This window comes from Cervus canadensis, chromosome 3, assembly GCF_019320065.1.
Source record: "Cervus canadensis isolate Bull #8, Minnesota chromosome 3, ASM1932006v1, whole genome shotgun sequence".
NCBI lineage: Eukaryota > Metazoa > Chordata > Mammalia > Artiodactyla > Cervidae > Cervus > Cervus canadensis.
This window is the reverse complement of record NC_057388.1, coordinates 66,054,250-66,126,338: the sequence shown is the minus strand read 5'-3', so window position 1 is coordinate 66,126,338 and position 72,089 is coordinate 66,054,250. Positions and strand designations below refer to the sequence as shown.

The 72,089-nt window shown below is 41.2% G+C and overlaps 2 long non-coding RNA genes across 3 annotated transcripts; both read right to left on the bottom strand.

The window, feature by feature from the left end:
* Positions 1 to 19,830: 19,830 nt before the first annotated feature.
* LOC122438473 lies at positions 19,831 to 26,185 on the bottom strand. Of its 2 annotated transcripts, none has more exons than XR_006268563.1 (3): positions 25,972 to 26,185; positions 21,520 to 21,574; positions 19,831 to 20,039 (listed from the first exon to the last, which is right to left on the bottom strand). It is a non-coding gene; the product is annotated as an uncharacterized LOC122438473 (long non-coding RNA). The 2 variants fall into 2 exon arrangements; XR_006268564.1 differs by lacking the exon at positions 25,972 to 26,185 and adding an exon at positions 24,754 to 25,238.
* Positions 26,186 to 29,407: 3,222 nt separating this feature from the next.
* On the bottom strand, positions 29,408 to 53,334 carry LOC122438472. The gene is made up of 4 exons (XR_006268562.1): positions 53,139 to 53,334; positions 37,878 to 38,338; positions 32,528 to 33,558; positions 29,408 to 29,451 (listed from the first exon to the last, which is right to left on the bottom strand). It is a non-coding gene; the product is annotated as an uncharacterized LOC122438472 (long non-coding RNA).
* Between the last annotated feature and the right edge of the window lie 18,755 nt (positions 53,335 to 72,089).

The window sequence follows — 72,089 nt, the reverse complement described above, 5'->3', positions numbered from 1 at the left end:
TCAATTTGTAAAAATTGGTATGTTTCTAAAGACAGAATGTTAAACAGTGCTTACATTTGTTTTGGCAAACACATGGGTGACTTTTGCAATGGGCAGTCTTCCATATCCGTATTTATGACAAATATGTCAGAATATAATCCATCCTAATGTCTATGAAGGGATCAACATTTACAAGTTATCATTTCCTTCTCATTATGTTGCTTTATTTCTTTACAAAGACAGGCATAGAAATTGCCATGAGATGGGGAATAATCAGTACTCAGAAGAAAACAGAATACCAGCTCTTGTACCTGAATAGAAGGATGGTATATGCAATGTTTGTTTCATTTCTCACCTCTTCTTTGAGTGATGCAAAGTAACTCACCACAACTCAATGTAATCAAGGAGATGGCATTTCATAGGAATGCTACTATCATGGCAGAGAGGAGGTTCCATAAGTCAGCTTTGCTGCTGATAACAGTAGCAATTCAGTGACATTAAAAAAAAAATTAAGTATCATTTCCAAAAGGATAGTTACCTTTGAAGAAATAATATTGCCTTTGCATTGACTTTCATGCTCTAGTTCATCCCCAACAGATAGATGCAGTGAAGAGCCTGTATCCATACTGTGAACAATATACTTCCTTTAATGTCAATCCCAGGTGAAATGAACTCAGCCAGGAAGAGCACTACAATCCTTCCAGTTTTAATCATCAACAGTTCTCCAAAAAGCAGACTTGGATTGTTGTTATCCCAGTAAGTTGATCATTTACAAATGGATCATGTCCAAAAATTTCACTTGTATATTTGGATTATAGAGTGTCAAGTATAAGTGCTTATCTAGGCAATATAAAAATGACAGGTTCCCAGAACAGCTCATAGACATCTATTTCCTTCATGTTTTGCTGATGGTGTTGGGAGAGACAAATAAGGATGGAGGATTTGAAGAGTAGTAGTTGGCCTTGGAAAGACAATCTGTGGCACAAGATTAAAAAAAAAAAAAATCTCCTAATGATTTCACCACTTCCAAAAGGGAAGGAAGGAAGGGGGGCAAAAAAAGAGGAAGGAATAGCTATATCAGCTATGGTCCAACCAAGAAAGAGCGTTCTGAGTATTTTGGTTTCTTGAGAGACAAAAACATGGGGTAGCTACAAGAGGTGTTGAGGCAATTCAGAAATTAGCAGCAGCAGGAAGTTTACTACCATCCCTGGAATGGAGGGTCACAAAGAAAAGGTGGTATTGCCAGAATCCAGAAGCCAGCTCACCCTGCGGAAGCTGGAACTACAACGGGCCTGTCCACTGGGGACTGTAGCCATGAAGGAGCTGCCATAGGTGCCATGAGAGAAGAACTATGGACACAGGGAAGGACAGGAGAAATACCATGGCTTCTCCCTTTCTCCCACTATGCAGTTCCCATTGGTGCCTTCTATTGGCCAAACCCAGACAGAAGCCAGCTGACGCAGGATCCTGGGAAATTCAGCCTCCTGTGATGCAGAGCAGGAAAGGGCAAGGAGTGGATCTGTGGGCTCACAGGTCAGGCCTGGCACGTTAGCCAATTAACTAAAAAGGAAAAGAAAAATTCTAATCCCAGTCTTAGCAAATTCCACAAGAGGAAGTGGTGAATATTATTAGGTCTGAGAACAAGGACCATGCATGATCTCCATAAAAAGCCAAATTATGATACAACAAAAATAACACCACCAAACACCAATATGAAGGATGTTACAAGAAAAACCATGACAGCCAAATGAATGATCATGAGAGGGAAGAGACCATACTGGTCTGGCTGGAAACGGTTGGTTTCTTGTTTAGAAAGAAGGAAAACCAGGATGAAATCAAGGCTTCCAGGGCAGAGCAGGCACCATCTATGGAAACAAACAGGTGTTTTGTCAAATAGGTTTCGTCAAACACCACATACCTGCAATGGAAAGGTAGGTGAAACCCAGGGAAAGGCACTGGCTTCCTTGGTTGGGGAGAGGAGCAGGTGAGTGACTCATGGTCTTATCAGTATGGCCCCAGTCTAGGCTAGAAGCCACATTGTGTTTACTGACTTGGTGCCATCACATAGTAAAGTTTGACAATGAATGGAGAGACAAAAAGAAGCTCTCAGGTGGCAGGGGTCCACAAAGGATCTGGTTTTAAAATGGAGGAAAGAGGTAGTAGAGACCAACACCAATGGCCAAGAATCTGCACAATAAATCATCTGACAGTCTTCACTCTTCCCACCCCCACCCCACCCCCAAACCTTCTTCCCCTTCCCACCCTCGCAGGCTGCAAGCTACTCCTGGAGGAACTGCACCTCACTGGTCTTTGTAGTTCCAGGGCCTTGAATAGTGTCTGGCACAAAGTAGGTACTCATTGCACAGTGGTTAAATGAATGAATGGACCAAGGTGCACTCTGGGTACCCTGGGAGAGCAGAAGAACCACAGAGGATGATGGCAGACACTGCAGTGATGTGGCAGCGTGCTGGCCTGCTGGAAAATCCCAGCAGCAGCCAGACCAGTGTGGGCAGCTGGAGTCAGAAAATGAGATGGTTCTTTGAAGCAAATATGCTGAGTCATAAACAGCACAGGCCTGTGCAAATAGCCACAGCTGCCCAGCAAAGGACCAGAGCACAACCGGCACACGATACGTTCCTGCCACCTAAATTCTGCCTGGCTAATTCTGCAGCTCAAAGAAGGGTGGGGGCTGCCTCCCACAGGGGAGACCCATAGAGTCGGGCCAGGATGGTCACCATTGCAGTAAATCTGCATAAGGCGGCTTCTAACCTTTGCCCTGAAAGCCTGTGCCTCTAATATTATTGCCTGTAGAAATGTCGCAACTACTGTAGAAGTTTTAGGCACTGTACGGCAGTTTTAATGTCAGGATTTTTAGTGTGACTATGTCTAAGCATCCTAGACCCTTTCCTCTTGAGGGATGCTTTAGCAGAAAAAATGGCAAAATGAAATCGTTTTCTGTTTTGTATCGCCTCCTCAAAACTTCTCACTGGGTCCAGGATGAGGCGGGGTCCCTTAACAAAACCAACGAGAAGACAGAGTGCCTTATTAGACGTTTAAGAGAAAGAACCACACCTGATTTATATTTGTTGCCTTTCCTTTCCCATTGGCAGGAATCTAGCCCAGAGCCTGTTCATCACAGAGATTCATTGAATGAAATAATCCCTTCAGAGAAGTTATAACAATTTTCTAAATTAAATTTAGAAAGAAAGAAAGAATTAAAACTAGAAGTGTACCAAATACAGTTAATTAAAACAACAATACTACCAACAACAACAATTAAAATGTATTGAACACAAACTAAGTTCCAGGAACTGTGCTAAGCTAAGGAACAGTTGACCTCTTACCCAGCAGGCTCTCCAACCAATCACAGAAGCTGCTGCTGGATATAATCAAAGCCTCAGTCTTGCTTTTATTGATTTATTCCCCACCTTCCACAAAAGATTTGAGGTAACCAAGAAGATACGTACATCAAATAAGATATCTAAAGATAACTAAAGTGTTTTAGTTTCTGGGGGCTGCCATAACAAAGCACCACCAGCTGGGTAACTTCAATAACAGAAATTTCTTGTCTCTCAGTTCTGGAGGCTAGAAGTATGAGATCAGGTTTGGGCAAGGTTAGTTCCTCCTGAAGGAGCCAGGGAAGTGTCTGTTTCAGGCTTCTCTCCTTATTTTTGGTGGCCTCTTTGCTTTCAACAGTATAACTCCACCTTCACACAGCATCCTGCTGGTGTCTGTTTCCACATTTCCCCTTTTATATAAGGACACCAATTATATTGGATTGGGGACCCACCCTACTCTAATATAACCTCATCTTAACTAATTACATCTGCAATGACGTTATGTACAAATAAGATCACATTCTGAGGTACTGAGGGTCAAGACTTCAACATATTAATTTTGAGGGGATACAATTCAACCCTTAACAAAAAGGGAAATGAAGAAAGCAAAGGGGAATTCCCAGCAGGCAGAACACATGCAATTATCTATTCACCCTCCTAAAACTTTGCTAAATTAATTAAGTTAAAATTAAAAACTAGTAATCCGTGTGCAGAAAGAAGCTCCAGGAAAGACGACAGGACAGGAAGGTGATAGGAGACGGAGGGTAGATAGTAGAGAGAGGAGATGGAACTGACCCGGCAGAAAAGAATGAAGTTACCACCCAAGGCCAATAAAATGTGAGGCATTTTATCACTCCATGACATTCCAGAGACCCTGTACTGGAAGATGCCAGATGCCAGGGGAGGCAGGGGTCAGGCAAGAAGCTCGATACAGATGTTGGTCTACAGTCTGGATGCAGACAGACCACACAGCCAGATGACCATGTTTCCCAAACAGCCTCCTAAAAGTACCAGGAGATTTGTTTTTGGAGAGTTGGAAATGGAAAAGCCCAGTTCAGAGGACACCAGGCTTATAAGAGGGCTGGGATAGGGAGCAAGTACAGAGCTAAAACCAGGGGTCTTAAATGAGAGCGCATAGACCTTGTGGAAGGGTCTCAGCCCTCATCCCCTACCCAAATCTGAGAAAACCTGCAACTGGAAATACAAATACAAAGACAGGAGGCTGGAAGATTCTACACTTGGAGACCCAAATAGCATCAGGGGAATATCTTGTGATAATGATATTTAAGTTTCCCCAACAAAAGACTGTTTCCACACCTGGTTGTCCTATAGTGATGCCTGCCAGTCACCAATTCTTGCCCATTTATGGAACGATAAGTGAGCTTTAAGCATCTCAGTCTTAAATACGAAAGGATAATAGGATACTAGAAGAAAGCCTATGAAAGCTGAACATTAAGTGAATAAACAAAGGCACAAAGAGGAAACAGAGAACATAAAAGGAACCAAAAAACATTTTTGAAAATCAGTAATTGATATCCTTTGAGAGATATGGAAGGACAGAATTTGATATAAAGAGAATACTGGAGAATAAGAAAGGCCTCTTGGCAATTAAGAATATGGTAGCAAATTAAAACTCGTTTAGAACATTAGAAGATAAAGATAACAAAATAAAGTAAAACAAAATGTCCAAGAGTTTAAAAATGGGAAAGAAGAAATAAGAAAATAAAGAGATGAAAAAAAGAAAAGATCAATTTGGGAATTCTAACATCTGCATAATAGAAGTTGCCAAATAGTAATAAGAGAGATGAGGGAAAGAAAATGATCAAATAGCAATAATAAAAGTGCTAATAATAATGAATGAAATTTTTCTGGAACTGAAAGAAACATGTCTCCACGTAGTAATGACCCATTGAAAACCTAGCATGACAAATGAAGTACAAACAAGGCTCATCATTGCAAGAGCTGAGAGCCAAAGAGAAGACCTAAATGTTCCCAGAAAGACAGTACAGGCCACATACAAAGTATTGGAAAGAGAATGACATGGTAACATAGTGTAACAGAGTGTAGTTAAGAGCATAAACTCTGGACTTGTAACCCAATTTATTAGTTATGTGACCTTGGGTAAGTTACTTGACCTCTTTTGCTTCTGTTCTTCATCTCTAAAAAAGAGATAACTCTTTAAAAAAGAATCCTTATATATGAGCTCTAAAAGACAGACCCCAGGGGGAAAAATTAATTGATATAATTAAGTATACAGAAAATATTATTGATAGGCATGCAGTAGAGACAGAACATTGGGAGTGTAGTTGATGAAATAAAAATTTTTTAGGCAGGAAAAGAACGTTTTTAAACATAAAGTTCTCTCTTTGTCCATTTGAGCCACTAACCCTCTTTTGTGTTACACGTTAACTGGATCCCCTTAGAAGATAGAGGAATGCACATACACACACATACACACACACACACACACACACACAATTTTCTCCTGGCGCCAAAAATGTAACTCCTTAGCAGATAACATTCCTTTCTCAGTCCTGTAATGGGTCACACTAACCCACTACCTGCTTTGTTGGGCTATGTAAATGGTCAATATGTTACAATGATATATAACTGTTTGTCTCAAAAACTTATATAACTGTGCCTTGACCTCTAACAGGCAGAACAGTCCTCAGAGCTTTCTGAAAGACTATCTCACAGGTTATAATCCTCAGGTTGGTGCAAATGAAATTTTCCATTTCTTTCTTAGATTGACTGCTGATTAATTATACATTGATGGGAGGGGGTGGAATGTAAAAACACAGAAAATCAGGCTGATTTAAAAAAATAGGCACTTTTCAATTCCAGTGCAAACAAAGGATGTACAAGAAAGGGGACAGGGTAGTAGTCATAGAAGCAAATAAGATTTGTATAGGTAAAATTATATAAATGCTAACTGTTTATTTTCTTAACTAAAAATTGTGATATAACTGATTAAGGGAGATAGGGAGAGGGGAAGGGACAAGAATGGAGTGGAGAGAGAGAGAACTCAGTCCTCATTTACGAAGATGTTGAAGTCAACAGTTAATATATAAAACTGAAAATTAAAGAGACAGAGGGCAGAGCATATTATTTCTAAAAATGAAGACAAACACCTGGGGATGCAGCCAAAAGAGTTGAAGGTGAGTTCCTCTGAGAAGTGGTACTGGTGGGCTGGGGAGAGATGGAACAGGAAATTTGTAGTGTTTCATTTAGTACTATTTGAATTTTTAAGCTGAATTTATGTTACATAGATAAAAAACTAATTTTTAAAAGTTAGTTTTAAAAAGCCCTTAAAAATCGGAGGGCTTCTCCAATGGCTCAGATGGTAAAGATTCTGCCTGCAGTGCAGGAGACCCAAATTTGATCCCTGGGTCGGGAAGACCCCCTGGAGAAAGGAATGGCTACCCACTCCAGTATTCTTGCCTGGAGAATTCCATGGACAGAGAAGCCTGGTGAGCTACAGTCCATGGGGTCGCAAAGAATGGGACACGACTGAGCAACTTTCACTTTCACTTTTAAGAAAGGAAGTATTAGTTAGTTAGTTCAGTCGTTCAGTCGTGTCCGACTCTTTGCAACCCCATGAATCGCAGCAAGCCAGGCCTCCCTGTCCATCACCAGCTCCCGGAGTTTACTCAAACTCATGCCCATCGAGTCGGTGATGCCATCCAGCCATCTCATCCTCTGTCGTCCCCTTCTCCTCCTGCCCCCAATCCCTCCCAGCATCAGGGTCTTTTCCAACGAGTCCACTCTTCGCATGAGGTGGCCAAAGTATTGGAGTTTCAGCTTCAGCATCAGTCCTTCCAATGAACACCCAGGACTGATCTCCTTTAGGATGGACTGGTTGGATCTCCTTGCAGTCCAAGGGACTCTCAAGAGTCTTCTCCAACCCCACAGTTCAAAAGCATCAATTCTTCGGTGCTCAGCTTTCTTCACAGTCCAACTCTCACATCCATACATGACCACTGGAAAAACCATAGCCTTGACTAGACGGACCTTTGTTGGCAAAGTAATGTCTCTGCTTTTTAATATGCTGTCTAGGTTGGTCATAACTTTCCTTCTAAGGAGTAACTGTCTGTTAATTTCATGGCTGCAGTCACCATCTGCACTGATTTTGGAGCCCAAAAAAATGAAGTCTGACACTGTTTCCACTGTCTCCCCATCTAGAGGAAAACAATTCAACTGTTAACAGTGGTTATATGTGGATAGTATGATTCCAGATGATTCTAATTTCTTTCAATATTCTTTTCTGTATTATCCAATTTTTTATAAATAAGTGGTGTATTACTTTAATAATTTGAAAGTATATTTTATTTTTGAAGTGAAATAAAAATAAGTGAAAAGAAAGGTTTACCATTTGAGCTTAAAAAAATATTTTCCAAAAATGGTAGAGTCATGATGCTCATAAAAATACAAAATGAACACATGTCAAAAATAAATTATGAGGGAATCAGTAAGATATTACAGCTGGTTCAAAGGAGAAATCAAAGAAGTACAAATTATAAATGCAATAGAAACATTTGAAATGAATTTGCAAACTTTAATCTATCCATAAAGTAAGAATTAATTAAATACATTCTTCAAACTATCTGTATTTTTATGGACAAGAATTATTTACATTCCTATCAGTTTTCTATAAATTTTTAAGGAGTTATAAAATAAGCCTAGTCAAAGATAAACAGGAGTATACATTCCTATAAGATCAGATAATCCCAGAGATTTAAATGTTCATTTGAAAGGATATCTAGCCATGCTTTTGCCCGTTTGAAAATTTCAAAATATTTCCTTACATGTAGTTAAAGGCTAGTCTACAGAACCTTCTGTCATAAAGAGTCATATGATTATTCAATAGTGGGATATAAGTTTGTTTTGAATTCATAGAAGCCTCAGCAAAAAGGAACGATTATAAATTTACTGAGATGCTGAGTGGGGCTTAAAATGTTTTGAAACTGAAGAAATTTCTTTTTTTCTATTTAATTGCTGACAAAACTTTTCTCTGAAGAAAATATCAATTTGCCTTTGTAGCCTGCTTACTTTGTTTGGGCAAAAATTACCAAAATGATCCCTTTATCCAAATGGAAAGCGAAACCCACGCATTGTTTTAAAACAATAGTCTGTGAGATTGTCATTACCTTTGAATGCAGTTTTATTAAGTAGTGTGTTTAGTGAAGGAAACTGGATTCATTTTAAGTAATATTATGTTATTGGAGAGTTGTTAAATTTCAGTTCCTTTCTATATTGGTTTAGACTAAACTATCTCTGAAAGTTAGTTTGGCGGATGGATGGATGTCTCGTTGTACAAATATTTGCTCCTGTGAGAGATAAGATCATATGTTGCCAGAAGGCCTACCTTTCTCACAGTTTATACCAGGTTGTGAAAAGGGACTAAACTTGTTTGGACTGAACTTATGAGGGCCATACACACTGTTGCTTAAAATGACCCAGATTTTATCATTTTTCCCTCCCCCCCCCATCTCCGTAACTCAGGTATATAACAATTTTTAGATATAATCAATCATTGGGATTTCCTTTTTCAAGCCAGAAATGCAGGACCATATACACCAGGTACATATTTCCCTGTTTCTGTAGTTGATCTTCCTGGGGCAGGGAGGGAGCACAGCTGAGACCATCCTTATGAGCAGAATGGGGAGAAGATGACCAAGTCTTCCTCTTCCAAGAATAAACCTCAGGAATTGGGCTCTTTTTCATAGGCACAAGGAAAAATTAGGACTTGCATGTCTATCAATGAAGGATTGCTTTAAAAAATTCAATTATAGTAAATCCAAACAGCGGAAAACTATGTAGACATGAAACAAATGTAGAAGGTATTGGTGAATTGATGTGGAAAGTATTTTTCTCATGTGCAAAGAATAGGCAGTACAGAGCTGATGCAGCTGCTCAAAGAATCAACCACTTTCTACCTCCCCAGAAAACCATCCTCCACGTAAGGTCACAAGATGACAGCTGTCCTTCCAGACTTCACATCTAAGCTCCAGGCAACATGAAGAAAGAAAAGGCAAAGTACAAAAGACACAGGCCAGATGAACTTTTTTTTTCTGTTTTTTCAATTAAGAAGATGATGGTGTTTCCAGAAGCCCCTTGCCATGGACACTTCTACTTAGATTTTATTGGCCAAAATTGTATTCATAACTGTTGTGACATGACTAGCTGCAAGGGAGCCTATGCAGTTTGATTTTCAGTTGGAGGTTTTCGTTGTTTTGAATGCAGTAAAGGGGACAGACCAGGTACACCTGGCAGTGTCTGCCCCAGGAGTGTATCAAAGAGCATATATCGAACCAAAGTTAGCAAGGTTTATCTCTAGGGAGTATCTAAGTGACTCATAACCTTCTCCTTTATGTTCTTTTGTATCATCTGGAGCTTTATCATTCTGTATTATTAGAAATTCAGAACCTCAAGTCCCACTACAGACCTATTAAATCAGAAGTTCTGGGATTAGTAACCTATGCAGGGGACACATATTCAGTTCCTGGCCTGGGGAGATTCCACATGCCATGGAGCAACTGAACCCACGCCTCACAACTACTGACCCTGCACTCTAGAGCCCTCAGGCCACAAGTATTGAGCCTGAGTGCTGCAACTACTGAAGCCGATGTGCCTGGAGCCTGTGTTCCACAAGAGAAGCCACAGCAATGAGAAGCACGTTCACTGCAATGAAGAGTAGCCCCCGGTAGCCACAACTAGAGAGAAAGCCCATGTGCAGCAATGAAGACCCAGCACAACCAAAAATAAATGAGATAAACTTATTTTAAAAAATTAACAGAAAAAGAAAAGATACTTGCATTTTTAGAGAAGAAAACTGTAACAATTCAGGGATATCACTCAAGCTAACAAGTGTTTTTTCACAGTACAGCTACAAATACAACCTTCTTCTTTCTTTTGAATCATTAACATTTATTCTGGCCTTTAGCAGTAAGAGTTTTTCAAAGCTGACATTCAGAAGAGAGAAAAAAATCATCCTTGTGTTTTGATTAATTCCTGTGTATTTTCCTTGTGTCTTATCCTCAAAATTTACGAAGATTCAGTTATGTTTATGGTAAACTTTTTAAAGAAAATAAACAGAAAAAAAATATGGAGTGGAAGTGAGGGGTAGAAAAAAACAGATTTTAGGTGGGCATGCTCAGGACCACATGCACTTGGACTATCCAAGAAAATGGCAGCTAAAAGCTGAAAACTACTCCCTTTCTCTTCTAAATGCTGAATGGGCAGAGAAGGAGAAAGGAAAGGTAATACCATTTTGACTGGGAGATGAGGACAACAATGAAATTAATTTTTAGACATTGCCAAACGCCTGATGATTACATTTGTGTCTTTCAGCATCAAGAAGTAGGTTTTTCGATGTTGCATAAACCCCATAATAATTTTATTTTTTCTTTTTGCTAAATAAGTTATCTAGCTCCATTTTAATCATCAGGAGATGTATAAATGGGTATGTAAAGTTCAGAGGACCCCAAATGACACCTCATCAGATTGAAAATAGAAAGTCCTTAGTCACTGGATAGCAAAACATTTTTCACATCCTTAAGAAGATCATGAATTATATCATTGTAGCCACAATATGTAAAAAGTTAACAACCTCATTACTCAAGCTTTGTCGATCAGAAAATGTCACTCAGAGAAATGGTATGCAAGTGATTTTTAAAAGACCAGAATTCCCCATAGAACTTTAATAATTAATTCTTTTTGTTGTGAGATTTCACACTCAGAGCTAGGATCTGAGTCAAAGCACAAATTTCCAGGTAAGACACAAGGATCTGGGAGAAGTCAGCCAGCATGGAGTTGTTCCTGGTTGCTTTTCTTGTGGTTTATCTTCTGGATATCAGTGAATCTTCAGCCACCTATGTGATCATTACATACACATCACAAATACAAAGTGCTCCCAAAAATTCCAGTGTCACAAACAGCCTTGTGGAAATTATGCCTTCCGATTTTTGCTTCTTATCTTCATTTTTCTAAAATGAAATAAAATATTCTTACCTGTTCACAGACATTTAGACTCCTAAGTGGTATGACTGACAATACTCTTAAATATTTCCCAATTTGAGTGGACAGAGGCAAAACAAGGCAGGAGAATTGAGGTTGGATAGTTAAAACTAAAGATGTCCCACTGTAGAAGAACCATCTGAATCTCTCTAAGACCAGATGGGAAATATATCAGTACAAACAAGGCCCTTTTGCCTTGTAAGATGTTTTTACTGTTTTCTATAGTTTAACTGAATGAGTTAATCATTCATGAAGACTAGATCAGTCATAAGACTGAGAAAGGGAATCATAAAGGCAAATGCTGGCAGGGTCACATCACCTGCTTTGAGAAACGCCATTCCAGGGGCAGCCAGTCAAGCTTAACAGTTAGCAATGTGGGCTGTGCCATCAAGCAGACTTTAGGGGTCAGATATTTGAACCTAACATCTACTAGTTGTTACTGTAATGTGACTTTAGGGCTTTTCATTGGCCCTTTATATGTCAGTATCATCATCTGTAAAATGGGAATAATAGGTCAGTTGTGAGGATGAATTGAGTGTCATGTATTAAATTGTGTTAGAATGGTGCTTGGCACATGGTCAGCCCTCAATATCAGCTGTTACCATTATTATGTCTGTATGTGTTGTTGTTGTTCAGTCGCTCAGTCATGTCTGACTCTCTGTGACCCCATGGACTCCAGCATACCAGGCTTTCCTGCCCTTCACCATCTCCCAGAGTTTGCTCAAACTCATGTCCATTGAGTCAGTAATGCCATCCAACCATCTCATCCTCTGTCACTCCCTTCTCCTCCTGCCTTCAATCTTTCCCAGCATCAGGGTTTTTTCCAATGAGTCAGCTCTCCACATCAGGTGGCCAAAGTATTGGAGCTTCAGCTTCAGCATCAGTCCTTCCAATGAATATTCAGGGTTGAGTTCCTTTAGGATAGACTGGTTGGCTCTCCTTGCAGTCCATATAACTATATGTCTTATCGTTATTTCAGTATCAAATAATACTCTTTAATAATACAATTTGAATGCATTTAGATACTTTATATCATTTAACATTAAATTAAAATCAATTCAACAAAAGCTTAATTTTTTACATTATGTTCTCCTTTGGGGCCACTAGATTCCCTTGAACATGACTCCTCTTTCTCCCCTGATTCCTTAGATTTTCTAGAACCTGAAAGACTGAAATAGAGTAAAGCTGCTATGGGCAAGTTGGGAAAACTAAGAAAGAATCATACCAACTGTGGCAGACATGCCCTAACGTGACCCCAATTAGTTACCACCCTGTATAATCCCCTCCTCTTGAGAATGGGAGGCACCTGTGACTTGCTTATGACCAACAGAATGGGGCAATAGAATATGTCCCTTTCATAATTGGAGAAGGAGAAAGAGTAAGAAAGAGGGCCTAAGAGAGCTAGTAACTCCATCTGGAGTCAAAGAGAGACTTTCCTGCCAGCCTTGAAGCAGCAAACTTCCCCACTGGGAACTTCCTTACAGACCCTGGGGAGGGAACTGCAGGCAGCCTGCAGCTGACAACCAGTAAGAAGTCAGGGCCCTCAGTCCTGCAGCCACAAGTAAGTGAATTATGCCAACAACCTTAATGAGCTTGCGCAGATTGTTTCCCTGAGCCATCCAAATGAGAATGCATTCTGCCAACACTTTCAATAGAGCCTTCTGAGAACAAGCAGGGAGACCAGCTAAACCGTGCCTGAACTCCTGGCCAATGAAAACTGAGAGATAATAAGTATGAATGGTTTTAAATTGCTAAATTTGTGGTAATCTGTTGCACAACAATTGAAAATAAATACACCTGCCTTCACCTGTGAATCTCATTATAGGTTAAACTGTGTCCTGCCAAAAGATGTTGAAATCCTAACCTCCAGTCCCTGTGAATGCAACTTTATTTAGAAATAAGGATAAAAAAATAATAAATAAATAAATAATTTTTTAAAAAAAGAAGAAATAAGGTCTTTGCAGATGATCAAGCTAATACAAGGCCCTAATCCAATTTGCCTGGTGTCCTTACAAGAACTGACTCATTGGAAAAGACCCTGACGCTAGGAAAGATTGAAGGCAGAAGGAGAAGGGGACGACAGAGGATGAGATGGTTGGATGGTATCACCGACTCTATGGACATGAGTTTGAGCAAGCTCCAGGAGTTGGTGATGGACAGGGAAGCCTGACATGCTGCAGTCCATGGGGTTGCAAAGAGTTGGACACGACTGAGTGACTGAACTGAACTGAACTTATAAGAAGGGAAGTTTGGGAACCACAGACCTCTACAGTGGGAAGATGATATGAAGACCCTGGGAGCAGGTCGCCATCTACAAGCCCAGCAGTGGTGCCTGAGGCTACCAGAAGTGAGGAAAGAGGCAGGGAACACACTGTCCCTCACAGCCCACAGGAGGAACCAACCATGCTGACAGTTTGACTTCCAGCCTCCAGTATTAGAAGACAATACATTTATATTGTCTTGTTTATATTATGTAAACAAATAATACAAAATTATATGAACAAATAATATAGACAATATTGTTTATATTATTTAAACAAAATTTATTTATGTTTAAGCCACTCAGTTTGTGGTACTTCGTTATGGCATCCTTTGGAAATTGATACAGTTCCCAAAGGCAAAGAGGAAGCTGGAAAGGGCTGCTTTCCAATCACAGGTGAGGAAAGCCTGGGAGGAGAATAGAATTCCTCTATTCATCCATCCATCCATCCAATAGGTATGGAGGCTTTACTTTGTCATTCCCCGCCTGCCAGGTGGGCATCATGTGCTGTGCAGTAGGGTTGCAGAAATCAAAGCACATCCACTGCACTCAAGGAGCTTGCTGCTAATGGAGAAAAGGATACAGAGGGTGCAGTTCAGTTTGATGTGTGCTAGAGCAGAGGATGAGCGCAGCTTTATGATGCTTAATCCTACCCGGGTAGAGAAGGCTCCCAAGAAGAGGACCCTGGAAGAGGAGGGGAAGAAGGAGAAGGGAGAGGGAGAGGGTGATCCAAAGACAGGGAATCCCATGTAAAAACAGTATGAAAGCAGCACAACAGATCAAAGATGTTCCAAGAAGTCCAGTGCTCCATGGCCAGAGTGGTGAGAACTTGTGAGACCGAAGCCACACATGCCAATGTGTGCTATGCTACAGGGTCTGAACTGTGTCCTGAAAGCTTGGAGGACCACTGAGGAGCCTTACAGAAGTCAATGGCGTGATCTTATGCAGGCAGGATTCTGGTAGGAGGTTCAGAGTCATGGCCACAGCAGAGGAGCCAAAGAAGAGAAGATAGGCTCAAGAGATGTGTATGAGGCAGAATTGCCAGAACTTACTGAGTGGTTTTGTCAAAGGAATAAGGGAAAGACAAGAGCCCAGAATGATGAATGAATTCTATGTTTCTCTTGGTGACTGAGTAGGTGGGAGTAACTTTCTCCAAACAAGGGATCATAGGAAGAGGTGCAGCAAGGAAGACAAAGGAAGGGAAAACAGCTCCTCCTCTGAGGGACCATGATGTCAGGGAAGGTTAAACTCCCTTCTAGAACCCTAACAATAAATCTTGTTCAATCTAGACCCTCACTGTCCATATATGGCTCTTGCTCACTCAAAATGTGGCCAATCTGAATTGAGATATGCTGTGAGTGTAAAATATACACTAGATTGCAAAAACTCAATATTAAAAAAAGAGTGTAAAATGAAACATGATTGATTTCTTGTATTAGTTGTATGTTGAAATAAAATATTGGGGTCAATAAAATATATTATTAGAACTAATGTCAGTTTTTTTCCTTTTAAATGTGACTGCTAGAAAGTTTTAAATTATATATATGTGACTTACATATCTCTACTAGACAGCACAGGCCTAAGCCAATCATGGTAATCTCATTCCCTTACTTAGTTAAGGATCTAGGAAGGCGTGTGCCTATAACACCATTATGACCAATGAAAACGGTGGGGGCGGGGTCAGTGGTGAGGCTTCTTGGAGGGTTTTTTCCTCTCTCTCCAGATGGAAGCTAAGACAGAAAGAGACATTCCTTTTTCTGGCATCAATACTGTCATCACAGTGTGCTGCCTGGCACAACGGCAGCCATTTGGGACCTTGAGGACAGTTGGCTTAAGAAAATAAGAGTAGAAAGATAGAAAACTATGTTCCTGATGACACAATTGAGCTTCTGAACCCACAGAATTTTTACATTAAAATTTTTTTGGGTGTTAAATAAATATATTGTTAAAGCCAAATATAAATGGATTTTCCATGCCCTGTAGACAAAAGCATTCTAACTGGTTCATCTAGTGATGACAGTATCAGAAGGCTGTTATCCCTGTTTATGTTACCCCTCTACTTCATTTATAATCTGAAAAATAAGGGGGACACTTGAGAAGTATTTGGATAATTCTTTTCTGACCTGTCTCCAAATACCATCATCTTTCATGTCTCTGGAAAAACAAAGATCCTCAGTGGCTGAAATGGCTTGGTAAAATAATAGTTTCCCTGACTAATACTCTACTTTTCTTTTTCTTTATTTTTCAAGACGTAAATAAGAAGTGGGCCTGACCCAGCAATAGAAGATTGATTTATTTCTGTAGTAACATATATGCAGTTACACTGGGTTCTGTAAATTGTGGGGAGGGATCCATTCCCTGGCCAGCTGCCCGTCTCCAAACCATGCACAACTTGGTAGCCATTGTCTTTGAAAGCAGCTTTATGTGGCTTCACAGAGAAGGAGGCTTGATGTGATAATCACAGTCTGCTGCATTTTTGGAACTAGTGTTCAAAATCTAAATTTCACAGATCTCTTCTCTGGTACTTGATTATATACTAATATGAAGATTTTAGTGTACATGACTCTGACCCACCAAGCAACTGTTTTATTTATCTATCCTCCCTCAAGGTCTAAATATAATAAGCTGCCAACATCAGAAGTCAGAAACTGCTGGAACTCTGGTCAATGCCTGAAGCTTGTAAGAGAGGTAAGGAAAAGAAAGTTTTTAGAACAGTGTTGGCTACAGAGAAATGTGTGAGAGCGAAGCAGGAGAGAGAAAACAGAAAAAGTGGGGGAACACGGTGTTGAAGCTGAAAGGAACCTTTGAGCTCATTCGGTCCAACCCCTTCCCTTAAACATGAGGTAATGGGGCCCAGAGAGGAGGTCTTGGCTGCTTCCTTTTTCCCTTGTACAGGAGTGAACGCTGGCCCCGTCTGTCGTCTATGAAACACAGAGCTGCAAAGGTGGGAGACACAGGCAGCCCCACCCTCTGGGGGCTCTCAACACCAGCCGTTACAGAGTCACCATCAAACCCAACTTAGAGTGGTTTTGGTTTTGCTCTCATCTGGTTTGTTTTTTTCCTCCTAAGTCATTGCCTCCTCTATCCCAGATATGAATCAGTACTGGCTTTCAGACTAGTTCTGCTTTATGTCTGTGTTGGTGAGGTTTGGTCACCATTAGATTAAGAAAATAAAGCAGTAAATTTTTGCTCAGATATCATTGTGGGAAAACTTGCTCTTACTCTTTTTTTCTCTCCTTCTCTGTCCCTCCCTTATTTCCTTTCTCCTTTCCTTCCTTCTTCCCCCCTTATTTCCTTCCTCCATACATTATTTCTCTGATATATTTACCATTTTTTGCCATATTTACCACTCTTCCTGAACTTAGGAATGACAAAGAAATTTCTTGGTTGGAGTCACAATTCAAGCAGAACAAGCCTAGGGTTCAAGGGGCGAGAGCCAGCCACTCTCAAAGGTGAGAGCCTTTTCTCACTCTTGTCTGAAATTTCACTTGAAATGTACCTATTGTTTGTGTGTGTGCTAAGAGGCTTCCCTGGTGGCTCAAATGGTAAAGAATCTGCCTGCAATGTAGGAGACTTGGGTTCAATTCCTGGGTTGTGAAGATCTCTGGAGAAGGGAATGGAGACCCACTCCAGTATTCTTGCCTGGAAAACCCCATGGACAGAAGAGTCTGGAGGGCTACGATCTATGAGGTCCCAAAGAGTCAGGCATGACTGAGGGACTCACATTTTCACTTTAAGTGGCTTTAGTTGTGTCCAACTCTTTGCAACCCTATGGACTGTAGCCCACCAAGCTCCTCAGTCCATGGGATTCTCCAGGCAAGAATACTGGAGTGGGTTGCCGTGCCCTCCTCCAGGGGATCTTCCCCACCAAGGGATTGAACTCATGTCTCTTAAGTTGGCTGCATTAGCAAGCAGGTTCTTTACCACTAGCACCACCTGGGGAAGCTATTCTTTGGGAAAATATGAAACAGGACAACCTTGCATCTTTTGCCCCTTTCTGGAGCCTAGATTGATAGATGAAGTCACAATAGTTGAAGGGGAAAAAGACCCAGTACATTTACAACACCCAAGCATGAGTCCAAAGGAAGGTCAACTGTGGTGAAAGCCGCTTCCCTCTTTTTCTTCCCTGACCTCAGAATTCAACACCTCCTTGTCCCCCTGCCCCAGCCCCAACTAGCAACAGAAGCCAGGTATGGACCTCAAGCAATGAGAACCTGGCCTGAAAGCCAGCAGAAGGGCAGGATCAGGAGGGTTGAACCAGGCAGGGACAAACAAAGCCAGTGAACGAGGGAAGAATGGGAAGAATTAAGTGGAGGGGGAAAGGAGGAGAGAGAAAAGGTTTTCCCTTCAAGAAACTTCCAGGAATCATCCTGGATCCTCTGTGTTGCCCCACTCTCCACACTATACCCCAGCAACTCCTCTTGGCTCTTCAACATATTCCAATCCATCAGCCTCCTCTCCCTCGTCCAGTGCACCACCATCACCCAGTAGGGACAGTCTCCTAAATGGTCTCCCAGCTCCTACACTTTCCTCCTAGAATACGTTCTCCACGGAGCAGCCAGAGTGATCTTTGAAAACCGTAAATCAGCATCCATTTCCCCAGCACCAACAGCTGCTCTCTGTGATCTGCCCCCCCACCCCACCGCGGTTCCTTCCCAGCCTTTTCTGTTACCACTTACTCAATCCAGCCACATTCAACGTCCTTCCTGTCATTTGTAAATCCAATCATGTCTCTTCTATGGGCCTCTCCACTTGCTGTTCCCTCTGACTGGATTGCTCTCCCTTCAGCTCCAGCTGTGGCTGTTTCTTCCTCATCCTTTAAGCCACAGACAGTGCACTCCCAGATGGGCTTCTCTGCTCACTTGGGCCGACCTTGCTCTTCTTCATTATTTTATATCACTTATTACCATTTGAAGTTATCTTATCGATTCTTTATTTTCTTTCTTGCTTAAAATATTTTTTTTTGGGGGGGGGGGGTCTGTTTTACAAGACCGAATATTCTAGGACAGGGCAGAGACTCTGCCTATCTTTTTTGGCACTCTTTCCCTGGAGTCAAGAACAGAGCCTGGCATAGAGTAAATGCTCCAGAAGTGCTTGTGGAATGAATGAGTGAGTGAATGAAGGAATGGGGGGTGGGGAGGACCTCAAGAGTCCAGAAGTAAGGCCTGAGATTAGGGTGGCCAGATTTTGCAAGTACAAATACAGAGCACACAGTTACACTTGAATTTCAGATAATCATGGAATGTATGCAATACTATATTTGTATATGTCCCAAATACTGCCTGCATTCCTTGTTTATCTGAAATTCAAATGTAACTGGTTGTCCTGTATTATATCTGGCAGCCCTATGCCAGACCCACTGAGGAGCTTGTGTGAACTGAACAGAGCAAAGAAGACCTTCTCAAATCTTCTCAAATCTCTGCCTTGTAGACTTTTCTGGGTTAGAATAGACCTGATTTGTTTTCTTCCTTCTTCTGGACTTTGTGTGTGTACTATTTGGCTAATAGTAGGATGGTTTTAGTAATGGATTCACCACCTGTTCCTTCCACCCTGAAGGGTGCAGAGCAGAACACACAGTTGTAGACAACAGTTAGGGAACAGATACAGCCATGGGCAAGCATAGCTTGTTTCACGTTGTCCCAGGGACCCCCCAGACCCTCTGTGAAAGGAGGGTAGTCTTTGCTTGACCTCTTTCTCTTCTCACAAAGGAAAGGAATCTTGAAGGTGATTTTTTTTTTGTAAAAATGAAATAACAATAAATTAAATGTTTTCTTAAATTTTGTGATTAGAAGACAAGCTCACATTTCTCACAAAAATATTTCAGCTCTTTTAGTCTCAAAAATACCAAACTTTATGGGGAAGCCAAATTATACACATTCCTGGATTACTCTCTTGTGCCCATAAAATGATTTCAGATGTATAAAGTGATTTAAAAGTTGCATATATTTTAATTTCCTCCAAAAGTTCCAGTCCAAAGAACAATTTGTTTCTCATGGCTTCAAAATATTAGACATAATACAGATCTGCTGAAGTGGTCCAGTAGCATGGCCTCCCGGAGAAGGCAATGGCACCCCACTCCAGTACTCTTGCCTGGAAAATCCCACAGACGGAGGAGCCTGGTGGGCTGCAGTCCATGGGGTCGTGAAGAGTCGGACATGGCTGAGAGACTTCACTTTCACTTTTCACCTTCATGCATTGGAGAAGGAAATGGCAACCCACTCCAGTGTTCTTGCCTGGAGAATCCCAGGGACAGGGGAGCCTGGTGGGCTGCCCTCTATGGGGTCGCACAGAGTCAGACACGACTGAAGCGACTTAGCAGCAGCAGCAGCAGCAGCGTGGCCTCCAGGAAGTTGTGGAAAGACCCTCAGCTGAAAAGGGCCACCATGAACAGGAGACATCTTTGCACCTGCAACAGGTCCCTTCAGGTCAAATCCTGGGTGAAGTCCCTTCAAGTGTTGAAGGAAAGCAAAGAATAAGATGCTGTGCTTTGTATTGTTTAAAGGGCTGCCTTGCATTGAGTTCATTCCTAAAGCCATAAGCACTTCATCTGCAGGGAGCCCAGAGTCCTTCTGTGTCTTAACAAATCTCATATAATCAAAAACTACCTTTAATTAATGCAAAATAGAGTATTGTTAAATACATACCTGTGGGTGTTTTGTTTTGACTGGGTTTTGAGACTAAGAGGGCAGCTGATTAACAAGTATTCTTTGGACCAATCTAGCTGTTTCCAAGAACCTCAGAACAATTCATACCTGTTATTTCATTGTCTTCACAGTAACTTATGGTTTGGGCATTCACATCCCCCCCATCCAATTGTATGGATGGGGCAGGTGTCTGACAAATTTAATGATCTTCAGTAAGTTAGAAGCAAAATCCTCCTCATCTCTATAATCATCTGTTAGCTGGAAACCAATTTAATATTTCAGTTCAGTGGGGAACTGAGGAAGCTACAAAGGTGATAACACTTATTTTATTTACCTATCAGCCTTATTGAACATCTGCCCTTTCCCCATTAACAACATTGTTTTATGTTCCATATTTATTTTTACTTATGCTTCTTATTCCAAAAAAAAATCTGTGATAGTTGAAGAACAGGGAAAGAAAAATATATAATTTTTAATGTAAATACAGAAAATAGACAAAGATATAAAAAAGCATCTGATACTTTTTTGGCTTTGGATCTGAGTATGTAGAACTTTCTAGAGCAGTGGTATGTGATAGGTTAACCTATAAAATACTAAATTATTATTCAATATTGAGAAAAGGAACCTTCAGAGGCTTGCAAGATGCTTGCAAGATGGTACAAACAAGGAATGGACATAGCCCTAAAATTAAGCTTTACATGTACTGGTTCTTCATTGCAATAAAGATATGCAGAGCATCTGGGCAGCTTCACAGATAACTGAGCCAGAGCTTTTGTACTAGGATTCCTGGTAAAGCTCAGTTTGTTACCATTAACTCATCTCAGTTTTCTCATAAAATCTAGCATTTTCCCCAGTAAGGCCAAATCTACTTCTGGTTAAATTCCTTAGATAAAAGGTATAGGTATACCTCAAAGCAAAAGTCCATTCCTAGAATAACTGTTTGTCAACTGAAATTTTGTGAATTGATCTATATTTTATATGTGTATGATGAAATGAAAAAGAAGGAATTTGGGAAAGAGTCCACTGCCTAAAGAAGCCCATCAGTGAATCTTTTTTATCTACCTGTCATATAATTTTTAATATTTTATTGATATTATTTTTTTTAACTTTCATATGTAATACGTATGTGTTGTAATAAGCCAGAGAATACAGAGAGGTTCAAACAAAGGGTTAATAATCTTCCCACCAGCTCCCATTTCATCCCAAGTATTTAATACAGTTTGGTGTGGATACTTCTACACTCTAATCATAAAAATATGTACAAATATACATATATACTTACTGAGGCTTGGTGGAGTTTTAGTTCTTGCTTTCACTCTTTTTTACTAAAACAAATTCTAAAAAAAAAAAAAGAATTCTACTGTAGACATTTTTTTTTTCTCACTTACCTATATAGTACAGTCATCCCTCCAGTTCAGGACTCATGATTCTATCTCCTTATGTTTAATAACAGCCATGTGCGTGCTAAGTGGCTTCAGCTGTGTCCAACTCTTTGCGACCCCATGAGCTGTAGCCCACCAGGCTCCTTTGTCCATGGGATTCTCCAGGCAAGAACAGTGAAGTGGGTTTCCATGCCCTCCTTCAGGGATTTTCCCAACCCAGGAATCGAACCTGCATCTCCTCCCACAGCACCTGCATTGTAGGCTGATTCTTTACCACTGAGCTACTGAGGAAGCCCCATAACAACCATAGTTACCAAATAGTCCACAGAGTGAATATCTAACGATTTGCTCAACCGTGGCCATTCGGATAGACACATTTAGATAGATATTCTGTTTTTCCCTTGTCTTTTTTTTTTTTTTTAATCATCATAAACAGTGTTGCAAGAAGCATTCTGGTATGCATTTCCTGAAGGCCTAGCAACTCTTGGGCTTCCTTTCCAAGTTTAGATTTTTTCATATCAGTTTTCCTTAAAATAATTAGAGCTAAGTTTAATAGAGCCTAGAAATATCTTGGAGCACACTACTATCCTTCGTTTTTAGAATGCACGTTTTTATACTGATTGAATTCCAACTGCAAGCCAGCCTTCCATCTCCAACTGCTGCAGCAGCTGCTCCTTGCTGGAGCAGGAAGTGTTGTCCTGCAAAGTTTTGATCATTGCCTGGCCTCTCCACACTGGGAACAAGCTTCCCCACCTGCAGGCTCTATAACTGGTTTGTAAACTTTCACTCCTAGGAAACTAACAGAGATGTATAAAAGGCAGAACAGTCAGCCTCAAGACCGTGTTAGTAATGACATCCTTTGTAAAACTACCAGCTATTTGTTCAAATAGGGAAATAGAAGTCCAGCAGAGGTTTGTATATTTGGTGTGTGCAGGCATATAGGGTGTCAGGATACTGGAGAGAGCTACATGGCGCCAAAACACATGATTTTTGAGCCTTAATCACCCCAGAGAGTGATCATATTTCTTGCTACTCTGTGATAGTAGAGTTGCAAGATTTAGGAAAGAAAAACACAAGGTGCCCAGTTAAGTTTGAATTTAAGGTAAACCACACATAATTTTTATTTATCCCATATATATTATATAAAATTACATTATGATAATACATGGGATACACATTAAAAAGTTTTCTGTGGTTTATCTGAAATTCTAACTTAATAGGGTGTTTTATTTTTCTGAAAGAAGAAATGTGCTCCCTGCTCCCACCTTGAACTTTCTTTGCTTTTGTCTCTGTGTCAGAACCATACAGCAGAAGGAGTCACCTTTTCCTGCATACTTGGGGATGTTCACATCATGACCACAACTCCTATCGGTACAGCAGAAGCAACTAGTCCCCAGATACTTTGCCTAAGTGCTGAGCTCACTGATGGTTATCTTACATCTACTATCCTTACTTTCTGGGTTGAGGGACCTCTGTATTCCCAACCTCCTCTCATTCTCTGATCATGAAAAATGGTCCAGTCCCTGACCTATGTCTGAACTCTCTTAATTGCATCCTTTCTGTATTCTACCTTATTTGTTTCATGACCTATTAATGGATCGTAACACACAGTTTGAAAAACACTAGAAAACATCCCAGCACCTTCATCTTAAAAATGGGAAAATCAGAGGATATTGTGGTAAATAACTTGATTGAGATTAGTTCAAGTAATCATATAATCATGAGAAGATAAAATATGCTAGTGAGGGCATGATTCTATTCAATCAAAATACTAAACAGAGAATGGATGGTGGGATGTGTTGTGCATATTTAGTCAATGCCTTAAAAATTAAGAGGAAAATTAAAAAACGAGAAGAGGTCCACTACTTAACTGAGTATGTACTATGCATTAAGCACAAAATAAGCAAAAGGGAAAAATTAGAATCAAGATCAGAATCTATCAAAAATCATTAGCCTATTTTTAACTCATTCCCTAATCTCTGCCTATAAAAAATTATTTTGCCCAACAGAAAACAGAAAGACAAGAGAGAAAATCAATGAAACCAAAAGGTTCTTTGAGAAGATCAATAAAATTTATAAACCTATTGTCCATACTGGTCAGAACCAAAAGAGAGAAGATTATCAATATCAAGAATGTGAGACGTGAACATCACAATACTGTCTACAGATATTAAAAGGACCATAAAGAATATTATAAACAACTTTCTGTCATTAACAAGAGCCTGGATAAACAAATTTTGCTATATCCATGCAATGGAATACTACTCAGCAATCAAAAGGAATGAACTTTAAGTCAGGCAATGACATAAAGAAATCTCAAAATAACTAAGCCTATATAGAAAAAAAAAAGGGCCTTATACAGAGTATATATTCTGTGATTCTATTTATATAAAGTTATTAAAGAGAGAGAGAGGTATGCAGTGAATCCTCCCCACCAGTGAAAGTAGTCATCCTCAAGAAAACATTCACTTCCTACTTGTGCCTAATGGCTTTATTTTGGGGGAATCAATAAAGATTCCAAATTGTTTCTTCATGGTGGACACAGGCCAAGAACTTGAGTCTGCCCTGGGGCCCCAGCTACTACCTGGGTTACTGGAATAGAAGAACACCAGTGGTCATAACTCACTGCCTTACTAACATATATTACACTTCAGGCATTGTGCTAAATACCTCAGATAACCAATGACTAAGATACACTTTTTGCCCTTGAGACCTCACAGTCCAGGTAGAGGACAGACCAGTAAGCAAATAAGTATAATAAAACATTATCACGTTACTATTGAGATGGCCATATTAGAGGTGAGTATAAGATGCCTTAAAAAAAAGGAACAATCTAACCATATAGCAGATTAAAAGTATTAGGACTAAAGGAGCAAATATTAGAACTGAAAGGAAAGAAAATTTTCAGCTTACTTTAGAGTCTCTGAACCACCCATGATGAAAAGAGTTTCTAAATCAAATCCAGCTTGTATTTCCAGGCCAAACTACAGCCCCTTCTATTTCCCACTCAAGCCAGCAAAACATTTCTTTCCAACTGGGTTGTCTCCTCTCATCCGTCAAGCAGCACTTCAGATATGATACTATCCCCTCAAGGGGGAAAAGGAGCTGTATTTGTGGAAAAGTGTTATCTTTACCTTCCCATGGAAGCCTCTGAGCTCTTTGCTGTTCCTCAAAAAGGCCCAGAAAGCAAACAGACCAACAAACAAAAAGTAAAAGTAGGTTATTTGGGTAATACCCCCATATCTGGTTCTGAGGACTTCTGGTCAAGGGAGGAATCTATTCCCTTGGTTGAATTTTGGCACTCCTGGATCCTGACACGGAAGTGTACTACAAACTCTGACCATAATCCTTCTCCTAGTGTTTGTCTGTGTTGCAACGTTTACATGTATAATCTCCAGAACCTCTACTGCTGTTCATTGTCCCATCAAACGAGTAACAAATGATCACCTAGCAATAAGACCTGGAAAAATCTGGCGTCTATACAAGTGGAAACAACCACCCCCGGAAACCTGCATGTAATCAGTATTCATGCAGTGGGTCTGTGTGACGTGGGGAGAAAAGGGTGGAGTTGGCAAATGGAGAATAAACAGTACACGGCACGATGAATATCTGTTGAATGAATAAAGGAACCCAGCAAGGTACACAGTAATTAATGTGTGGCAAAGAATGAATTAGTGAGTTATACCAAATGTACATTCTTCTATTTAGGCTTTTGTTGCGGGTGGGAGTAATAATCCATAAATGCCAATTTTTGTCCTTGGCTTATAACTTCGTCTTAAGCCAAGACTGATAAGAAACTTAAAGAATAAGTTAAATGGGACCTGCTTTAGCGATTTCATACATATTGTTTGTGGTGTAATTTGGCTTTAAGTCTGGACTTAAGAGTTGTGGCACAAATAATTCTTTACCCCACTCCCTAAAATATCACCAGATCAACACTTCATATCTAGGGAGTTTACCCTGATTCCAAAAGCTACCCAAATCATATTTTCTGGAAGGAGTTAAAAAGGTTAGCAAATTTGGAAAACCACCAAGTAAATTGCCAAATAATCCCTTTGTAACGGCCTGTTTTGAATTATAGCCTAAAAAAAATGTGAGCTGATGAGGGTTAAAGCCAAGGAAGCACGGAAGCAGATTCAGTTTTGGAGCTATCTGTGACATGATATTTGCTGGTATAAATGCTAAAAATCTCTGGTTCTGAAATCAGATAGACCTGGTTTTGAATCTCACACTCTGTGACTTTCAGCAAGTTACTAACTCTGATGCATCAATTTCCTCATCTATAAAATAGTACTAGTATCCACATTTCTTTGCTTTATTATTGACAACCGGCATTCATCCTCCCCACTTACATTGCTCTCCCCCATACCCAGGACTGAAAGGCTGGTAATTAGATGCTTCAGACTTCATTTCTTTCATGGTTCTCAAAAAGAAATACATTCTGACAATGAAATGTATAACATTCTGTAAGACATGGAAGTTCAAGGATTAGCAAATGTGAAGTTTCACAGCAACTTCTAAGTTTTCCGTTCTAGTTACCAGCCTGGGTGCCACCGGATGGCTATGACCAGCTGTAACCATGGGCAGTAGGTTCTTGTAGTTTCCTGATCTGAGTAGTAACAGCAACTTCTCATGGTAAGACTGCAGTGGCAAAGCTGAAAGCTAACAGGTACCTCTTCTGACTTCATCAGCATTCCAACCTCTTTTTAGAAGCTCTAATTCCTTCTATTAAATCCTTCCCTACTTTAAACACCTAAGGTGGTTTCTGTTTTTCTGAATCTTGAATGATATCTATTCAAGTTTCATACCCAAAAAGTACCTTTTGTATAAATGATCCTTGAGTTGAATCACTTCCTTTGGCATGTATATAATTGTTTGTGGAATATCCTATAAAATTGAAGACTTCAGAGTTCTCCAGAGCAATGTGGAGGACTTTGTTCATTATCCTGCTGGCACTTTTATTAAACTAATTTATTTGGTTAATATAACCATTTCTAACATCTTAGTTATAAAATCATACCATATTTAAAAATAAAATTAACTAGTTTTCTTGGTAAGAAAAGTACAATTTATAAAATTCAAACATATATTTAGAAACCAAATGAAATTTTTGTTTACCAAGAGCCACTAATAGCCCATTCTTTAAGACAGAAACTTGAAATGATTAGTTCTGTCGATGAAAACATAAATACTTTACATGCTTGTTTATTGTTCTCCCACCTAGTTTGACATGCTGCACTTGAGGTAACAGAACTTCATTAGTAACTTTTATATTATTTTAATTAAAAACAAAAGAAAGCCAGGCAATTTGTTAGAAACACAGTCATTCTTTGATGATTCTGCTAAACTGTAGTGGAATTGAGAACGGCCTCTCTCACACCACATCCCTCATTTCCAGTCCCAACACTTTCCATGAGTATTGTATAGTATATTTGAAAATACTCCATATTATATTAATGCAGCATTCTTTCCCTGTCCTGGGTAAGACTGTAACCTTCTTGAAGGCAAGTTTATCCCTATGGGGAAAACCTTGGCATGATGTTCTGCATACTAAAACTATTGTTGAGACCATGCCTCATAGATTTGCAGAGAGAAACACCAGCTGAAACTTCAGCACCATTTCCTTTAGTGCCTGAACTTTCCAAAGTCAAGTCCAGTCCTCCCTGGCCTTAAGATAATTAATCTTATCTCTTAACCAATGCAACTGATTACATGGCACATTGTAAACATCCAAGGTACTCCCCAAAAGGTAAACAACAGTAATGTTCAAGATCAAAGCCTCAGGTATGGGGTGCTGCTACTGTGGTTTGAGAGTCACGCCTGTGGGAGAGAACAATAAACACAGGCAGCTTTGATCGTGCACTCCCAGCATAGACCCTTCGGTGGTTCCCCACTGCCTTCAAAAGCCCACACTTCTTGGTGGACTCACCCTCCATACACACCCCTGCCATCTGGTTCCAACTAACCATCCTAGGCTGACTTACCACTACTCCCCATTTCTGTGAACAAATTCACCAACTAAGCCATGCACAGTTCATTGCGGGATTCGTGGCCTCAAAATATTCTCTCTTCTCCTCCCTCTGTCTCTCAGCATCCTGTGCCTTCTACATCACCCAACTTCAGCCCCTCCTCTTCTCTGAACCATGAGTAACGATCCACTTACTGCATATGATAAGAGAAAATAACAGGAAGCTTCTTGTATCCTCACTAATCACTTTACGTGTCTCATTTCACTTAATCCTCAAAACACTTCTACAAGGTAGAGTTATTTCCTCCACAGCTGACTCATTGGAAAAGACCCTGATGCTGGAAAAGATCAGAGGCTGAAGGAGAAGAGGGTAATAGAGGATGAGACGGTTGGATGGCATCACCGATTCAATGGACATGAACTTGGGTAAACTCCAGGAAATGGGGAGGGACAGGCAGGCCTGGGGTGCTGCAGTCCATGGGGTCTCGAAAAGTCAGACACAACTTTGCAACTGAGCAACAACAACAAATAGATGAGGAAACTAGGACAAACGCTGTAGTATTTTCAGGCCATGTATGCTCCAAAAGACAATCTGGCTCATTTAGTCCAAAAACAGTTGAAAAAAATCTGTAAAATTTCTTGAACAACGTAATCAGTACTTTCAAATCTCAATGTAATCATCTCAAAATTGCAAGAGCTATATAATACAAGATACTTTATAGCCAATAAGCACATGAAAAGATACTCAACATAACTAATCATTGTGTGTGTGTGTGTGTGTGTGTGTGTGTGTGCTCAGCTGTGTCCAACTCTTTGTGACCCTATGGACTGTAGCCTGCCAGGCTCAGCTGTCCATGGGATTCTTCAGGCAAGAAAACCAGAGTGGGTTGCCATTTCCTTCTCCAGGGGATCTTCCCAACCAACAATGTCTCCTGCAGCTCCTGCATTGGCAGGCAGATTCTTTACCATTTAGCCACCGGGAAGCCCTTCTAATCATTAGGGAAAAGCAAATCAAAACCACAATGAGACACCATTTCACACTCATTAAGGTGGCTATTATACTTTAAAAGAAAATAAAACAGTGTTGGTGAAAATAGGGAGAAATTGAAATCCTATGGACTCTGCTGGTGGGAATGTAAAATGGTACATCTACTTTGGAAAACAGCTTGGCAGTCCCCCCCAAAATAAACAGAATTTCAATGAAATTAAACAGAAATGAAAATAAACAGATTCATAGAATGATCCAGCAATTCCACTTCTAGCGCATGTGTGCTCGGTCATGTCCAACTCTTTGTGACCCCCCTGGACCATAGCTCATCAGGCTCCTGAGCCACCTGAGAAGCCTCCACTTCCAAGTATATACCCAAAAGAATTGAAAGCAGGGACTCAAAGAGATAACTGCATAGTCATGTTCATAGTAGTATAATTCATAATAGCCAAAAGGGTGAAGAAACTCAAATGTCCATCAACAGATAAATAAGCAAAATGTGGTATATATATAAAATGGAATATTATTCAGCTTTGAAAAGGAATGAAATTCTTACACATGTTACAACACAAATGAACGTTAGGAATGTCATACTGAATGAAATAAGCCAGTTGCAAAGGGACAAACACTGTATGATTCTACTTATATGAGGTACCTAGAGCAATCTATTACATCAGTCAGTCAGTTCAGTCGCTTAGTCGTGTCTGACTCTTTGCGATCCCACAGACTGTGGCACCCCAGGCTTCCCTGTCCATCACCAACTCCTGGAGCTTGCTCAAACTCATGTCAGAGTTGGTGTTGCCATCCAACCATCTCATCCTCTGTTGTCCCCTTCAATCTATCTCAAAGAGACAGAAAAACGTTGGTTGCCAGGGGCTGCAAGGAAGAATAAATGGGGAATTATTGTCTGCAGAGTTTTTGCCACCGTGTTTCAGTTTGGGATGATGAAAAAGTTCTAGAGGTGAATAGTGGTAGCAATGTTAATATACTTAATGCCGCTGAGCTACACACTGCAAATGGTTAAAGTGATCTATTTTATGTTATGTATATTTTACCACAATAAATAGTTTATGAAAATGCTTATGTATCATGCATTTGTTCTCAAATACTCTGTGGTGGTGGGGAGGAGATATTAGGATCCCCCATTACTAAGATATGGGAAGTAAGGCTCAGAGGGATCCACTGATTTGTTCAAGATCCCTGGGGTTCTTGTCTCAATGCAGAAGTCAGATTCAGTAGGTCTGCACGGGCCCCAAGACTCTGCATTTCTAAGCTGTCTCGGGCAATGCTGGGGGTTGACAGACCACAGCCCTGGATGGCAACCAGGCAGCAGCAGGGCTGACTCAGAACCTGATTCTTTAGACTCATGAGCAAGAGTCTCAGAAATCACTCCACCCACACAAGGAGTAAAGAAAAAACTGACCGCTGAGAATCAGATAGATTCTCATCATCTCCATGGATTGATTAACTTGGAGATTTCCAGATGACCATAGTCAGACTCACCTGTTGTTATGAATGCTCTGGAAACAAAAGGAAGTTCTAAGTTACAACCTCCTTTGATCTTACACACATTTTTTAAATGCAACTCATATATTAATATGCTTGGATACATAATGCTACTTGTATATTAGCTAAAATAAAACTATAACAGAAACTAATTTGATTGCACATTACCTAAAGCTTTACTTAACAACACTGCATGTCAGATGTACTTCACCTAGGGCATAACTTGTAATAGTGAGATGCATATTAAAAATACCTAGAATATATGTTTTTTAATATTGATGCCCAGGACTCTCTTCCAGAGAGATAATTTGATTGGCCTGTCCAATTTTTGTTGTTTAATTTTTAAAGTTTTCCAGGTGATTCTAATACCAGTCAAGGCTGAGAACCATTGACTTAAGATGAAATAGCAGCCCAAATTCAAGATATTTAATACATTGCATTAATCTCTATCCTTGGTGAGATTACTAGGTACCTGAAGAAAAGTCTGGTATATTTTGCTTGCTAGCTGCAAATGCAAACAAGACATTTCAGACCTCTTATTGGGTCTAAGTGTACTCTAGGAGCAAACTTTGGGTGAAATAATGCAAAGTTGTTAGGAATAGTATGTCCCTAGAAACACAAAGGCTAATTTTAGCACCATTACACTTCAAACTGGACCCACCAGTCTATTTAAAATCATGGTTGGGCTTACCAACTTAGCTCAAATCAATACCTACTTTACTTGCCTGCTGAAATACAGTTTGCCACAATAGCCATATTAATGGTACCCTTCTTGTTGATTATCATCATTCATATTCAGCCATAATTTGGATATTGCCAACCAACATTTCCAGCCAAGGACACGTCAGGATAATGTATATAAATTGTGCCTTATTGATCACAGAACATCTGCTGGCACTTAAGTACGTTGACATGTAAACATGAACACAAGTTTGCAAGTTTGAAATTCTGATGTTCATAAAATTATAATTTATAATAAAATGAACACTGTTATGCATTTTTTTAACTGCCTCTATAAAAATAAAGTGATATAAGTGGGAGTTTTAAATTACAAAACAATTAAAAAGAATATAAAGTCCTAAGGGTTTTTTGAAAATGATTTATGGAAAGAAAATATTTTTCTTTTATACTTGATACCACTCAATTGCATTTTGCCTTTTATATAATGAAAAATAAATTTGCCAAGTTATAATTCCTGAAAAAAGAATGTATAATGTAATGAAACAGTGTTTTCTTAAGATAGGTACGTATATGCATATCTTTTCTTATTTTAATATCTCTGGAGTTCACAGTAAGATTAGTGGAATTGAGTTATTGGAACATGTTTCCCAAAGATACATCAGCACCCATAAAGCAGAGGGGGTTGTTAAATAAAACACATGATCAAAGTCTCAACACCTGTCATGAGGTGACTGCAGTTAATACTCTTTATTAAGAGTGAAAAGCTGCAGCTTTTCCCATTAAAAAAAAAAAAGAAAGATAAACCAGGCAAATAGAGCGCAGGTGTTGACGTGCCCTACCTCTGCTCAAAGTCTAGAAACAAGCCAAGTGACCTCATCAGAGGGTACCTTCCAAAGTCAGGGAAATGAAGAATGAGTTTCAGGAGAAACTCAGGAATGACTTGTTCCTGGGTGAGTGTTGAGGAGACGCTGTCCTGTCACTCACTGCCTTGACTCCGTTCCCATGGCAAGAGGCAGCTGACGCTCGGGGAGGGCCAGGGACGGTCTAGGACTAGATGCTTGAGAGAACGTAGGCCACATTATGCTACATAACATGAATAAGATTTCGAACATATTGATGGTGTGGGTTTTTATTCCACCCCCACAGTCATGTTCCCTGCAGACATTGCCGAGCTCCAGGAAAGAGGGAGAGAAAATGCCATCTGGGAAGGACAAGAATACAACCCAGAGGGGTTAGCCGGGAAGGATGGGTAAGTAAAAGAAAGGCTTCCAGTTCTGAAAGGATGGGGGAAGCAGAACAGCCATTCATGGGTCCTGCCCCGGGTGGAGCGGGCTTTCATGGGAGCGGTGGGATGCGGGAGGTTTGAAGCCTTCATAACCCTGCTTTTCAGAAGGACTTCAGGAAGGGACTCCCAGGACTGGACATCTCTGTGCCAGCAGAGGGGAGCACCACAGGGTCAAACGGGAGCCCCGCAAAGCAGAGAAGGGTCCTGAGTCAGCGTTCCTGCCCCTGCCTTGGTTCCTGTGTGCTGTGGGGAGTGGAGAGAACAGGACTGCCAACGAGCTGGGGTGCTGAGGGGTGAGTTGACCCCACCAGAGAGGTCAGTTAGAGGTCAAAGTTGACATTCAGAGAAGTCTGCCAAGTCAGAGAGAGACAAAGAGGAGAGCTCAGGAGGGCAGGGGGCTGGCAGACCTCTGACCCACAAAAGCAGCAGGGGACCATGTCACGCCAACCTGTACAACACCTGCTAGACAGGCTTCCTCACCTCAGCGCTATGGACACTGAGGCCGGAGAATTCCTTATTGAGGGAGGCTGCCCTGTCACTGTAGGTTATGTAGCAGCATGCCTGGCCTCTACCCTCTGAATGCCAGCAGCTCCCCACTGCTGTCGTGATCATCAGCTGTGTCTGCAGACATAGTCAAATGTCCCCTGGGAGACAAAAATCACTGCAGATTAAGAACTGCTCCACCAAACCAAAGCACCAGCTTAGAGAGGAGGAGGGGAAGAGACCCTAAAACTGAGCATCCATCCCAGAGGCAGTGGTTTCACCCTGAGACCCCACAGCATGAGGAAACTAAGGTACCACCATGAGCAAGTGTAAGGAGCCAGCCACCCCACCCCACCCACCCGTCCCTGGGCTACCCTGCAGAGTGGAAGCCAATAAAAAATACAAAAAAAGAAAGTAGTAACTGTGGAAGTGTGCATTATCGTTCCATTTTTGCAGGTGAGGAAACTGAGTCTCTAAGGTTAACCTGAGCAGGTTACCTGCACAGGTTAGAGGCAACCCCAGTAAGGCTGCCTCCAAGGCCACATTCATGCAGATGAGCCAGGCCACAAAAACCTCCCAGTACTTAATATACATTTCAGTGTCATCTCCAGAAGACATGAACTCCTGTGGGGAAAGAATGATATATTCTATACCAAGCATTTAGTTTGTGCTCCATAAATATTTGTTGACTGAATGAAACCCTCTCCTCCACCCTTGAGCTAAGTAGGGCTATTTATTTTCCAAGGCCAGGCTGCACCTGTGAAAACAAAAATGGAGATAAAGGCTCAGCAAAAGTTGACAATTGCAGGACCAATGTTCTTTCTCAGGAGGTCCTTGAAAGAGGCAAGAACATGTACGGCTGGCTTCCAATCAATAGCACTTACGTGTTTGCCAAGAGATAAGCTCCCCAAGCTTTCAGAAAAGGGAGAGATGCAGGACTTCCCTAGCAGTCCAGTGGTTAAGATTTTGCCTTCCAATGCAGGGGTTGCAGGTTTGATCCCTGGTCAGGAAACTAAGAACCCAGGTATCTTGGGACCAAAAAATGAAGACATAATACAGAAACAATATTGTAACAAATTCAATAAAGTCTTTAAAATTGGCCACATCAAAAAACAAAAACAAAACTTTAAAAGATGGGAGGGAGTGGGAGGAACCAGGCAGGAGCTGAAGTGGGGATATGGGTTCAGTTTGGAAGGATCAAGAGAATAAACAGGGAAGAAAAATCTAGGGCTGAGTTGGTGTAAGAAGTAAGAGCAAAGAAGAAAAGGTACAAATGAGTAAAACAAGGAGAGTCTAAGCTAAGAGGAGTTAAAGAGATGATTCAGGCAAAATGAAGAGCTGACACTGGGAAATAAGGTTGTGAGGGAGGGCAAATCAATGGGGAACTTGAAGTTCAGGCAAAAACGTTGTATAGTGGATTCCTTCATAACAATAGCAATGACCATGAACATGGACTGGGGTGGGGGCATGGTCACCACAGGAAGGCACTGCTCTGAGCACTTGATAGAGATTATTACCTCATATAAGGAAGGCTGATTTCCTGCCTGAGAAAACCTGCGGGAGTACAGCAAGCACTCCCTGGGGCCGCAAGCCCCATAATTTATAAGTGATGGGGCAGGATGAGAAGCCAGGCTCTATGTCCCAAGAACCCACGCTCTTAGCCACCAGGCTACACCACTTTCCAACACATGATGTGATGAAGGCAAAACTAGCCACTAAAGCACATCAAGGCCCCTCCTTTGTGTCCTTAATCTGGATAATAGTCATTCACTCAATTGGGATGGAGTTTAGGCAGTGGCAGGAAAATTCAGGATATACTACAGCAGAAGCTAAGACTTAAAAGCTATTTGCTAGACGAGTACCTCTGGTGTGTGTAAGATGCCATTACTTCCCTGGCAATTAGATAGTGAGTGCTGTTCCTGGGCTATCCATATCTCTTTTGCATGTTCATCTTAATTTCACACTGTTAAGGGGATGGGGCCCATGCTTTACTGTTCCCTTTCACTCTGCAAGCTCAGCTGGACTCTACCCTTGGTGAGCATCCCGATGATGGAACTGTGCAACCACTGGCTGTAAAATGTGGAGCCAGCAACGATTCCAGTTCTTAGAAATGCAATCAGCACTGCAGCTGGCAAAAACAAACGATCCGTGTGTGAGTGGTAATGGGAGGGTGTGTGTGTTTATGTGTTATTTACTTATTTATGTACTTATTTATTCAGATGGCAAGTATTTACTGAGTACCTACTATGTTCCAAGCACTGTTTTAGACGATTGGGACACATCACGAATAAAACAAAGATCCCTGCTGTCCATAGAGCTGGCATCTTCAGTGGAAGACAATTAACAAATAAATTATATCATGTCTTGGAGGGTCATAAGTGTCTTGATAGAAACAGAAAGTAAAGGAAGGTAAGGGAGAGCAGGGAGTGTGGGAGGAGTAGGGCAGTTTGTATTAAATAGGATCATCAGAGTAAGCAAGCCAGGTAGATATGCAGGAAGAAGGAATGGGCCTGGGGCACTCCAGCAAGGAGGCAAGGTGGCTGGAGTGGAGGGAGCTTGGGGCCCAGGACATGGTTGGAGACAAATCAGAGCACGGGAAGTTAGAGAAGGTGCATTATGAAGGACTTTGCAGGCCTTTGAGTGACATGGGAGTCCCTGCCAGGTCAAAAGTACAGGAGGCAGAGCATCTTTCTTAAAAGAATAGCCCATAGCAGACCAGGGTAAGTGACTGCAACTATCCAGGAGAGAGAGGATGGTGGCTAAAGGCAGAGTGGTTGTTTCTCCCCTAGTGTAGTGCCTGCCCAATGTTGTTCCAAAAATAATAGATGGGGTCAGAGTCAACAAAGCAAATTCTTCATGTTGAGTCAGCATCAGGAAACCAGTGCTGGGGAAGACCCAACCCATTGTCATGCGTGGCACAAATAGCAACAAAATGAAGAATCAGTCACTCAGAACCACCCAGTTATGAAAAACAGCACCCCACCGCCCAGACCACATGGTGCATAAAGCTGTAACACCTGCATTATTGAAACCTCAGTCCCTTCACCCTACTGTGGAAGCAATCTGCTTTGTCTTCACTGTCCTGGAATCTTCCCACAGGGATATATGGGCTGTGTCCAAGCTTCCCCAGGTGATCCCTGCCCTCATATACCATGTCTTGGTTCCCAGGAAATTGTGTTAATATGGAGAAATTCACTTTGTTCTAACAGATTGCTTTAACTACATACCTAAAGTATAATCTCTCTAAACCACATGGGAAGTATTTTGCATTTGTATTGTATTTTTTGCCAAAGAAGTCACTGCAAGTGTTTGCATTTTCTTGTTTCTTGAAGAAATTTCCTCTTGCTGTATTGTAGTTACAGAACATTTATTAATTTCAAAGCTCAATTCTTTTGTGAAACTGGGGTGCCCTTGTGTTAAAATACTGACTGTTAAAAAGGGGCATTGCCTGGTAATGGGAACATATTAGTTTTGAAAGAAAAGTCCACTTGATTCTTGCTTACATAGATCACCTACAACCTACAAAGCTGAGCATGGAGAACACACAAGAAACACTTTAAATTTCCCACCTGTTATTGTGCTCAGTGATTTCTCACTCTTAGATCAGTCAGAATTGATTTGATTTGACCATTTCTAGGAAGTTAAAGGGCCTATAGTCCTCTTCTTGGCTTTAGTGGAGAAGGAGGGATAATCCCGGCTTTTCATGATCTTATCAGGATCTCTGCTCTATTTCTTGACCCAACTTCCTGCTCAGGTGAAGCTGGCTGTTGAGCAGGAGTTTGGGAACTCAACCCTTCTAAGCTAACCTGGCTCTGCCCCGCCATCATCAAGGACATCACCTTATCAATGCAGGCTCTAGAGAGCTTCCTATGACTCCCAAAAGGCCAGCCAATAAACTCCCATTTCCAGGGAGGGAGTTTAGGTGAGGTCTCACATGATGGAAAAGCAGTCCATAATTTGATCAATATTTACCAAGTATCCTTTACATGCCTGGACCCTGCCTTCAAGAATCCACTATCCAGCAGCTCTGAAATGCTGCAGCAGATCAATCTTCCCTACTGGGCAGACCATCAAAGCCTCTCTCTACAAATTGAGTTATGGGACTGCCGTGGTTGAGGACCCATTCCCACAGTGCTGCCTACATGCCAGAAATGCCCAGCATGCAATGCTGCATGACCCTGGGTAAGCTCCCTCACCTCCCTGAGCACTGGTCTCCTCATCTGCAAGGTTGGGTTTGTAAGAGTGCCAACTTCACAAGCTTATTGAAAAGAGTCAATGAATCCTCACACTTAGTTTGGGGGCTGGCACATAGTAGATGCTCAGGTGACACTCGTCATATTGGTTACCCATTCAATTATACCCCATGGTAGTGACCAGCATCTGTGGCTGCTTGATGGCTGCTAATTAGCAAAATACAGGAGTAGTGGTGTTTTAAGACATGAAACCTTCAAGATCCTTCAGGAATAGATTTTCTCTGCCTACCCCAGTTGTACCAGCCCTGGGGGCACGTAAACACAGATGTCTGGACTGAAAGTCTGGGCCACACAGGAAACTGCTTGCATGTCACTGTGACTGCTGCTGTTGCTTTGAATTGCCCATGAGTGTCGTAAGGCAGGACCCACATGTGCGCTCCAAACCCCAAACCCCTGCAGCTCCCACATTACCTTTCCACCCCGCACCGGAGATTTTCAAAGTCTGGTAACCCTCACGTCACTGAACATCTAGATATGCCCTTTCAGTGGCAAGCAACCTCTAAATGCCAGGTTGTAACACCATCAGGATTCTTTAAAAATCCTACCATTTTGTTGTCAAGGCAGAAATGGTGTGCAGGAGGGATGGATTGGGAGTTTGGGATTAGCAGATGTATACTACTACATACAGAATGGATAAACAACAAGGTCCTACTGTATAGCATAGGGAACTATATTCAATAGTCTGTGACAAACCATTATGGAAAATGGTTTTCCATATATGTATATAACTGAAACACTATGCTATACGGCAGAAATTAACACAACGCTGTAAATCAACAATACTTCAATAAAATAAAGCATTTTTAAAAATCCCTCTACTTTGGTCACTAATGAGGACTGCTCGCCTACCTTCTCCTCATCTCTTTGCGATGGCTTTGTCTTGATTCTAAAGTGTAGATGACATTTGGACTGAGGGGGCAATGCTCTAAGAATAGTGGAAAGTCCAAGGGCTGAGACTCCACACTTCCACTGCAGGGGGCAGGGGCTCGATCCCTGGTTAAGGAACTCGGATCCCACATGCTGCATGGTGCAGCCAAATTAATTAATTAATTAATTAATTTTAAAAAGAATGGTAGGAAGGCTCCCTTACCTACCGATAAGGCATTTGCTCTCTGGTTTGCAGCAGACCTCAAATCCTGGGAGGGATTTTTCTCCAGACTTGGAGAAGAGGTCATTCTTATTGTTCACTCTCCTGTAAACTCTGGTTGATGTCTTGCCAATATAGCAGGATGTGTCCCCACTCCAGATGGGCGGGAAGACAAGAACTGCAGTTTTGTGTTTGTCCAGGCACAGATAGTTGAGAGAAAGCCCTGAAGCAAATGTACAGCAGAGATCTCTCCAGTGCCTGCTGCAGATGGAGTGTCTTATTTCTGAGCAACAGGACAAGCCTGAGGCAAAATACAGTTCAGAGCAGGAAATGTACTTTTCCAAACGCTATAGAGTTCTGCTGGGCATCAGGCTCATCCAGAGAATGATGTGGTGGGTCTCCACTGGACAGTGGTGTTTCCTCAAGTTGTGCCATATGTCCCCTCTCCTGCCCGTGACCTGGGTGGCCCTGGGAAAGCAAAATGATTTTTAGTGTCAGCTTATGTCCAACATAACCTGGAGGGCAAATCTGCTGCTAACAACAACATCACAGAAAGGTCGCTTGATTCCTTCCAAAGTCCAGCAGAAAGAACACGGGCTTCATCAGAGCTATGCCAGCCCATACAGAAAAGAAAGCACCTTCTTGTTCATAAGACTTGGATGAGTCAATCCTAATTGAGTGCTTTGCCTGTGAATTCAGATTGTGTCAGTGGGTTTTTTGTTTTTTTTTTTTTTTCCTTCAAGTCGCTAAGCTTGAATTGGATAAAAAGTGTGACTCATGAAATAGGCTTTACTTAAGGGATTTGGGATCTTGATTTCAAATGTATGCTTATGGATATGGGAACACTGTGAGGAAAAAAAAAAAAAGTGCAATCATGGGTAAATATTCAGATTAGAAATCCAGAATGCATTCCAGCTGTAGGATTCTTGTTGTTGTTGGCTGGTTTTGTCCTGAGGGTGGGGGAAGTGGGACAGTCCATCCAAACCAGCCCCACGTAACTACAGTTCCCACAGGATCTGTTTTTTTAACATAACAACAAATGCTCATACATTTAGAAGTGAGTTAAACACTGTGTCTTTATTTCATTTCACCAGGCTGTAGTTTAACTCTGAGTTTTTTTCAACTCTGGTCTTCTAACCTTACCAGTGGTCAGAGTTGAAGAGAAACCCTTTGTTTTTGCTGGGAATCTCAGAACTTACATCCGGTTCAAAAACATTCAAGGGTTTTTTTCTGACAAACACATCTTCCTCCCCTGCTTTCTGGGTCCCTTCCCTCCCCCCAAGGGCCCAGAGTTTTCTTGGTTGACATTGGTTAGCCCAATGGAGAAATGGGGATTATGATTTGGGACATAGGCAAGCAGGGACCACGTTTGATTCCACTGGAGTCTTCCGTGTCTGGATGGAAACTTCAGAGCTGCTAGCCTCTGCAAACAACCTGGATCTGACACAGCTCCCTGTGGCCCTGTCTTCCACAACTTCAACACAAAAGCAGTGAGTAGAAGCCAGCGTTAGAGAGACCCACAGCATTGGAAACTTTTCTGGACATCTCTCCTCCCATTACTGATTTGGGATCCTGGCTCCTGTCCTCATTTGAATTCTAGTGAATTAGACCATCTTTCATGTCCTTTCTGACGCTACAATCTTACTCAACCTTGAGCCTTTTTTATAGACTCTAAGGCCTCAGAGGCCATGGAGAATAATGATAACTGTGTTTCTGGGTTCAGAAATGGACCTAACAGAAGCAGAAGAGATTAAGAAGAGGTGGCAACAATACACAGAAGAACTATACAAAAAAAGATTTAAAGACCAGGATAACCACAATGGTGTTATCACTTATCTAGAGCCAGACATCCTGGAGTATGAAGTCAAGCAGACCTTAGGAAGCATCACTATGAACAAAGTTAGTGGAGGTGATGGAATTCTGGCTGAGCTATTTCAAATCCTAAAAGATGATGCCGTGAAAGTGCTGCACTCAATATGCCAGCAAATTTGGAAAACTCAGCAATGGCCATAGGACAGGAAAAGGTCACTTTTCATTCCAGTCCCAAAGAAGGGCAATGCCAAAGAATGTTCCAACTACCTACCACACAATTACACTCATTCCACATGCTAGCAAGGTCATGCTCAAAATCCTTCAAGCTAGGCTTCAACAGTGTGTGAACTGAGAACTTCCACATCAAGCTAGATTTAGAAAAGGCAGAGGAGCCAGAGATAAAATTGCCAACATCCACTGGATCACAGAAAAAGCAAGAGAATTCCAGAAAAACATCTACTTCTGCTTCACTGTCTGTGCTAAAGCCTTTGACTGTGTGGATCACAACAAACTGGAAAATTCATAAAGAGAATACCAGACCATCTTACCTGCCTCCTGAGAAACCTGTATGCAGGTCAACAAACAACAATCAAAACTGGACATGAAATAATGGACTGGTTCAAAACTAGGAAAAGCTGTATACTGTCACCCTGCTTATTTAACTTATATGCAGAGTACAGCATGAGAAGTGTCAGGCTGGATGAACACAAGCTGGAATCGAGATTGCTGGGAGAAATATCAACAACCTCAGATATGTAGATGACACCACCCTTACAGCCCAAAGCAAAGAAGAACTAAAGAGCCTCTTGATGAAAGTGAAAGAGGAGAGTGAAAAAGCTGGCTTAAAACTCAGCATTCAAAAAACAAAGATCATGGCATCCGGTCCCATCACTTCATGGCAAATAGATGGAAAAACAACAGAAACAGTGAAAGACTTTATTTTCTTGGGTTCCAAAATCACTGTGGACAGTGACTGCAGGCAGAAATTAAAAGACACTTGCTCCTTGGAAGAAAAGCTATGGCAAACCTAGACAATGTATTAAAAAGCAGAGACATTACTTTGCCGGCAAATGTCCATATAGTCAAAGATATTGTTTTCCTAGTAGTCATGCATGGATGTGAGAGCTGGACCATGAGCACTAAAGAATTGGTGCTTTTGAATTGTGATGCTGGAGAAGACTCTTGAGAGTCCCTTGGACTGCAAGGAGATCAAAACATCAATCCTAAAGGAAATCAACCCTGAATATTCATTGGAAGGACTGATGTTGAAGCTGAAGCTCCAATGCTTTGGCCACGTGATGCTAAGAGCTGACTGACTAAAAAAGACCCTGCTGCTAGGAAAGATTGAAGGCAGGAGGAGAAGGGGATGACAAAGGAAGAGATGGTTGGATGGTATCACCGACTCAGTGGATATGAGTTTGAGCTAACTCCAAGAGATGGTGAAGGACAGGAAGGTCTGGCGTGGTGCAGTCCTGGGGTCGCAAAGAGTTGGACATGACTGACTGAACGACAATGAGGGTTTAGAGCTCAAGAACCCCGGGAAGGAGGTCGAGAGGTTGAAAGATGCAATTGCCAAGGAAGACACACTTCTGTGATTTTTCTTCAAGTACAAAATTATAAAATGGGAAGACGCCCATCTATTAGCACATTGCCCAGCAGACGATAGGCTCTCAATGATGCAAGGTTGAAATATTGAGTAAGTGAATGAAACTCTCAAGCAAGCAACTTGCCCCAAGACCTCACAGTTGTCAATGAACAGATGAAGACTGCGACCCTATGTTCTCTGATTTCAAGTCTAGTGATCATTCCACTGGTCATCATACTTACTGTACCTCAAGTTGGTTTCCTAGTATTTCATTGTGGTCATTGCAAAGTACAAGTTTTGCTTAGACATTCATTACTAATTACCTGCTTCAAGGTAAGAAATTTAATCATAATGTTTGAGTCACTCAGGTAATTGGCAAAAATTTATGTTGTCCAAATTGTACACAAGACACTTGCACCTTCCTATTAAAAATTAGGCCCAGCATCCATACTTTCACTTAATCCCATTAAGCATTTATTGAGAGCTTCCTTTGAGTTAGCACCATATTCTAAGGATAAGAAATCTTGCATCAGGGCTCCATAAATTGTAAGGCAATGTCCATAGACAGCTGGGTAGATAAGACAGGCAGACACACACAAGAATTAAGGAGCATTTTGAATGTATAACAGGCCAAAGAGAATTCTGCAAATCAGGACTGCACCTTGGAACACCAAGAAGGGGGAGCTCGGTGGGGACTGAGAAATGGGCTGCAACTTCAGTGAAGAGGAGGGAAGGATGCTAATAAGGCAGGGAGACACCTACATCTAAAAAATTCTCTTCTTGGCAAAAACGGTGCTGATACTTAGATTTTTCAAGTATTATCAATATCTTCCTACACAGTGGTTCTCAGTGTGTGAGAATCACCTGTATCAGAATCACAAATACATGGTTCTTTGTCCCTGGTTCTTGGCATAGAGATACTAAAAATCTTGGAATTTTCTGAGTGATAGAAGCATGTTTGATATTCATAACAAACCCCTTTTGAGCCATACTTGAGTGTCTACTAGCAAGGTGACTCTTGGTTGACCCTACGTTTCTGGGAAGGGGCTGGCCACAACGGAAAGACAAAATATGTATTTAGAGGGATGGAACTTACAGTGCCACCTCCTGGAGGAGAGAGGGGTTGGAGATCAAGTTCAATCACAGCAAAGGATGTAATCAACTGTGCCCACTACCGAAGCCTGGATACCAACTCTTGAATAATGAGGTTCAGGGAGGTTCCAAATTTGTGAACACATTCATGGGCTGAGAGGGTAGCACACCCAGAGGTAGCACAGACTCTCTGTGCCCCCAGCTTCCTACTTACCCTATAGAGTTGTAACATTCACAACACTTTTGTCTTATCCCAAGTTGTATCATTTGTTATTAAGCAGTGCAGTCAACTGTCTATAACCACAGGTTTCAAATCAGAAGATTCGAGTAGCTGCTAATTGAAGGTCAGTGGTTGATTGGATCTGCAGATATGAAACCCCCGCACATTTGGAAGATTTACTGCACTCACAGGCCTGGCGCCATTTTACATCTGGGGCCTGCTCACTGGTGGATTTTGATACCCGTGGGGTCTCCCAAAACCAGTCCCCTGAGGATGCTGATGGATGACTATAATTGTAAGTACAGAGCATTCCTGAGTTATATGAGTCATTTCAGTGAATTATTGAAAATGGGGGCCAGGAGAGGGGGTTGGTATGGGAACCATTGAATTTGAAGCCAAATCATAGGAAAGTATGGGTGGCCTGGGCACCTGGACTGGCAACTGACATCTGAAGTGAAAGCATCTTCTGAGACTGATTCCTTAAACCTGTGGAGCCTGACGCTAAGGACACATAGTTCGTGCAGGATAGGAGGATCCTGTCAGGGAGCTGGTGTTGAAAAACATCATAGGAATATTTATTCAAATTCTACTTCCTAGGCCCAGAGTACTGCCGGTGAAAATTAATCAACCTCTGACAGAAATGGGAAATTTTATTCCCGTCAAATTGAGAATTATAACCTAGGAAGAGCCTCTCAGAAAGCTCCAAGAACTATTCCACTCGTTTGAGGTCAAAGCACAGTTACATACATTTTTGAGTCAGAGAGCTGTACCTTAAATGTTAGCTCGCACAATCCAGATCTGCAAGCACCAAGCAATGGGTCAGCATGACCCCTTATTAGAATAAGAAGGAATGTTATCTTTGAGGAGTTGTCTTGGTGGTGGTAAGAGAATGTTCTTTATCGTTGAGCAGGTATTTCTGCCAGTGGGAGGCTTGCTCAGTGCTTAATGCAAGTACACAATGCACAACAGAGGAGGGAGAGGAAGCCGAAGAGCAGAGAAAACTTTTTATGTTTAAATTTTCCTTGACTTGCCTTAGAATAAGAATTTTTATTTCGTCAGTGTGAACTGACTGTGACCGAAACTGGGGAAGTTCTTCAGGTGATCATAAGGCATGCCAACTTTTGAGAACCCCTATCTCACATTCTGCTCTGGCAACCTCCATATCAAACCCAGAATTCATTTTGCCAGAGACACTACGCTCTGGACTCTGGTAGTTAACCAGCATGCCAAGTGTACTGCCTACCTAGAATTGGAGAAGCTGAACAATGGACACTTCTAGAGTCTGGGACCTGCCATTTCAAGAATCACTTTGGTCAGGTCAGCCCTCATGACCCCTTTCTACTTGACTCCTTGGGACAGGGGGATGGGATTGTGAACCCAACACAAAGTGAGGTGGATTCCTCAGTGTAGTTCCTTTCCCAAATCCTCTCTGGGCTATGAAACCCTCACCAGCCCTGAGTCTGCTGAACTTCCATATCTCTAAAGTGGGGGCTTGGGTCTGGAGCCTTAGAGGGGCTGCCCCTCTTGGAAGGAATGTGCAGGGGTGAATACACTATGTAGGAGTCCATTAACAGAGACCCTCATCTCCACATGGCAGGAGAGGGGCCAGGAGAGGAAAGGCACCAAGACATGCCTGTCCCTGGTCAACACCATCTACCTGGATACCTGTTGTTAATAGAGTAAAAAAATAAAAGCAAAATACTCTATAAAAAATCAACTGAAATCCCACCACACCAGGATGACCACAGTTGGTCATTTATTGGGGTGGCCATTTATTGGGCTGTATTTATTGGGGTGGCCAACCCAATATATCTCCTTCTGGTCTTTCAGTACACATTTTAAAAACATGGCTGAGACCTGTATTCATATTCATGTTTGGCTTCCAGGACAGTAAATAGAAAAGCACAAAGTTTCTTCTTTCAGCTTCCTATTGGAAGAACATGCTGTGTTCACTATCCAGCCGCTTCGTTCCTTCTGCTGTGGAAAATTCACTCTCTTGAGGAAAACCCTCTCCCTATCCTAGTTTTGATGTGTATCATTTCAAACTCTTTCCTTTTCATATGAAACATATGTGATCTATACCTATGTTGTTTTTAACCTGCAAAAATAGAATAATAATGTAGATTCTGTTTGATGACTTGCTTTTTTTTTTTTAAAGTTTTATTGGAGCATAGTTGCTTTTCAGTGTTCTGTTTCTACATACAGTAAAGTGAATCAGTTATTCGTATACATACTTCCACTCTTTCTTAGGTTTTCTTCCCTTTTGTGTCACCATAGATCATTGCATAGAGTTCCCTGTGCTAACTAAACAGTAGGTTCTCATCAATTATCTATTTTATACATACTGGCGTATATATGTCAATCCCAATCCCCCAGTTCATCCCATGTCCCCGCATTCCTATTTGTAACCATAAGTTTGTTCTCTACCTCTGTAACTCTATTTCTGCTTTGCCAATAAGTTGATGACTTGCTTTTTTAACCTACTGGTACATTGTGGATACCATAGATGTTTTTAGTGAGAAAAAGAGAAAGCAGAAATAAAAACTGGGCTAGAAAGTGAAAACAGCCTCTTTCATCTAGATGCCAGGGAGAAAATATGTACTGGGTTTGCTATGCTAATTGAAACCACAACCCAAAACTGTTATATATTTTGTCCTAAGTATGGGATTGAAAAATGTAAGGATGTGGATTGCCATTTCTTAAAGCACCCGAACAAATAATATATGTATGGAAAAGAGGCCTAGGAAAAGTTTCACAGAAGTCTTAATCACATACTGTGTTTCAGTATGGCATCAACCCAAAATTTAACTTTTTTTAAAATAGACAATACCGTTAGAAAAACTCAACATTCAGAAATGTAAGATCATGGCATCTGGTCCCATCACTTCATGGCAAATAGATGGGGAATCAATGGAAACAATGAGAGACTGTATTTTCTTGGGCTCCAAAATCACTGCGGACAATGAGTGCAGAAATGAAATTAAAAGGCGTTTACTCCTTGGAAGAAAAGCTATGACAGCATATTAAATCTAGACAGCATATTTAAAAGCAGACACATTACTTTGCCAACAAAGGTCCATCTAATCAAAGCTATGGTTTTTCCAGTGGTCATGTATGAGTGTGAGAGTTGGACTATAAAGAAAGTTGAGTGCCGAAGAATTGATGCTTTTGAACTGTGGTGTTGGAGAAGACTCTTGAGAGTCCCTTGGACTGCATGGAGATCAAACCAGTCCATCCTAAAGGAGATCAGTCCTGGGTGTTCATTGAAAGGACTGATGTGGAAGCTGAAAATGCAATACTTTGCCACCTGATGCAAAGAACTGACTCATTGGAAAAAAAGCTGATGCTGGGAGAGATTGAAGACAGGAAGAAAAGGGGATGGCAGAGGATGAGATGGTTGGATGACATCGCTGCTTGTCCATCTCACTTGATGGACATGAGTTTGAGCAAGCTCTGGGAGTTGGTGATGGACAGGGAAGCCTGGCGTGCTACAGTATGAGGGGTTGCAAAGAGTCAGACATGACTGAGCAACTGAAATGAACTGAACTGTTAGAAAATAGTGAATTTCCAGAAATACAAATATACATTTTCCTTTTAAAAATACAGAAAAAATCAGTTAGTTCTACAAATATATATTGAGTGTCTGTGTGCCAGGCATGGTGATAGAAGATGAAATGTATGAGTGAATAATAGCCAAAGATGATCTCCTCCACTCCTCAAGGTCAGGGGAGTGACCTTGAACAGCTTAAAACAAAACAGCTTAAAAGATATTGGAAGTTGGTGCATAGGGCTGGGGCAGATTGGAGTATTAAAAGAGGTCATCAGAAGAGGCTCCACTGAAAGGTAATCTTAGGAGAAGATGATATCTAAGCAAAGCCTTGAAGAAGTTGAGGGAGTGGTCCAAGAAGATAACTGATAGGAGTGGAAGCAGCCTGATGTTTGTTACAGGTTGAATTGTGCCATGCTCTCTTCTGCAACCCCCACCACCACCAGCAAAAAAGAAGATCTGTTGTGACCTATTTGGAAATATGATCTTTGCTAATGTAATCAAGTTAAGATGAGGTCATTAGGAAGTACACTGATGCAATGACTGGTGCATTCATAAGAAGAGGGAAATCTGGACACAGCCACTGAAGGAGCATACCATGCAGAGATACACAGACATGGAGGGAAGATAGTCCCATGAAAATGGAGGTAGAGATCAAAGTGATGCTGCCACAGCCAAGAATATCTGGGCCACCATCATGGTCCCATTAACACCTTGATTTCCGACCTCTGGCCTCTGGTCAGGGAAATAAGTGGAGGGATTGTTCAGGACCCACATCAGTCTAGAGAAGGATTTGGGTTTTCTTCTAGTGAAATGGGATTGTTGGCAAAGGAGTAGCAAGATCTGAACTGTGTTTTCAGAGATCTGTGTTGCCACTGTACCCAGAAGAGAATGGGTAGTCACAGGAGACACATGAAGAGGGTTTTGCGGTAATCTTGGTAAAGGGTGTGTGGTCACAGTGAAAGGAACAAGAAATGGCCAGATTCCCCAGATATTTCAAAAGTAGGATATCCTGATGGGTTGAACATGGGGTGTGACAGAAAAAGAAGGTCAGGGATTATAGACGTTTGCCAAGGGTGACATAATAAGGACAGTAGCTCATCTGAGCTGACATGGCCCTTTTATCATTCAGGTAGCACCAAAAACCAAACCAACCAACAAAAAATGGACTACGGACACTGAAGAAGTAATTATTGTTGTTTATACTGCCCAAGTGAATCTTTGGGCAACTTTAGGCCTAACCCTAAGGAACCTAATTGGGCATAAGGATACTATTTTTAAAATAATTTTGATTTACTGAGAACTCATGGAAAAACTACCTTTGGGGGGTACTTCTCATTTTCTCTGGAAAACAGAAGTGCAAATACATAGTTGTCCTTATATCTTTTCATGCTTCCATGAGGAAAAAATTATGGAAGAGGTGACTTCTCTGAATGTAAGAGAGAATGGTAAAATCTTTTCCATCATTTTATGGTGATGGTAATGAGGAAATAAATCCAGGCATTCATGATTCAATAATCTGTAGGGTGCCTGAATTCAGGAAGTATCTGTGAACCCCCCGCCACTGCTGGGAAAGTTTTGGGGGTAGGGATAAGCGAGATGTGACCCCACTCATGGGAAGGTGGGTGGAGAAGTAAATGCACAAAGACACACATGTGGGGTGTATGAAGTGTAAATACAAATTGTGGAGGCCCCAAAGGAAGAAATAATTCATTTTTAATTGAGATCTCTGGATATGTTACATATCAGAGATTATATCTGAACTAGGTCTGAGAAACAGGTATGAAAGATACCAGGCTGGCCCACATGCAGACAAGTGAAAGAGCAGTTGTCTGACCATTTTTCAGTGCCTAGGAGGCCCACATGCACTTCCTACAACTGGGTTTGATGAGATTGCCCTATATTTTTATAATGGATCCTCTTTTCACCGGAGATCATTTGAATGAGCTTCTGCTTGTGTGCTGTGCTTGGTTGTTCAGTCATGTCCAACTCTTTACAAACCTATGGACTGTAGCCCACCAGGCTCCTCTGTCCATGGGGATCCTCCAGGCAAGAATACAGGAGAGTGTTGCTATGCCCTCCTCCAGGGGGTCTTCCCAACCCAGGGGTCGAATCCCCGTCTCCCACATTGCAGGCAGATTCTTTACCAACTGACCCACCAGGGAAGCCCAAGAATCCTGGAGTAGGTAGCCTATCCCTTCTCCAGGGGATCTTCCCAACCCAGGAATCAAACCGGGGTCTCCTGCATTGCAGGCAGATTCTTTACCAGCTGAGCCACCAGGGAAGCCCCAAGATTCTGCTTGTTGCCACCAGATAACCCTTAAGATGAGCATGGTAAGGTAGTGAGGTGAGAAGAGGAGCGTTGAATGCTGCACTTCAGAGTAGAGATTTCATTTCTATAAAATTCTCCCCATGTGTCCTCACAGTATATATCAGGATGTAACCACTCATTCAGCCCCTCCCCCAAGTCCTCGCCACATTTTTCCTTGCCTTGTCTCTCACAGTAAGTGCTTTAGTTTCAGAAACTATGTCTGTAAGTTGTGCAACTCATCTGTTGGGCCTTGGAACCAATCAGACAAGCTTTCTCCCAACATCAAAGTGACACGATTGGCCCTAACAGGCACTGGCAGCCCACAAGGCTACTATATCACTTCACCCCTTTAATAATACATGGCCTCACCTTCATTGCACCAAATCATGACCCTTCCCAGCTTTTTCTCACTCTCTTTAGATCAAAGCCTTCTGAATTTGCATGGCTTATCCTATCAGCCAGAGTACCCACTTTAGATTTATACTTGTGAACTTGACATCCACAAGTTGTTAGAATAAAAACTACTTGTAAGCAAGAACTTACAAGCAACAAGAAGATTCATGTTGCATTTTTCTCTCAATACATATATTATGCTTCTATTATAATTTAAAATTAAGCCTTTCCATAATTATTTTTTGCTATATAACATGCTCATGGAAACAAATCAATCAATGCAAAAGTAGTTTATAAGGAAATAATAGACTTCCTTTCAGCTCTGCTCCCACAACAACCACAAAAGAAAATCCAAGTTAACGGCTGGTGTGTGTCTTTGCATTCATTCACTAGGTTCACACAAACATATATTCACACATGTGGGATTTGCTCCTTTTAAAAAACAATAGCATCATATCATATAAAGTACTCTGCAAACTTTTTTTTCTCATAACATTATAAACATCTTCCCAGGCAATATACATAGATCAAACTTGTCTTCTTAATAGTTGTGTAATATTGCATTGCATGGATGAATCATAATTTATTCAGCTGTCCTCTATCAATAGACATTGATATTTCATTTTTGTATTTTTGCTATCTTTCACACATCTATCCTTATTTACTGGGACATTTTATGTCTGTAGAATAGATTCATAGTAATATGTTTTTTAAACAAAAATATGTTGCCACTAAAGATTTACGACCACTATAAAGTAAATTACTCATTTTTATCTTCTAGAAATAACTTCATTACATCTCTGTCTCATACTGTATCATAGAAATGAATAGCAAGGAGAAGCTCACATTTGAAAAATGTTTGCTTTTTCCGAATGTTCACTGCTGCTCTGCGCTCTGCACTATGGCAGAATCAGCATCACAATAATAAGTACCGTAAAAAAAAAAAAAGAAGAAGCCAGAGTAGGCATCCCTCCTGGAAATTCTCTGTGGCAGAAGCTGAGATCCTTTATAACATCACTGGATTTAAAGAAGAGAAGCCAAGGAGGAGTCAGGGAGGAATTCCCCTATAATTTCTCCCACATCCCTCAACATAATAATCCTTTTCTCCCAAATGTGGGCCAAATGCAAAAGTGGGTTCTTTAAAAGTGTTCTTACTTCTGCCAAGGATAACCCAGAGAAGGCTTCTTTTAAAGGCACCTAATTCCTGGCATTTGCTAAGATTAAGCTCCTAGCTTTAGCCACAAGGAATGGGCCAGCTTAGAAGAAAAAGGTGCAATGTCTTCAGATACAGTCCAGCCTGGTATCAAACTCAGTGGTGGCACACTCATATTTCAAGGCTTGGACTCAGAAGTGTCCTGTTAGTCCCACTTTCTTTCACTTTTCACTTTACATGTCATTGGCCTGAAGTGGTCGCGTGGCCCCAGCCTAACCCCAAGGGAGGCTAGGAAATGTGGGGAGCACGTGGATATTTATTGGGCAGTAAGTATCAGTGTCACACTAGCAGAGGACACACACCAGAGACACAGCATGTGATCCAGGTTTGCACAGGGCTCTAAGGAAGCACAGTTAAGGGCCTTCACCTCAACCTGGGAGAAGCAGACGGAGCCAAGTGAGGGGGCGATACTTGCCCTTCTCTTCAGTCATTCACACTGACAGCTTTACTTACAGCTTAGCTCTGTAGTACACGAAGAACTGAAATTCAAACTGTTTCTATGTCTTTTTAGAGATACATACTGCACATACACAAGTGAAATAAACTGTCTGGAGTTTGCTTCAGAAGTACTGGGGAATTGAGTAGGTTGGGGAGAACGGAAACAAAATAGGCCATTTATCAAAAGTTGGTGAAACTGGGTGATGAGTACATTAGCTTCTTTATATTATTCTTTCTACTTTTATTTCTGTCTCAGATTTTCCGTAATAATTTGCTTAATTACATAGCCATTGGGTAGATTACAAGTACAGAGTGTCTAGTTACAAACCACACTGATGTCACCTAAATTTTTTTAATTTAAACAAGCTATTACTCAGTTCCACTCCACCCTCGATCTCAGACCTCAGCTTCTCACTCCTTCTTTGCTGACTTGCTCTTATTCACATCTGCCTTGCTGTCTGCAGCCACTTAGACAGCCTGAGATCTGAGCCATTTTTCAGCCGAGGGAACTTAATTCACAAAGAGGCACTGACCCAGCCCATCATGCTTCCTCTACAAGATAAAACTCTTTGGATAAACTTCTGACAGCCTCTGCCTAGATTCACTCTCAGTTAATTATGTTGATACAACCTATGTTGATACAAAAGCAGCGCTAAAACTTTTGCCCTGGCCCTAAATTTCAAGAACAGGCAACTTCCTGTTTAAGAAAGTAAAAGAAGTGGCCCCAAACTCAGCGAACTCTGTGTCTTCCTCCTCTTAACAAAGACCTAATTCATCTTCGTGTCCCTGACACACAGCCCGGCACAAAGTCTGCCGCAGACTAGGCGCTCAGGAAGTTCTCGGTGAGGAAATGCGTCTGGTCCCCTCAATACTCCACTTTCTCCACGATGCACCAGAGCAGCGGGGTGCTCACTGGCCTGCTTCTCTCTGTGACCACACTTGTCAGCTCACACTCAGCTCCTTTTCAGCTGATGCCAGACTCAGAGTCCCCGCATACGCTCAGCCACCCACTTTCCTGTATCCCCACGTGGCCAAAAACATCACCCAGAGACACTCCGCAGTTGGTGCCGCATTGTCTCAGGCTTTTTACTCCATGGATGGGCCTCTCTCCTTTCACAGGTTATTATTTTAACATCTTACTATTTTAGAAGCCTTCCATTTTAAAAATAGCCAATAGCCAGCCTCCTCATCGTCCTGAAGCCCCATAGTCTGCTGCGAATGCATTTTCACATTCCAGCGGCTCATTGGAAAGCAGGAGGCCAAGCAGTTTCCTACACCTTTGGCAGGGCTCTTGGCTCTGCATTTCTAGTGGCATCTCATATCTAGAAATCCATCTGAAATCAGTCCAATGCAATAAAGAAAGAGCTTTTAGTCCTTATTTGTTAACTTTGCTTTTCCCTCCTGCTAGCCCATAAGAACTTGGGCCAACTTGTTTCAATTCATTGAATGTTACAAATAAACAAGAATAAATATTTTGCTTCTAAGTTTTACTGAGAAGGAGAAAGAATTCAAATTATTCTTCACATAGTTTTAAGAAAAAAAATAGTTTTAACCTTAACAGAAATGTACTTTTGTGAGATTTCAGAAAGTTTATGTTTTTCTTTTTAGCTTGTCTATATTTAAATTTTTTTCCATAAGGATCATGCATTATTTTGTAATTTTTTTAAATGTAACTGTCTCTTTTAAGGAAGGTTTCTCAACTTTAGCACTGTTGACACTTTGGACTTAATGATTGTTTGTGAGGGATGTGGGGGCATGTCTGCTGTACTGTAGGATATTTAGTGGTACCTCTGGCCTCTACCCACCAGATATCAGTAGCAGCCACATAGTTGTGACAGTAAAAATGTCTCCAGACATTGCCAAATGCCACCTGTGGGAGAAGGAGGTAAAATCATTTCTTTAAAAATCTGCTGATTTTTACTAAAGATTTAGGATCTTTGTGGGGTTTTGGAGTAGTCCCAGATGGTGTAGTGGTAAAGAATCCGCTTGCCAATGCAGGAGAAGCAAAGCAATGCAGGTTTTGATCCCTGGGTCAGGAAGATCCCTGGAGTAGGAAATGGCAACCCACTCTAGTATTCTTGCCAAGAAAATCCCATGGACAGAGGAGCCTGGCGGGCTACAGTCCATGAAGTCGCAAAGAGTTGGACATGACTGATCACACACACACACACACACACACACACACACACACGAGGTTTTGGAATCTATATAGGTGAATGAGTATTCACTAGGAAAAAAATGTCATCAAACTGCTAAGATTAAATATGCTAAAGACGACAAAGCACTTCTAAACAATGAATGTCAAACTACACAGAGACTGCTAGAAGCCTGGCAAGGCAGTCAGGGGTTAATGAAATGATCCACTGGGGACAAGCAGAGAGGCTGAGAAGCACCACCAGCCCAGTTTTCCTACAGTGGTTGGAAAAAAGTCAGAAGCAGTGAAACTAGGATCCTATTGGCTACTCACCAATTGGCTGCCACTGCTTCCCAGAGAAGGATAAGCTGGAGGGAGAGAAGAGCAGGCAGTTTTACGTGAGGGGTGCAATTTAAGCACTGACGTGATACAATTGGTATCATCAGAATGGAGTGCTCCACCATAACCCAAGCTGAGCTCCTGGAAACCTCTGTCACTCAATGTCAACCCTTCTCAAACTCACCAGTCTGGTCTCCATTCTCCAAAGGCAGCATGACTGTAAATTCAGAGTCTTTTGAGGCAAAAGCCCATCACAGTGTTCCCTGTTCAGGGCTGGCTGTAAATATATGCTACAGGAGTGAGTTAGAAAGAAAGTTTTATCCTCTGACTCTCATCCCAGAGGGGAGAGAGAGAAGGAGAGTCTCTACAGGCACCTTAAGAGATTGTCCAGGAAAGGAACAGAGTGTGGGAGGGGCAGAGCAAACACTGGATGCCACCGAGGCGGAGAACAGGGTAGAACTTGGGCACTTTAGAAAAAGTGGACATTACTGAACGCAAATCTATATGCCCAATGCACAGTGAAGCCAAACCAAAACATGGAGTTTGGCGCAGAGAAAGTCTACTTCAGGGCCGGGAAAGGAGAGAGGGGCCTGTGCCCTCAAAAACCCCAAACTCTGAAGGATTTCAGCAAAGCCTTTTCAAAGGCTAAATTGAGGAGGGGCGTGATTGGTTGTTGCAAACTTCTTGGTATAGGAATCCTTTGCTCTTATAACTGTTCATATAGGTCAGGTCACAATGTTCCTGTAAACCTCCAACAGGACAAGTGTTATTCTCTGTTCTGAAACCATTTATATGAATGGGAAAGTGTTGTACCCTTAAAAGTCAGAGAACTAGCTCTCCTATATATTTCAGGCTGTAGGCAACATTCTTGTGTGCATGCATGCTAAGTCACTCCAGTCGGGTCCAACTCTTTGTGACCCTATGAACTGTAGCCCGCCAGGTTCCTCTGTCCATGGGATTCTCCAGACAAGAATACTAGAGTGGGTTGCCATGCCCTCCTCCAGGGGCTCTTCCCAACCCAGGGATTGAACCCGTGTCTCTTATGTCTCCTGCATTAGCAGGCGGGTTCTTTACCACTAGCACCACCTGGGAATCCCAGGCGACATTCTTAACTCAAAGCTAATGCAATATAATACAGAGGTTAAAGTAAAAGAAGCAGATCTAACAGGGAGTCAGATTTGTTCTCCTGTGCAATGCAGACCCTGGCCTCACCCTTGCAGCAGCAATCCTCTGGAGCATCACCTCAGTAGTGTGTCTTGGTTACCTGGCAACCTTACAGTAGCACCTGGAATTGAGCACAAGAGCTCTGAGCTGCAGCAAAGGCCTCTGTACCCAACTAATCCAGAAACAGTAAAGCTTCCTGCCTTTCATCAAGCATGGCAGTGGTGACCAGTGTGGAGTACAGATCTCCACATTTAGAGAAATGGCAACCCACTCCAGTATCCTTGCCTAGAAAATCCCATGGATGGAAGAGCCTGGTAGGCTACAGTCTATGGGGTCACAAAGAGTCGGACACGACTGAGTCACTTCACTTAGGAAAGGTATTGGGAAAAACTGTAAAAGACTGAAATGGGCAAATAGCAGTTACTAGATAGAGTGCCTTGTTACCTTTGAGCTATTTTACAAATATGTACTTGTGGAAAATGGGTAGCATTATGAGTTGAATTACGTTGCCTAAAAAGATATATTGAAGTCCTAACTTTGGTACCTCTGAATGACTTTTTTGGAAATAGGGTCACTGCAGATATTAATAGTTATGGTCATGCTGGAGTACAGTGGGTCCTTAATCCAATATGACTTGTGTCCTTGTATAAAAAAGAAAAGACACAGAAATACAGACACATAAAGGGAAGCAGCATGTGGTGATGGGGGCAGAGATTGAAATGCTACAGCTCCAAGCAGTGGAATGCCAAGAACTGTCAGCAAACCATCAGAAGCTGAGAAAGACCGCAAGGATTCTCCTCTATAGGTATCAGAGAGAGCTTGGTCCAGCCAATATCTTCATTTTGGACTTCTAACCTCCAGACTGTGAGAACACAAGTTGCTATTCTTTTAAGTCACTCAGTCTGTGGGACTTTCTTATGCAGCCCTAGGAGACTAACACAGGTTATAGTGCAAATGATTCTTGTCCACTGAAATGCAAATAAATTTTGTCCAGTGGGACACATTTGTTATCTCCCAGTAAACATTGACCAGTTTTGCGTCTATTTGTAAATCCATTTCAGCATTCCTGACGGCCTGTATCTGTGTGTGGTTTTTTAAATTCTCTTTTGAACCAGTAGTAATATCTTGTTTTCTCACTAATTAATGAGTTAATAAATGAAATCTTCCACATTGTTCATCTTATATTTGTCTGAATCATGATTTTACCTTTATGTACAAACAGTTTTAACAAGGGGAAAAGCTCCTCAAAACATTCCAGAGATGAAACTTATTTTTTTAACCATGGTCACAGGGAGACAGAGTCATTTAATTCCACTTAGAAAATCAGAGCAATGAGACAATGATTGCCCTCAATGCAGAGGAGCAGACTCAAGCCCACACCATGGAGAAACTGGGTCCAGCGGGTGGAGAGCTATTAGAAAGTCTTACCTGAAAGTCATTGGTTATTACTGGCCTTAACTCTGCCTTTTTCATCTAAATCTTCATTAAATCTCCTCTTTGCAGATGAAGAAGCTGAGGCACAGAGAGGTTAAATGACATGTGCCTAAACATACTCTGTGTTCCCAGTACCATCCTATGACCTCCGCTTGCTCATTGTTTTCTAGAAACTAGTTTAATACTGGATATTCCCAGGGAGCCCTATGGCTTTATAACACTTGTTCGAATTTGCAATCTCCATTAAAATTTAAATGCTCATACCTTTGACACAGCAATTCCTTTCCTTAAAATATGGAAATAATCATTCAAGTATGCAAAACTACCAAACACAAAGTTATTTGCTGCAACTTTGTTTCAAAAAGTTAAAAATTGGAAACAAGCTTGAGTAAAACATTGGAAACAAGGGGAAATGACTGCCACTATAAAATGGATTGAATAATTAATATATGGGGGCACCCATGCAATTAGGATCCTATGGAGGCATGAAAAAGAATGTGGTAACTCTCTAAGCACTGACCTGGAAAGATGTCACAAAGTACAAAGGGAATGAAACAAGAGAAAATGTAGCATGCAGAATTATTTTGCTTTTGCAATTGTATTGCATGTTATTAGTCAGAGGAGGGGGAAAAATCTAGAGGAATATAACCAAGCTAGCCTTAGTGGTTATTTCTAGAAATTTTGCTTTCCATTTCATATTGCTTTTATACTTTTTTACAATGAATATGTGTTGATTTTTATATCAGAAGAAATAAAGACATGTATTTTTATGCCTGTACTTGGTCCCATTTGATCCTGTAAGTACCCTGGGAGATATATAAAACAGAAGAAACTGAGGCTCAGAAAGGCAAAAATGACTTGCCCAACATCACCCAGCTGTCAAAGGAATGCTCCAGTCATCTAGGCCAGTATACCTGACCCAGAAATCAGGGCTACAATATGTACACTACATTCTGAATTACACCTTTAGCAGTAGCACTAGCCACCGCCCCCCACCCCCGCCCCGTACAAAGCCATGATTCAGCTTTACCTGTAAAACTGTATAAGATTTCTGTAGCGACACTGTAAGGAAGATATAAAAGAGCGAGAGACCAATCAGAGAGGAGAAACCAAAACAGGAAGGGAATGGTATGACTTCTATAGCATAGGACAGAGAAGGCTAATGGATGTTAGCCAACAGTGTCTCAGACTAAACACCATGGAAGAAAGAGGAACACAGATCAGCAATCTGTTCCCTAAATCCCAACACTCTGAAGTGTGAAGATAGGATTTAATGTTGAAAATACCAACTTTTGGTTCAATACCAGTTAAATACTATTTGCTGAAAACATTACACTGAAGCTGACATAAAATGTGTGTAAAAATAATAGATATTTATATCAATTCATAAATGATAGCTCAACAACTGTAATTTGGGAGCCCAGGGCCTGGACTGATCTGCAACAAAACACCTCACAGAGTCAAGGAAGGCAGAATTTGGGGCCATGGGCCACTGGCATGACTCAGAGCCACATTTATGGTTATCTTTTTGTTCCTTTTTTGTTCCCCTAAGCCATGAGTATCTTTTCTAATATTTTAATTCACATGCTTTGGGTTTAGATTTCTTCCATCAAAATAGACCAAGCTATTTGAATTTGCTTTTGTTTCTTTGCATCAGACAACATCTTACTTTACCCATCATATTGCCAATCACCCTCATATTTGGCATTCAGCAAATGTTGTGACCTTCAGTTGTTCTTCTCTTGGATATTCTTGTTTAATAATTGTATTTTCAAAAGTTACTCTCAAACTTGAGCATATCAGAGTTAACAACATCGTCATTCTAAAGATTCAAATTCATGGAACAATTGACTGGTTCAAAATTGAGAAAGGAGTAAGTCAAGACAGTATATTGTCATCCTGCTGATTTAATTTATATGCACAGTACGTCATTTGAGATGCCAGGCCAGACGAATTTCAAGCTGGAATCAAGATTTCATGGAGAAATATCAACAACCTTAGATATGCAGATCTAATGGCAGAAATTGAAGAGGAACTAAAGAGCCTCTTGATAAGGGTGAAAGAGGAGAATGAAAAAGCTGGCTTGAAATGCAATATTAAAAAAAAAAAAAAAACGAATATCATGGTATCTGATCCCATCACTTCTTGGCAAATAGGATGGCATAAGGTTGAGGCAGTGACAGATTTTATTGTTTTGGGCTCCAAAATCACTATGGACCATGATTGCAGTCATGAAATTAAATGACACCTGCTCCTTGGAAGGAAAGCTATGACAAACCTTGATAGCATATTAAAAAGCAGAGACATCACTGCTGACAAAGGTCCGTATAGTCAAAGCTATGGTTTTTCCAGTAGTCGTGTGTGGATGTGACAGTTGGACCATAAAGAAGGCTGAGAGTTGAAGAATTGATGATTTTGAACTGTGGTGTTGGAGAATACTCTTGAGAGTCCCTTGGATAGCAAGGAGATCCAACCAGTCAATCCTAAAGGAAATCAGCCCTGAATATTCTTTGAAAGTACTGATGCTGAAGTTGAAGCTCCAGAACTTTGGCCACCTGATTCAAAAAGCCAGCTCATTGGAAAAGATCCCGATGCTGGGAAAGCCTGAGGGCAGGAGGAGAAGGGGGCAACAGAGTATGAGATGGTTAGATAGCATCGCCACCTTGATGGACATGAATTCGAGCAAACTCGTGGAGATAGTAAAGGATAGAGGAGCCTGGCCGTACTTCAATCTGTGGGGTAGCAGTGTCAGACATGACTTAGTGACTGAACAACAGGAACAAAAAATTCAGGCCACATTTTATTTTATATTCAGGTTTTGTTTATTTAAACATAATCTAGTCTTACTTAAATCCATATTTCCAAAACCATGCCTGAAATTGTCATTTACTAAAAAATTATTAATACATCCTAGATTTACTAATGTAATTGACTAAATATTCAGATATAGTTTACAAGTATCATTATATTGTGTGCGTGTGTGTGTTAGTCACTCAGTCATGTCCAACTTCTCGCAACCCCAAGTCTGCCAGGCTTGTCTGTCCATGTAATTCTCCAGTCAAGAATACTGGAGTAGGTAGCCTTTCCTGTCTTCAGAGTATCTTCCCTACCTAGGGATCAAACCTGGGTCTCCTGCATTGCAGGCAGATTCTTTATCATCTGAGTCACCAGGGAAGCCCTGTAGGTGACATAAGTGAAGTGAAGTGAAGTCGCTCAGTCGTGTCCGACTATTTGCAACCCCATGGACTGTAGCCTAACAGGCTCCCCCGTCCATGGAATTTTCCAGAGCACTGGAGTGGGTTGCCTCTTCCATAAGCCAGTCATAAAAGACAAATTTTGTATGATTTTGCCTATATGACATACATAGAGTTTTCAAATTCATAGAGATGGAAAGTAGAATGTTGGTTGCCAGGGCCTGGAGAGAGAAAGAAGTGAACAGTTGTTTTTTAATCAGTATAGAGTTCCAGTTTTGCAAGATGGAAAGAGTTCTGCAGATTAGTTGCGTAACAATATGTATATACTTAACATTACTATACACTTACACATTTTAAGTGTCAGTCAATCAGTTCAGTTGCTCAGTCGTGTCCGACTCTGTGACCCCATGGACTGCAGCATGCCAGGCCTCCCTGTCCATCACCAACTCCCGGAGTTGACTCAAACTCATGTCCATTGAGCTGGTGATGCCATCCAACCATCTCATCCTCTGTTGTCCTCTTCTCCTCCCACCTTCAATCTTTCCCAGCATCAGGGTCTTTTCAAATAAGTCAGTTCTTCACATCAGGTAACCAAAATTTTGGGGTTTCAGCTTCAGCATCAGTCCTTCCAATGAATATTCAGGACTGATATCCTTCAGGATGGACTGGTTGGATCTCCTTGCAGTCCAAGGGACACTCAAAGGTCTTCTCCAACACCACAGTTCAAAAGCATCAATTCTTCGGTGCTCAGCTTTCTTTATAGTCCAACTCTCACATCCATACATGACTACTGGAAAAACCATAGCCTTAACTAGATGGACCTTTGTTAGCAAAGTTATGTCTCTGCTTTTTAATATGCTGTCTAGGTTGGTCATAACTTTCCTTCCAAGGAGTAAACGTCTTTTAATTTCATGGCTGCAGTCACCATCTGCAGTGATTTTGGAGCCCCAGAAAATCAAGTCTGTCACTGTTTCCACTGTTTCCCCATCTATTTGCCATGAAGTGATGGGACCAGATGCCACGATCTTAGTTTTCTGAATGTTAAGCTTTAAGCCAATTTTTTTACTCTCCTCTTTCACTTTCATCAAGCTCTTTAGTTCTTCTTCGCTTTCTGCCATAAGGGTGGTACCATCTGCATATCTGAAGTTATTGATATTTCTCCCAGCAATCTTGATTCCAGCTTGTACTTCATACAGCCCAGTGTTTCTCATGATGTACTCTGCATATAAGTTAAATAAGCAGGATGAGCATATAAGCATATATGTTAAATAAGCCTTAACGTACTCCTTTCCCTATTTGGGACCAGTCTGTTATTCCATGTCCAGTTCTAACTGTAGCTTCCTGACCTGCATACAGATTTCTCAGGAGGCAGGTCAGGTGGTCTGGTATTCCCATCTCTTTCAGAATTTTCCACAGTTTATTGTGATCCACACAGTTGAAGGCTTTGGCATAGTCAATAAAGCAGAAATAGATGTTTTTCTGGAATTCTCTTGCTTTTTCGATGATCCAGTGGATGTTGGCAATTTGATCTCTGGTTCCTCTGCCTTTTCTAAAACTAGCTTGAACATCTGGAAGTTCATGGTTCACATATTGCTGAAGCCTGGCTTGGAGAATTTTGAGCTTCACTTTGCTAGCATGTGAGATGAGTACAATTGTGTGGTAGTTTGAGCATTCTTTGGCATTGCCTTTCTTAGGGATTGGAATGAAAACTAATCTTTTCCAGTCCTGTGGCCACTGCTGAGTTTTCCAAATTTGCTGGCATATTGATTGAAGCACTTTGACAGCATCATCTTTTAGGATTTGAAATAGCTCAACTGGAATTCCATCACCTCCACTAGGTTTGTTCATAGTGATGCTTCCTAAGGCCCACTTGACTTGACATTACAGGATGTCTGGCTCTAGGTGAGTGACCACACCATTGTGATTATCTATTTTAAGTGTACTTTACCACAATTAAAAATCTTAAAAAATTTTTTCAGTGCACTAAAATTGTACAAATGTGTTATTGCCACTATTGACTATAGAATCTACCTTTTTTAAAACAGTCACATTAGCCACATGGCTTTCCAAAGAAAATATTCCCTGGTGTGTCACAAAGTGTGAAAATGAATATGGTATAGAAAGGCTCCTGTGAAGACAGTTGTTGTTCAGTTGCAAAGTCATGTTCAAATCTTTGCGACCCCATGGACTGCAGCACGCCAGGCTTCTCTGTCATCCACTGTCGCCCGGAGTTTGCTGAAATTCATGTCCATTGAGTTGGTGATGCTATCTAACCATCTCACCCTCTGCTGCCCCTTAGGTATCTCTAATTAGAATTGCTACTTTTTATTTTATTTTTTTATTTTTTCAATTATTTTTATTAGTTGGAGGCTAATTACTTCGCAACGTTGCAGTGGGTTTTGTCATACATTGACATGAATCAGCCATGGAGTTACATGTATTCCTCATCCCAATTCCCCCTCCCACCTCCCTCTCCACCCGATTCCTCTGGGTCTTCCCAGTGCACCTGGCCCGAGCACCTGTCTCATGCATCCCACCTGGGCTGGTGATCTGTTTCACCATAGATAGTATACATGCTGTTCTCTCGAAACATCCCACCCTCACCTTCTCCCACAGAGTCCAAAAGTCTGTTCTGTACATCTGTGTCTCTTTTTCTGTTTTGCATATAGGGTTATCATTACCATATTTCTAAATTCCATATATATGTGTTAGTATGCTGTAATGATCTTTATCTTTCTGGCTTACTTCACTCTGTATAATGGGCTCCAGTTTCATCCATCTCATTAGGACTGATTCAAATGAATTCTTTTTAACGGCTGAGTAATATTCCATGGTGTATATGTACCACAGCTTCCTTATCCATTCGTCTGCTGATGGGCATCTAGGTTGCTTCCATGTCCTGGCTATTATAAATAGTGCTGCGATGAACATTGGGGTGCACATGTCTCTTTCAGATCTGGTTTCCTCAGTGTGTATGCCCAAGAGTGGTATTGCTAGAATTGCTACTTTTAAAAGTATTTCCATATTCTGAGAATATCAACAAACTGATTACAAACTTTATACGAAGAAGGAAAAACTCCAAAACAGCTACCATGATATTGACAGGGAAGAACACGATATCGAAGGACTGACAGTACCCGACCTCCAGACTTACTCTGCACTGTGGTTGCTTAGTCGCTCAGTCATGTCCGACTTTTTGCGACCCCCGTGGACTGTAGCCCGCCAGGCTCCTCTGTCCAATAAAAAATAATTGTTTTTTAAAGTTACATATTGCATGATTCCAGCTATATCATACACTGTAAAGGCAAAACTATAAGAGACAGAATAAAGAGATTAGTAGTTGTCAGGTGTTCCAAAGGGACAAGGGAAGGGATGAACAGCTGGAGCACAGAGGATTTGGGGGTGTGAAACTCTTCTGCATGAGACTGTAGTGGTGGGTACAGAACACCTTGCTTTTGTGAGAACCCATAGAGCTGCACCACACAGAGTGAACCTTTAGGGGAACTATCCACTTTAGTTAATAGATCATTGATTCGTTAGTGGTATGCACCACACTAATGCAAGATGTTAATAAGAGGGGAAACTAGGGGGATACTATATGGGGTCTTTCTGTACTATCTGCTCCTATCTTTACCTTGTAACTTACACTGTTCTGAAAAATAAAGTCGAGGGAATTCCCTGGAGGTCCAGTGGTTAGGATTTGGTGCTTTCACTCTCAGGACTTGGGTTCAGTCCCTCATTGGAGAACTAAGATCCCACAAGGCACATGGCATGGTGAAAAAAATAAATAAACTCTATTAACAAAAGCTATTTATATCTTTAAAGTATTCTTCCAGCATGAGCCTACTGCTGCTAACCTGCTGCCAACACTCTAAGTCCTTCCTAAGAGTGGTGAAGGTCAAATGCTGCTCCTTCTAATCAGGAACAGGAAAACAGGATCATCTCTTTTCAAGGATTAATGGACAGCTGCCTTCCCTTTGGGGAACTATCCTCTCCCCCATCCTATGTGGCCTTGGTGGGAGGACCAATCATGGTGCCTCTTTTCACCCAAAGGGTGAGTGTTTGACCCCAGAGAGGCTAAGCACTCACCCTCCCAGACATATAGGAGTACAAAGGTGGAAGTTATGGGAGTGAGTTACTCTAATGAAGATGCTGCAAAGAAAAGCCCATTCATTCCTGGTACCTAGTTCTTCCCTTGTTCTGATTATTGAGCTATATGTACAAGGTTCACCAATATCTTTGGGCTTCCCAGGTGGCGCTAGTGGTGAAGAACCTGCCTGCAAATGCAGGAGACATAAGAGATGTTGGTTCGATCCCTGGGTCAGGAAGATCCCCTGCAGGCGGGCATGGCAACCCCCTCCAGTACGCTTCCCTGGAGATCCCAAGGACAGAGGAGCCTGGCGGGCTACAGTTCACAGGGTCACACGGAGTCGGATGTGACTGAAGTGACTTAGCAAGCACACATGCACTCAATGTCTTTCCCAAAAAAAGGTCTCTTTTTTCTGGTGGCAGCCAGAAATGGTTGAATAGCTTTCAACCAGAAGTCTAGCCACTGCATCTGTGCCTCATTTGTCCAATTTCTAACCAGGTGAAATGGTTAGAATTAGCTAGAAGAAAGAAAGGGGGATAAAGAAGCAGCACATTACTAATATTTAAAAAAATGCCTACAATGTGCCAGGCTCTATGCTGAGCATGAAGGTGCAGAGAAGAATACAATATACGTTGTACTTCTGTTAGAATGTATAGATTATGGGGTTGGGACAGATCTGGATTCACCTCCCCATCCTGCCCTTACATCCTATGGACCTTTGTTCAAGTCAGCTATCCCCAGTGTGGTTTAGTTTCATCACCTGAAAGGAATTTTTAAAAATACCTTCCTTTCATTCTTGTTGCCAAAATTAAAAATAATATGCACAGCTCCTACCATGGTATTTGGCACAAAGCAGATGATAAATAGGTGATAGTAAGAGATGGATAACAATTTTTTTATTCTTTAAAAAGAAACTCTTTAGAAACAATATCAAGCATACACAAAACAATCTAAAGGTAGGTAGATGATAAATAGATATACATACATACACAAACATAAACAGCATACATATAAAGTCTGATGGCCCTGTGCCTGTTTTTGTATATGACTCACAGGCTAATGGCTTTAGATTTTTTTCAACCATTAAAAAATGTAAAGAATGATATTTCATAACATGTAAAAATTATAATTCAAGTTTATGTCCTTAAAGTTTTATTGGAACACAGTCATGCTCATTCTTTATCCATTGTCCATGGCTACAGTGGTAGTTGTGATAGGGATTAATTATACAGCCCTCAAAGTCTAAAATAGCTGCTCTCCGGCCATGGAAAATTGGAAATTTGTACCTCTGACTTTAGAAATGGAAAGATACTGTTAAATTTGAAGGTTTGGGGTATCCATCCCTCCTGATTGCCTCTCCTTCCCTCCTTCCTTCCCCACAAAGAGGTCACCTTTATCCTGAATCATGTCTTAATGTTTTATTTTCATTTTCAGCTTTAATGTGTTTGCTAAACAAAATACACTCTGTTTTGCCTGTTTTTGACCTTTTCATGAAAGAATCCATGCTTGCTTTTTTTCTCTCTTGCTGTGACTTTCCTTTTCTCACTCAATACTACGTTTTTGAGATGCAACCATGCTAACCTGTGTAGCTGCAGTCTGGTCATCCCATTCCACTGCCAAATGGTCTTCTATTGTATAAGTATACCACAGTTGAAGTATTTATCCGTTCTCATATTGGTGGTCATTTGAATTGTTTCCAGATCTTTGCTGTGAACATTCTTCTGCATGGCTTCTGGTGCACAAGTGCAAGAGTTTCTCAGGATCTATCTGAGAGTAGAATTCCTGGGTATGCACACTCAAGTAATGGAAATGTGTTTTCTGAAGTGGATGTATCAGTCTGTGCTCCCACCCTTAAATTAGAATTCCCATTGTGGTACCATGCTAAACATTATGAGACTTTTAGATTTTTGCTAACTTGGTGGGTGTAAATAGTATCTCACTGTGGCTGTAATTTCCATCTCACTGACTATTAAGAAGGTTAAACATCTGTTTATACTTCTTCTATAGAATTCCTATTGGTGTCCTGTACCTACTTTTCTACTGAAATTTATCTTTTTCTGTTCTTCCTCTAAGGCAAACAATGTATATTCTGAAGGCTAACCTTTTGTCAGTAATACGTGTACAAATATCTTCTCCTGAGTTGTATTTCTAATCTTCTTATAGAATTTTTGATGAATATAAGTTCTTAATTTCACTGGAGTAAAATAAATTCATCTTTTCCATTTGGCAATGCTTTTTTAGCTTAAACTCCTGATGCATCTTTCTTAATGGGTAAGCCATTTCTTTTCCTGCAGTCTGCGAACCATCAAGGCTAAGGCATGAGGCTTGGCCTGTCCCTAGTGTCCCTGTTGCTAGTGTCCCAGGGAAGAAAAAGCCAAGTCTTATTTAGTAAAGAAGGAAAGCAGAAGGAAACTGTATGAGGGAGCATTGCCACCAGGCAGAATGAGGAGCCTGAAGTTCTTCCAGACGTGATGATCATAGAGAGAGATTTGGAAAGAAGCAGGTAAAGAGACAACTACTTGACTCTTAGAAACTCAGCCCTGCCTCTTCCTTGGACCTCACACAGGCCATAATATTATTGTACAGAGTAAGAGGGAAACTGAAAGTAGGTGGGGCTTGGACCACTCCTTCTATAGGACTGTGGGAGAAAGTCACTTCACAGGGTACCCCTTTGCAAGATGAGGCAGAGAGCATCCTAAGCCTCTCCTTGCTCCCTTGCAGCGTAAAAGGAATTCACGTGATACAGTGGGCTCTCCAATGACTGACACAGAAGTTAGCTGACCACTGAGAGGCAACCAGACTGCCACAGTGCTGGCATGCCCTATGTCAAGGTGACCCACAGTGGAGACCACAGAATAAACACTCCAGGCCGGTACTGGATGGAGAACAAGGAAGAGAACCAGAGTATCTGCAAGGCCAGCTAGGGTTGATGTAAAGCTCAGTCAACAAAAAAGTCTACCAGCTTGTGATCAAACTGAGATTGGCCATGACTCTTGTTAGCTGCAGACTTCAGCATCCTGAAGATGCCAGCAGGGTGTCTGGTGACAAGGTGGAACAATGTGCAATTCTGAGGAGGCCACTGCAGGTGCAGGCAACAGTATAGGACCATCACATGAAATAGCCATTTTCCCCAAAGGGACCAGAGAACACGTAAGCCTTCCCCATACTTCACAGTTTTGGAGAGAGAAGGAAGAAAAGCTTTGAAAGGAGAGAAACAGCTCTGATAAAGGAATCAATTCTTGAATTTTACTGACTAAAGACCAAGCCAACATAAAGAGTTATGTTTCATTAGCAGGTTTAAGGAACTCCTCCTCCCCTGTATACACAGCCATCAACAGGATGGGGCCTTGAGACTGAAATGAGAGTGGTTAGAGAAAATAATAGAAAGTTGCTTTTTCTTTTCTACCCATTTGAAAGCTACAGTGTACAATTCTACTCTGCTTCAGTGATTATTACTGTGGTCCTTATTGTATATGGGGAAGCCAGACATGCAAAAAAAAAAAAAAGACCACAGTGCAATCTAAATATAGTAAGCTATGTACCATATACATAGAGTCCAAAGAGGCAGGGGAAATTAGCTACATATATTACTTTTCTATTGTCCTGCAATGATATTACCACAAACTAAGCAGGTTAAAACACACATTTATTATCTCACAGATTCTGTAGGTCAGGAGTCAGGGCATGGCTTAATTGGGTCTTCTGTAAGGCTTCACGATTTCCCTGGTGGCTCAGCAGTAAAGAATCTGCCTGCCAATGCAGGAAACACATGTTCGATCCCTGGGTCAGGAAGATTGCCTGGGGAAGGAAATGGCTTCAGTGGAGGTATTGGTCAGGGATGGATCCTCATTCAAAGGCTCGACTGGGGAAGGATCTGTGTCTAAGCTGATGTGGTTGCTGGCAGCATCTCAAAACCTGAGATGTCTGTAGGAAGTCTCTCAAGGAAGCTGACACCCATGCTGGGATGCTTAGTGGTTCAACACCTTGTTGGGTATTGGACTGAGGGCTTCAAATCCTTTTTGACTGTCATGCAGAGGCCACCCTCAGCTCCACCACACATGACTCCCCAACATAGCTGCTTGCTTCCTCAACGCCAGAAAGGGAAAGACCTCCCAGGAGGACAGATATCACAGTCTTACAGAATGTCAGGCAAATGACTCCCCATCACCTTTGCTGTATTTTATTTGGTCAAGCCATAGGTTCTTCCTACACTCAAGGAGAAGAAATTTCAGAAGGGTATAAATACCAGAAGACAGGATCGTGGGTGCTATCTTAGAGTCTGTCTGCCATATTACAAGGTAAATGGGTAGAAGAGACCACGCCAGATGTAACCTCTCAGAGGACACACAATCTGACGTGGCTTTTGAAGAAGGTGAAGGGCCCAGAATTTGCTTGACAGCCCTACAACCTAGCAGTACCTAGCACCAGAGGAGGAAACAGTAAATGTTTATGAATGAATATTGACATCAGGAAAAAAGTTTGATCACCCTGGTAAGAAAGAATATAGTGTTCTGCATAGGAGAAAAGCAAGAAAAATACTTGTCAATGCTCATCTCTGTAGCAGTAAGTAACATAAAGACTTTCCAAAGGTATTAAAAACAGGAGAGGCCGCTGCATTAATGTCTCAGCAAGCCTCACCAGGAAAGTGCAATGAACATCAAGGGCACTAAAAGGACGGGAGATGATCTAATGCAGGAAGCTCCCCCAAATACTATATTTATAGAAATGATAAATAGGTTTCAAGAAAGAAGAAACCAACTAATGTTGATGACTAAAGAAATAAATAATAATAGAACTTCCCACTGCAGTAGCATCTTTCATCTGGGATCCTAAAAAGCTTTAACAATAAATTTGGGTGCTGCATAAAAGTAGATCCATTTTTAAAACAAAAATAAGGATTTTATGCCCTTAATCAGAATTAGCACATAATGCTCTCATAGATAACAAAGTTCAGTCTGTATGGCAATTTATTTTAAAGAATGTTTTATAACTGTTTCCAAGTTTCTAAATTCATAATTAGCTGACTCTAAAGAAATACAGGGTGTAACCACATTTTTTTCTACACATCCACAAAGAGGCGTCAGTTTTAGCTCAGGCAGAGGGTGGAAGAATTGATGGTTAGAAATAATCCTGATGGAAAACTGCCATGGGTGACAGGAAGCAGCCTGCTGGTGGAGAGGAGGCAGAGAAAGAATTTCAGCAAAGCCACAAAGAAGTAGCAGTTACAGGCTTACCAAGGGGTGAACCCAAGTTGGTCTGTAACTCTACACCTAGGAAGCACATTTTAGAAGAATTCAGGTGTGATAGTGACTCATGGCATCACAGCTGATGGATAATGAAAGTGAGTGGGTATTCTCATAAATGTAGAAATAATCATAGAATTATGCAGTAGTCAGGTTGTTTGGTGGTGTCTGAAATCTACTGGCAGTCAGAAGAGTTGGCTGTCTCTGTTTTCCATCAAATAGCTTAGAAAGATTCTGCAGGGATTCCAAATACATGAAATGGGTACAAAACCATATGGCTTTGGGAACAGCTGAGTTAGCGTTCTTCTGAAGTGTGGTCACAGCTGGATTTATTTGAAAATGCCAGTCATTGAAGGGCATCTGTCAGTAGGTAGACAGTAGCCTCAAGCTCATTCTAAAGTCATGCTTTCCATTTGAAGATGACACTAATGGCATTTGTAAAGTATCTAGTATGTGTCTAGCCCTTCTTGGCTTTGAAGTATTACTATTTGAGTGCTTCTGCAACTTAGAAGCCCTATGTTTATCATGTCATTTCTATATCCAGGACATGTAATTCCATTTTTAGTTGTGTTGAAGCAAGCCCTATTCCTGGTTGGTGATCTCAGTGTGCTTCAGTATTTTGCCAACTTGCCATTTTATATAAAATGAGGTTCCCATGGCAATGCTGAATCCACTCAAAACCTGAAGTGTCTGTGGGAGGTCTCTCAGGGAAGCTGACACCTGTGCTCGGTGCTTAGTGGTTCAGCAGGAAGTTTCATTCCCCCAAATCCAAGTATCATTCATTCCCTTCCATCTTCTACTTTTCTTTCAAGAGGTGTCCATCAGTTTTACTATTTAGGCAACAGAAGGTGGGGGCAGGTTTCAGTCCCCAGTTTTCTACATGAGAGCACAGAACCATCATGTAAACAAGTGGTACAAAAGAGAGCACCTCGACAATCATTCTGTTCCGAGCAAGGCTGTGCTATATCTACCAAAAAGCCCATCATCTTATGAGCTTGAGGGACAACTGTCTTTGTATATAAAGAGAAAATGAAAGGATTAGGAAGATAAACACCATTTATTTATTTATTCATTCCTACTAGAAGAAATGTCTTCTTAGAGTGAACTAAAATAATCTGAAGAAATACTACTGAAGGTTAGCAAGGAGAAGATTATGACTGGGAGAAGATGCTGAGTGAAGTGTCAATAATGTCCCAGGTTTGATTTATCAGTGTGGAGTTCTGGATGGGCATCTGATATAGAAAGACAGAGAACCAAAGCTTCAGAACCTGTTACTGGTCCAGACTTAGCCCTTGGGCTGTGCCAGTCTCCAAAGTATTCAAGTCCTATTTGTTCTATAATCTACCTGCCATTGACACCTTCATCAGGCTTCTCATCTATGAGTAGTCACCTTCCTCTGAACTCCCTCAATATTTTGTATGTACCTCCCTTGAGACACTCATCTCTATGTCCATTTTAACAATTTATACACGTCATATCTTCTTTCTGATCATAAATAACTTGAGGTCCCAAGCACTGTGCCTCATACACAGTAGGTGCTCATTAAATACCTTGGAATGAATAAACTTTTAAATATGGATTAAAATACACTGACCTTTCACCCCAACCACCTCCAGATCTGACTTAAGAGGTGATGCTTTTGTGCTCGGGAGAGCTGCCACAATGCTAAATACTTTTTGGATATATTGTGGTGTTCTTTCCAGAGACCAGATATACTCAGACTTCAGCCCAATTTCAGTTTTTTAAAAATGGGATGAAAATGACACTTTCTGGAAGAAGATGAGTCTGGGTCACAGCCATTAATACCCTGCTTCATAATGTCTTGACCCTCTTCCAGGCATGCCTTTTCTATATGTACAGTTTCAGAAACTGTCTACGGGCAGGACTGTATCTATTTCATTGGTGTAATTGTTGCTCACACATACTACCTGCCTGGTAAGGATCTCTGCCCACACTGGGCAAATACAATCAATTGACAAAGCATATCATTTTAACATACACATGAAGCACTTCATTCCAAGAAATCCCTTTAAACAATAGCTGCTGAGTTAGGTCATCAGACTCAACACACACACACATATCTTTACCTGCTACCTCAATCCATAAAAGTCTTGGCGTTCATTTCCCCCTGCCTAGAGTCAACAGTTTCAATCATTTTTTTCCAGGAAGAAAAAATTGATACACACACACATATACCTAAATTGGTTTGCCATTTGGACGCTGATACAGTGAGGGGATTTTCTTTGTTAAAAATAACCTAATCAGCAGCTTTCTCCATTGAGGTAAGCTATCCATTGCCATGAGTTCTTCTTTACTCCTTCCTCTACAAGAATCCATTTATTCTGGTTCATTTATAGAAGGTTACTGTGGTTTTTCCAAGAAACTACTGCCTCGCAAGAGAGGTGAATTTCCTTGTGTACAAAATTAAGGACAGTTTTTACAGAAACAGATGTGAGTAAGAGTCTGTTAGCCATATTAATATCTTTATGATTCCTGGGCTTTCCCAACAACAGTTAAGTGTTGCCAAACTAGCTTTACTTCATGTTGGCAGAGCATACACCATAATATATAGTTCTTCTTGTCTTGGCAATGAAGCGGGCGCTCTCCTGCCAGAATCGACTCTAAAGGAAATGGGCAAGAGACAATAAGCCCATTCAAGTGCATTAACAGTGTTGTCCAGTGGGGATTTTTCAATTTTTAAATTGACACAAACTTAAAAACCACCCTATTTTAAGTAGGGGAAGATTTATTTTCCCAAAGAAGATGTTATATTTACCAATATATTTCTGACATCTGTTCTCAACAAGATGTATTGTCAGGTTATTGGAGAGAAGGTGGTTAGAGAAGACAGAGAGAGGCATCGCCCTTTCAAAAGGATATAAATGCACATCATAATTGACTGGCTTTGTTCAGTCAGCATTTTAATTTCTGGGACTTAAGCACTTACATAAACTTACATTACTGCTGCACTGTTGTCCCCTAGGTTGCACACATTTTGTTTATAACAACAATGTGTCTTTGTGAGTGAATTTAAAAAGTGGAATTTCTAGCAGCAAACCTAACACCCTTCAAACACCAAAACCAAAAAATCCTTGAAAAACCACCTATAAAAAACAAAAACCTGTTTGCTAACACAAAGTTCAATATTTGCCTGGGTTGGAAAAATCCTACTTGGAGAGGGGAAGAGAAAGGAAGAGGTGTGTATTTCTGGTTTCATGAGGCTGTAGAATTTCAGGTAAACTCACAAGGTACTTGCAGAGGATGCTGAATTCTGAAGAGAGTAGAAGAGCCCCCTGCTGGCTGAGAAAAGAAGAGCCAAAATGGGCACGTTTGTGAGAAGAGGCAAGTCATTTTGCCATAGCCAGTATTCCTTTTGCATTCATGTAACAAAATAAGTGTTGAGGCTTGCTATGTGCCCGACACTGTTCCAGGCTCTTGGCACAACACATTAAACAAGACAAAGTCTTTACCTTCTTGGAGCACTGACAATGTAAAAGGAGAAATAAAATATATGTATAAAACATATATACATATGTTTTATTTATAATATATAATATAATGTCAAGTAGGGATCGATACTATCAGAAGTGCTATGAATTACAACAGAGCAGGAGGAGGAGGTTGAGAGTGATGGGAGGAGGATGCTATTTTAGACAGAAGACTAAACATCTGAACTGAATGAATTAAGGAGGAAGTGGGAAGAAGATCTACGGGAGGAGCATTCCAGGCCAGGCGCAGAGGGAGGTGTGCAGACCGAGGTGGGCTGCACAGGGCCTGTTAGCAGTCCAGCCAGAAGGCCACGTGCTCAAGTGAGGAGGGCAGCAAAGGTTTGGAGACGAGCCAGTGATACAGAACCTTGCATAGTAGGAAATTTGGATGTCACAGGACTTCACTGCAGTGTTGAACAGAAAATTAAGTAAATCTACTTCCCACTTTAAATAGGTCATTCTGTGTGCAACAAGGAGAATTAACTTGAGAGGCCCAGGATGATGCTGCTAACATAGTATTTC